We start from the raw sequence: 72,089 nt of genomic DNA, 5'->3' as shown, positions 1-72,089 counted from the left end.
ATAGCGCATTCATAATCGTTTAGTAATTCGACCCATCGCCGTTGACGCATGTTCAAATCCTTCTGCTTAAGGATATGCTCGAGACTCCTGTGATCGGTGTAAATCGTGCACCTGGTACCGTACAGGTAGTGTCGCCATATCTTAAGCGCGGAAAACAACAGCTCCCAGCTCTAAATCGTGCGTCGTGTAGTTGCGTTCATGAATCTTGAGTTGACGAGAGGCGTAAGCGATAACCTTGTCGCGCTGCATTAACACACATCCAAGTCCCCGAATGGATGCATCACAATAAACCACGAAGTCATCTGTGCCCTCTGGCAATGAGAGGATAGGTGCACTGCAAAGTCTATCCTTTAGGTGCTGAAAAGCAGTCTCCTGGGGCTCTCCCCAGCGATAGGTAACACCCTTCTGTGTCAGTAGCGTAAGCGGCTGAGCAATCTTCGAGAAGTCTCTAATAAACCGTCTGTAGTAACCTGCCAGACCCAAGAATTGGCGTATTTCCGTTGGCGTACGCGGTGCAGGCCAGTTCCTGATCGAATCTACCTTGGATGGATCGACATGGATCCCATCCTTGTTTACCACGTGGCCTAAGAAGTGGACTTCACGAAGCCAGAAGTCGCATTTAGAAAGCTTGGCGTACAACTGTTCCTTCCGAAGGAGTTCCAAAATAAGGCGAAGATGCTGCTCGTGCTCCTCCTGACTCTTGGAGTAAATCAGGATGTCGTCGATGAACACAATGACGAACTTGTCGAGATAGGGTTTGCACACCCTGTTCATAAGATCCATAAATACCGCAGGCGCGTTCGTTAACCCGAATGGCATGACGAGAAACTCGTAGTGACCGTAACGAGTTCTGAAGGCTGTCTTGGAGACGTCCTCATCCCGGACTCTCAACTGATGGTACCCAGACCTCAAGTCTATCTTCGAGTAGTAACACGACCCTTGCAATTGGTCGAATAAGTCGTCTATGCGTGGAAGAGGATAACGGTTCTTCACCGTCACCTTGTTGAGTTCACGGTAGTCGATGCACATCCTGAACGTACCGTCTTTCTTCTTCACGAAAAGCACTGGAGCTCCCCAAGGCGAAGAGCTTGGTCGTATGAAACCCTTTTCCAAGAGTTCCTGCAGTTGCTTTGACAATTCCTCCAATTCTGATGGAGCCAGACGATATGGTGCGCGAGCTATGGGTGCTGCTCCTGGAGCGAGCTCGATCTGAAATTCGACCTGACGATGAGGCGGTAAGCCAGGTAAGTCTTCAGGAAACACCTGAGGGTAATCGCGTACAATTGGAATATCCTCCAATTTCTTTTCCTTTGCTGATGCGTCTGTAACGAGAGCCAGAATGGCTGCGTGACCTTTTCGTAAGCACTTCTGAGCCTTCAAGAAAGAGATGACGCCAACCACAGCACCACTCTTGTCGCCTTGAACTTCTAGAGGTTCCTGACCCGAACGAGGAATGCGAATAACCTTTTCGCTGCATAAGATTTCTGCCTGGTGTTGGGACAACCAATCCATCCCAATCACGACGTCGAAGCTACCCAAAACTATGGGAATGAGATCAATAGAGAAGGCTTGACCAGCTAAGATAAGATTACAACCTTGAACTACGTGCGTGGCTTCTAGACTTTTACCGTTAGCTAACTCGACTACATGTTTGGTGGGTAAAAGTGTTGGTGCACGTTTTAGCAGTTGACACATTTTCACAGACATATAGCTTGTATCCGCACCCGAATCAAATAAAACAGTAACGTAAATATTGTCGAGGAGAAACTTACCCATAACAACGTTGGGATCGTTCACTGCGTCGCCTCGACCTAGCACGAATGCACGACCACGAGCTTCATTGCCGTTATTGTTGTTGTTCCCGCCGTTGTTATTCCCATTGCCCTGGTTATTGTTGTTGCGATTCTGGTTCAACTGAGGGCAATCGCGTTTGAAGTGACCTTCAGCCCCACACTGGAAACATCCTCGGTTCCCACGCTGTGGCTGCTGCTGCTGCTGCTGGTTTTGTGGAGCTGGTTGCTGAGGCTGCTGATTCTGATTCGCAGGACGAGGGCTCCTGCAGTCTTTGGCCTCGTGCCCCATCTTAAGACACCTTTGACAGCGACCCTTGTTACATGGGCCGTGGTGATGCCTGTTGCAGTTGTGGCACCTGGGTTGACTACCCTGATATCTCCTCTGTCTGTGACCACCAGAGGATTGCTGACTGGGACTCTGATAGTGGTCGATTTTCTGTTGCTGAGCTTGTGGCTGAACGGTCGCTGAACCTTTACTAGAATCTCCATCCCATTTTCTTTTACTGTCACCAGATGTAGCAGGAGTAACTGAGGTGGTGACGTTAGCAGTAGCGTTAACACGCTTGGGCAGTTTATTCTGATCAACTGCCTGATCGGTGATACGGTGAGCGAGACGTTGAATTTCCTGTATGTTTTCGAGGTTAGCCGACGTCACGTGGCTCTGAATTTCTGGCGCCAATCCCTTGAGGTACAACTCAATGCGCTTGTATGGAGGGTCCACCATAGTAGGACACAGAACGGCCAGCTCATTCGACCGTTTGGTATACGCCTCGATTTCCGATCCAACCATTTTCAAGTTATACAGCTCGTCTTCTAGCTTGTGAATATCTTCCCGCGTGCAATACTCACGCTTGATGAGTTCCTTGAAATCGTTCCATGGGGTGGCGTTAGCAGCTGCCAACCCTAAGATCTGGACTTGGGCGTTCCACCAAGTCAATGCTATCCCTTCCAAAGTACCGGTAGCAAACTTGACCTTGCGAGCCTCAGGGCACTCGCACATTTCGAATACTGATTCTAGCTTCTCGAACCAGTGGAGGAGTCCCACTGCTCCTTCTGTGCCGCTGAAAGAGTTCGGACGACAGTCCATGAAGTTCTTGAACGTGCAGACAGGCTGCTGCGCGTGTTGACCTAATGTGTACGAATAGGACGAGAGTTAAATACGAGCGTTAATGTAGGATCTAAAGATCCTAGTGTGTGCCTATACTGCAGGATATACTACCTGCTTGAGCTGCTGCAACTGCCGCAGCAACTTGAGCTTGAACAAGAGCCTCTAGCTGGGCTTGTGTCATGTTGATTCGTCCAGACATGATCTTCATAGTAACAAGTAGCATACGTAAGAATGGTTCGCGGGTAGGGCGATGACAGAAAAGCGTAGGCATATAGGTGTTCTCATGAAATCAAAGCATGTGTATCTAAGCGTAATGCGAGCAAAGTTCTAAACAATTCTAGCATACAGGCAATAAACATAAACCTTATTACCTAAGATGTCGAGTCTTGCACGTGGAGCGAAGCGTCGTTGTGGATCATTGAGAGCACTGTTCTGGTTATAGTCCGGTTTTAATAAAAACGTTTTCCCCATATTAAAACCAAGTTCTCTATAACCAATGGCTCTGATACCAATCTGTCACACCCCCAAAATCCACCCGCGGAATACCACCGCTTGGGAGCGTGACTGACCAGGATCAAGCCATCAATCATATCAAACATAGCATTTAATATAAAAGTAATTAACGTAAGTCTCCATGACATGATTGATGTTTCAAAACCAAATACTGTTTTAAGTAGCGGAAGCAATGTAAAGTAAACCCAAATAAAGTTATAAGTTCAATAATGTTCATGATCCATCTGCCACAACGGCCTGCTCCTTCCTTGTGCAAGCTCCATAATTTACCTAAGGTCCTGCAAGGCATGCAGCAAATAATCAACAAACTAGTTGAGCGAGTTCACAGAAAGTAAGTTCATAATGTAATGCATAAGTATAGCTAGTGGGGGCTTCCCATACTAGTGTGTAATAAAGGTGGGGGCTTCCCATGTTTATCTTGGCTAATGAGGGCGTCTCATTAACGGTACTTACTAGACTAACTTCCGACCATGTGTTCTTCTTTACCGAGAACAGGAAAACGTACAGGGTCACGTAGGCTTTACGTGACGTGCCCTTCCCCGAGGACAGTGGTACGCGTGGGGGCTACGTAGGCTTTACGCAGCGTGGCCTTCCGACCTGGAAGCCAGTAGATGGTATTGGGTTACGTAGGCTTTACGTAACGTGTCCTCCCGACCCGGGAGACATATGGCAAATATACTGGGTTACGTAGGCTTTACGTAACGTGTCCTGACTAACCTGAGGACGATGGTCTATAGTCTGGTATATGCGTAAGTACGAGTAATCATTCCATATCCAACATATCCAACCCAATTCCCAACCCGGGAATCCCATGCCTTGGCTGTGTGAACTCACCTTGGTTTGCTCGGCAGATACACAAGGAATATAAGTAGCAAGTAAATGGTCACTCACGTCCTATCATGGTTATTATACGAGTCAGGTTCGTATATAGTACGTATATAGCAATCACGTATAGTCATGGCAAACATGTACGCACGTAAGCAGATAAGACATAGCATGTGAGGATCCAATTGTCTAAGTCCAACAATACCCGGCCCAATAGCATAAGCAGCCCAATAACAAAACAGTCCAGATTCTCAATCGGCCCAAATAGTAAACGTATATCGGTCCAATAGCAAACAGTCCACAATTCAAATCGTTGGGCTCAATAGATTGGGCCCATGACAGTGAAGGCCCAACAGTGTGCGTGCAACGGTGGTCTCGAGTCGCAACGGAGATCTCGAGTCGTAACCAGAGATTACGAGTCGCAACAGCTGGTTGCGAGTCGCAATGATGGTCTCGGTTCATCATGGTCTGGTTACGAGTGGTCATGTGCTGGTTGCGAGTCGCAACGGGACTCGCAATCGTGGTCTCGGCTGGTGCTGTTGTGGTTTCGAGTCGTGACCACGAGGTTTCGACTCGCAATCTGAGTCGCAACCGTGTGACGTGTGTGTGTAACCGGTTTCCATAAATCCTGCATTGACTTATCCGTGATTTCAGCTAACAGTTTGGTCAGTTTGGTAACCAGATCAATTAACAAAATTCTCAACAAATCAATAGCATGATATCGATCAAACAGAACAATTGCAACACAAATTCATAAGAACCCTAATTATAACATGCATGAACAACCAACAATTCATCGACAAACCAACATTCAAGTTAACCCGATGCATACTATAGCCGATTACTTGTTCATTCGGTAATACTACCAGATCATCGATCCTTATGCAATTCATACATTCGCACATATATCCGGTTCATATCTAAGCCAATTACATGATCATCAAAACAGCCGATTTCTATATATCAATACATTCGGTTCTAAACTAATCACAACTACAAACTGATTATATAACAATACATTCAAGGACCAACATAACCACATAATCTAACCGGCCCTAGATCATCATCATGCAAATTCTAATCGGTTCGATTTAAGCATGTAATCAAAGCATCACTTAACACACAAGCATAAAACATCATACTAACCGATTACAAGAAGGAGAGTGTGATCCGAGCAAGGGTGTTCCTTGGTGCCGTCGGGTTCCAAACGAACGAGAGAGAGAGAGCAAAGCTTCTAGGGTTTGTGTGTGTGTTTGTGATTTGCAAAAGTGGTAAAACAAAACCCCTAAACTCAGTTTTGTGTGTTGCGAGTGGGGAGTGGGCCGAGCCCACTCGATTACCTAATGGACCCGAGAACAAGGAGTGGCCCAAAGGGCTCGTGTACTCGGTCCGCATACATACGACATACGTACGCACATAATGCATATAACATAACATCTATCATGAAATCAATTAATCATTCAGGTTTATAAAATCACATATCGTGCACAAACGTTACATCAAAGTAAGCCTAAAGTTCGAGTTGTCACATATACAAGGCATCCATTACACATAAATCTATACACAAACTAGGACACTAACCGGTTAGGAGAAGAAAGAGCCGAAGACAAGGGAAGAAAATGAGAGAAGATGAAGTGTCCGAGTGATCCGAGCTTGACCGAGTCCTTGTCCGAAATCCCTTGCTTGAATCCGAAAGTTGGAGAAGGTTGGGATGTTGTTTTGGGGTGTTCTAGTTGAGAGAGAAATAAGGAGTGTATGTGTTGGTGTGTTGTGTAAAATGAAAGAAGTGGGGGAAAGGTGGGATATATACCAAGTGTCAACAAGACTAAGGGGGGTTTTGGGTTGGGCTTGGGGTTTCGGCCCAAACCGGTTTCGGCTCAACGGCCCACTCGAGACCGAGTGGCCCACTCGCAACCGCCCGGTTGCGAGTCATGGTCTCGGGTCGTGGTTTCGGCTCTCATATATATATATATAATACATACATACATCACATATCATGCAAAAATCACGTTTCCATTTAATAATATTTATATACACACGAAATATTACAAGGTGATCGTTCGGAAAAACCTCGAGTGTCACATTATCCCCAAGTTTTAAGAACTTTCGTCCCGAAAGTTGAAGCAGCCACTGCCAAGCTAGCGTGTTTTAACGGGGTGTCACATCATCCCCCCGTTAGTTTGGAATTTCGTCCCGAAATTCGGTTGTAGCTTCAGTGCTGGGGTTTTCGTTTGGGAACAACTGGGGATACTTGGACTTCATCTGGTCCTCCCGCTCCCAGGTAAACTCTGGGCCGCGCCGTGAGTTCCAACGAACTCGCACAAGGGGTATCTGGCTACGTTTGAGGGTTTTGATCTCTCGATCCGTGATCTCAATTGGTTCCTCAGTAAAGTGTAGCTGTTCATCAATAGTCAGTTCCTTAAAAGGAATCACAAGTGTTTCATCCGACAAACACTTCTTCAGGTTAGATACGTGAAAAACGTTGTGCACTGCACTCAGCTCTGCAGGCAGGTTCAATCTATAAGCAACCTTACCGATTTTCTCGGTAATTTCGAATGGTCCAACATACCGTGGATTCAGTTTGCCTCGTTTACCGAAACGAACCACACCCTTCCAGGGTGAGACTTTAAGTAGAACCCGGTCCCCGACCTGGAATTCTAACGGTTTCCTACGCTTGTCAGCGTAGCTTTTCTGACGGTCACGAGCTGCCGCCATGCATTGCCTGATTTGGGAAATCTTTTCTGTTGTGTCTACCACTAGTTCTGGGCCTGTGAGCTGACTGTCACCTATTTCCGCCCAGCAAAGAGGTGATCGGCATTTACGACCGTACAATGCCTCAAAAGGTGCCGCCTGGATGCTAGTGTGGTAGCTGTTGTTGTAGGAGAATTCCACCAACGGTAGATGCTTCTCCCAGTTCTTGCCAAAATCGATCACACATGGTCTAAGCATGTCTTCCAGGGTTTGGATGGTGCGTTCAGACTGCCCATCCGTTTGCGGATGATAAGCGGTGCTCATGTCCAAACGTGAGCCAAAGGATTTGTGCATAGCTTGCCACAATTCGGAAGTAAAACGAGCGTCTCGGTCGGAAATAATAGAAGTTGGCACCCCGTGCCTGGAGACTACTTCCTTTAAATAGATTTCTGCTAAGGTAGAAAACTTGTCTGTTTCCTTAATGGCCAGAAAGTGTGCAGACTTAGTCAAACGATCTACTATCACCCAGATAGTATCATTCCCGCGTTGAGATCTAGGTAGCCCTGTAACAAAATCCATGGAAATCTGTTCCCATTTCCATTTCGGGATTTCGGGTTGCTGTAGTAGGCCTGCTGGTTTCTGATACTCGATCTTGACTCTTGCGCAGGTCAAACATTTGCCAACGTAGGCTGCTATGTGGGCTTTCATGCCAGGCCACCAGTAAGTGGTCCTTAAGTCGTGGTACATCTTATCTGCACCAGGATGTACTGAATAACGGGACTTATGGGCTTCGTCCATCACAAGCTCTCGTAAATCTCCGTAAAGTGGGACCCAAATGCGCCCTGCCACATAGTAGGCGCCGTCTTCTTTTTGTTCTAGTTGTTGTCTCGATCCTCGCAGGGACTCAGCCCTGATGTTTTCCGGTTTCAGTGCTTCAATCTGAGCATTTCGAATCTGGGTAGGGAGACTAGACTGGATGGTAAGTTGTAATGCTCGCACGCGCCGTGGTATAGTGTCCTTTCGGCTGAGGGCATCTGCCACGACATTGGCCTTGCCCGGATGATACTTGATGGCGCACTCATAATCATTCAAAAGTTCAACCCATCGGCGTTGTCGCATGTTTAATTCCTTCTGCTTGAAGATATGCTCGAGACTCCTATGATCGGTGTAAATGGTGCACTTGGTACCGTACAGGTAATGTCTCCATATCTTAAGCGCAAATATCACTGCTCCCAGTTCTAAGTCGTGCGTAGTGTAATTCCTTTCGTGTGTCTTGAGTTGTCGGGATGCATAGGCAATAACTTTCTCGCGTTGCATTAACACGCAACCGAGCCCATGAATAGATGCATCGCAATAAACCACGAAGTCGTCAGTGCCTTCAGGCAACGAGAGAATAGGAGCACTACAGAGGTTATCCTTAAGCCTCTGAAAAGCAGATTCCTGTGCTTCATTCCACTTGTAGGTGACGCCTTTCTGAGTGAGCGTAGTGAGGGGTTGTGCAATCTTTGAGAATCCCTGAATGAATCTGCGGTAGTAACCTGCCAATCCCAAAAATTGGCGAACTTCAGTCGGAGTCTTAGGGGTAGGCCAATTCTTTATAGAGTCGATCTTAGCCGGGTCGACGTGGATTCCGTCCTTGTTAACCACGTGCCCAAGGAAATGGACTTCCCGAAGCCAGAAGTCGCATTTCGAGAACTTGGCGTACAGTTGCTCATTACGAAGGAGTTCGAGGATAAGGCGTAGGTGCTGTTCATGCTCTTCCTGACTTTTCGAGTAGATCAAGATGTCGTCTATAAACACGATCACAAATTTGTCGAGGTAGGGTTTGCATACCCGGTTCATGAGATCCATGAACACTGCAGGGGCGTTGGTCATTCCGAAGGGCATAACGAGGAATTCATAATGACCATAACGAGTTCTGAATGCAGTCTTGGAAATATCTTCATTACGGACCCTTAACTGATGGTAGCCTGATCGCAAGTCAATCTTAGAATAGTAGCTCGATCCTTGCAGTTGATCAAACAAATCGTCGATTCGCGGGAGAGGGTAACGATTCTTGATGGTAACCTTGTTCAACTCACGGTAGTCAATGCACATTCGGAACGTGCCATCCTTCTTCTTAACAAAGAGTACCGGTGCTCCCCAGGGTGATGAACTAGGGCGGATAAACCCTTTATCCAAAAGTTCCTGTAGTTGAGTAGAGAGTTCCTTCAATTCTGCGGGGGCTAGTCGATAAGGTGCACGAGCTATTGGCGCTGCTCCGGGAGCTAGCTCGATTTGGAATTCGACCTGACGATGGGGAGGGAGTCCAGGTAGTTCCTCAGGAAATACCTCGGGGTAGTCACGCACTACTGGAAAGTCTTCAATCCTCTTTTCCTTTTCCTGCGTGTTGGTAACAAGTGCTAAGATAGCGGTGTGCCCTTTTCGTAAACACTTCTGGGCCTTCAAGAACGAGATAATGCCGGAGACTTCTCCGCTTTTGCCACCTTGTACAATGAGGGGTTTGTCAGAACGGCGAGGAATACGAACTGCTTTCTCTTGACAGAGGATCTCAGCGCGATGCTTGGATAACCAATCCATACCAATAACGACGTCGAAGCTTCCAAGAGTAACAGGGAAAAGATCGATACTAAATGTCTGACCAGACAACTCTAGTTTGCAACCCTTGACAACGTGTGAGGCCTCGATGTTTCTACCATTAGCTAACTCGACGATATGAGGAGAACTTAGTAACGAAAGCGGACGCTTAAGCTTCTTACTAATACGTAGGGATACATAACTAGCATCGGCACCGGAATCAAATAACACAGAAACATAACGATCATCGAGTAGGAACTTACCCGCCACGACATTGGGGTCATTCCTTGCTTCACCAGCTCCAATCACGAAAGCTCTTCCTCTAGCACCATTCCCAGCATTGTTGTTCTGATTGTTGTTCCCAGCTCCCTGGTTATTGTTGCGGTTCTGATTCAGTTCAGGGCAATCCTTCTTAAAGTGCCCCTCAGCTCCACACTTAAAACATGCCCGGTTGTTTCCCTGCTGCTGCTGCTGTTGGGGTTGTTGCTGATTCTGTCTTGCTGGGAACTGGCTTCTACAATCCTTGGCTTCGTGCCCCATCTTGTGGCATCGCTGACACTGGCCCTTGTTACATGCCCCATTGTGGTGCTTGTTACACTTGTTGCACTTAGGGTAGCTTCCCCGGTAGCCACCCTGTTGCTGAGTGCCTTTGTTGCTTTCAGTTTTCCTTTGCTGCGCTGGGGCCTGAGTGGGGTTAGCATCCTTGCTTTGACTTCCTTCCCACTTACGCTTGCTGTCACTAGAAGTTCCGACGGTAGCACTGATCCTTTTGGGCAGCCTGCCCTCCTCTACAGCCTGATCAGTGAGTTTGTGAGCAAGTCGAACAATCGGCTGAATGGTAGTGTGGTTGGCTGAAGTGACATGGCTTCGAATCTCTGGAGCCAAACCTTTGATATACAGTTCGATCCTTCGGTACATTGGTCGTGACATGTTTGGGCAAAGAGCGGCATAGTCATTTGACAGCTTGGTGTATGTTTCAATTTCCGACCCAACCATCTTGAGTTCATAGTACTCATTCTCAAGCTTGTGGATGTCATCCCGGTGACAGTATTCATCCTTAATCATATCCTTGAAATCCTCCCACGCAGTAGCATTTGCAGTTTCCAACCCAAACATCTGAATCTGCGCCTTCCACCAAGAAAGCGCGCTTCCTTCGAGCGTAGCAGTAGCAAATTTCACCCAATTTGCAGGGGGACACTCGCAAACGGCAAAAACAGCTTCAATTTTCTCAATCCAATGCAGAAGACCTATGGCACCCTCAGTGCCGTTGAAAGGGAGAGGCTTGCAATCCATGAAAGTTTTGAAAGTACACACTGGTGGTTGCGCAGGTGCATGCTGACCTGTTCGTGAGAAGCGAAGCGTATAGGTTTAGAGGCGAAAAGTCGATGTGGCGGTAGGATCTATACATCCTGAAACAACGAGCTTACCTATAGGGTGAGCTGCAAAAGCCGCAGCCACTGTGTTGAGCAGGTTAGTGAACTGAGCCTGCGTCATGTTGATGTTTCCCCTTCCACGTCCACTCATTGTCTTCATAACCAGAAAACACAGTATGAGTGTGATGTCGTAGTGTAGCGAGAATGAGATAGAAGAGAGAGGTGTATCTATCTAGTTTAGGCACACTAGTACGTATAGCATAACAGGAAACATAAAGTAAGCAACAAGTAGACACTGGTCCGAGCTATGAGGTCAAAAGTGTTGAGCCTTGCACTTGGAGTGTAGTGTCGTCGCGAGTCACGGGTTATAGTCTGGTTTTCTCCAAAAAGATTTTCCCCTTTTTAAAACCAAGTTCACTATAACCAATGGCTCTGATACCAATCTGTCACACCCCCAAAATCCACCTGCGGATAACACCCGCTTCGAGGGCGTGACTGACCAGGATCCAGCCACCAATTATACCGAATACTTAAGTGGATAACAAAAGTAATACTTACTATTCATAAGCTTAGCAAATATTAAGTTCAGAGTTTAAAGTTTTGAGTTTCAAAACAGTCATAAGTAGCGGAAGCATAAGTACGGTAGTTTAAAAACAAGTTCATGATTCAAAATAAGGTAACACCCAACACCAGGGTGAACAGACACTACACGTCCCCAAGCTGCAAGCTCCTTCGTCACTGGTTACCTGCAAAGCATGCAGTAAGGGGTCAACAATAATGCTGAGTGAGTTCACTAGTTGTCCAGTTTTAATTACCAAAAACTTTGTTTCACCGGTTAATTTATCCGTTTATACATGCCCTGGGGAGCTACCCCAAAAGTTAGCGACTAAACTGTTTTTCCAATACCGAACACTAGGTAACCGTTGCGTATCCGCAGGATGCCCCGATGTCAATGTTCTATCATCATTGACGGATTTCTGAGTTCATTAGTTCACGCCCGTCCCAAACCAGGGCACGGGGTGAGGCTGGTAAACACCTAAATAGCGCTATCAACTAATAACCCGTTCGCCTAACCCGGCGACTAATCGGTATTTGTAGTAGGGACTTGAGTGATAGAGTTTCGTTTAGTGCCGTTAGTTGCAATCCGTATAAACAGTAATTAACCAAAAGGTTTCCCAATACCCGGGAAGGAAAAGTAAGTTTTGTTCCCAATAACTAGGGAAGGTATGTAAATGGTATCCCCTTTTACCAGGGGATAGGGTTGTTTTGGTCTCGTGTCCCAAACCACCGGGACGCATGCTTTTAAGTTGTGAACTCACCTTGGGTTGCTCGGTAGGTTTAGGTTACTTGTCAATCACGTTGGTCACCACGTCCTAACATGGTTACCGGTATAGGTCAGGTTCGGTGTACAAGTAATCACGTAAGAACATATACAGGCACATAACATGCATACAAGTAAATAGTCGTGGGGTTATTGGGCCGGCCCTAACAGTAACACAGTCAAACAGAACACAGCAACACATAGTCCATTTAACAGATAGTCCAACACAGAATGGCCCAATAACTAAAATGAACAGCCCACTCGCAACCAGCTGGTCTCGAGTCGCAACCAGGTGGTTTCGGCTTGTCACGATATGGTTGCGAGTCGTAACCGTGGTCTCGAGTTGTCACGTTTTGGTTGCGAGTCGCAACGGCGTGGTCTCGAGTCGCAATCTCGTGGTTTCGACTTGTCATGCTTTGGTTGCGAGTCGCAACCGTGTGGTTTCGAGTCGTAATGCCGTGGTTGCGAGTCGTAATCTGTCACTTTCATACACACGTGATGATGCAGGTATGACAGTCCAAATTGTACACATAAAATCAGACCCAGATTAGGAAACTACCAATAATATTTCACTAACACTTTTCCTAATCTGAATACTAGTAAAGATAGATCAAACTTTGCCATTTTTGAATCTTCAAACCCTCATTCAACAAGTTCATCCTATATTCATATTTTTCTAGGGTTTTCACTATAACAAATCATACCTTTTATGAACCAAAAATCACATATTTATGACAAGATTATCATGGCAAGAACAAAGAACATACAATATATAGCCGAAATCTTATGTTTATCAACATCATTTTTGCAAGAAACTTTAAAGCATAGTGTAGTTGGCTATGAACACTTGTAAACTACCAATATCAAGTCATTTTAGTCATGTTAACACATATTCACAAACTTTCCAAAACAACCTAATAATCATGCATAAACTACTAACCAAACATTTTTCTATTTCATATACATATCATTCAAGCAAGCATATACAAGGCATCCATTACACATAAATCTATACACAAACTAGGACACTAACCGGTTAGGAGAAGAAAGAGCCGAAGACAAGGGAAGAAAATGAGAGAAGATGAAGTGTCCGAGTGATCCGAGCTTGACCGAGTCCTTGTCCGAAATCCCTTGCTTGAATCCGAAAGTTGGAGAAGGTTGGGATGTTGTTTTGGGGTGTTCTAGTTGAGAGAGAAATAAGGAGTGTATGTGTTGGTGTGTTGTGTAAAATGAAAGAAGTGGGGGAAAGGTGGGATATATACCAAGTGTCAACAAGACTAAGGGGGGTTTTGGGTTGGGCTTGGGGTTTCGGCCCAAACCGGTTTCGGCTCAACGGCCCACTCGAGACCGAGTGGCCCACTCGCAACCGCCCGGTTGCGAGTCATGGTCTCGGGTCGTGGTTTCGGCTCTCATATATATATATATATATAATACATACATACATCACATATCATGCAAAAATCACGTTTCCATTTAATAATATTTATATACACACGAAATATTACAAGGTGATCGTTCGGAAAAACCTCGAGTGTCACAGTTCAGCCTATAAATAGAGGAGCTTGGCTTCATTCTCTCTCATCCCTTGGCACACCACCTCTCTCACACCTCATCCACCACCCACCACCACCATAACACCATCATCCACCACCATCATCCATTGTCCATCATAGAGTGTGTGAGTCGTCTCGGGATCCAAGATTGATCGTAAGAGTTCTTGACAATCAAGGCCATGTTTGCCTAAGTCTCTTACATCACTTGGTGAAGACAAGTGTTTAGTATAATACTTTTTATTTTTAATCTTTTGCACTTTTTATTTGGTTTTGTATTAATGACTTTAATAACTAGTTACTTATGTTGAAGGTGATCTTTCGTTATCGTTTGTCCGTGGTGTCTTGGCGTTATTTTACTGTCTATATAAAATAAAAGATTTTCACCATTCATATCTCCACGGTCTATATGGAGGTATGTTGGCTACCTGGTCGGGGGTTAAGGGAACGGTTTGGTAAGGGTCTTGCCCTTGTTCAGCGTTTAGAGGTCCTGCTTGGGACCTGGGTCAAATTTAGTAGGATCTCCTTCAATGCCCATAGGTATTGGATGGCGGGGATCCAAACTCTTTGACCCCCTCATAAGTTAACTACTATTAATACTATAACCCGGCTATTTAGGACTGTATCCCTGCTGACTACTTAGCCGAGGGTAACGTCACCGCCAAAAGCGGGGCCTACCACAATTTGCATTAATAACTTAATTCATTATCTTTCAATAATCCGACCCTTTAGGATTGTATCCTTGCTGACTCAAACTACTGGGTTGAGGGTAACGTCGCCTTCAAAAGAGGGGCCTACTACAATAACTAAGATAATCTCTTAAACAAGTGCAAAAGTGCGAAAATAATCAAAGGTTATACTAATACACGTGTCGGATCCAAGTGATTCATCTTGTCTATCTGTTTTTTATTTTATTTTTATTTTCAGCATTTAGTTAGTTTTTATCTTTCTTAGTTTAAAACATTTTTCTAACCTTTTTGATTTGATTAGACGTTGAGGATAAACCGGTATTAAAAGCTCTTGTGTCCTTGGACGACCTCGGTATCTTACCAACACTATACTACGTCCACGATGGGTGCACTTGCCCATATGTGTGTTTAGTGTTAGTAAATATCGTGTTTTATAAATTTAAAACTTGGCTAAAAGTGTAAAAAGGGCTTAAATATACATCTAAAAACATATATACACTGACACGCATCAATATTCACGACGTCATGACTCATGGAGAAAATTAAATTTCTTGAACGGAACTCAATTAGCTTCAAACTTTTTGTTACACCCTAACACGTATTATATAAAAGTCGCAGCGGAAATTCGTGCCATAAAATTTCTTTCATTAAAAACGTCTTGACTTGCTTGAAAGTTTGTTTTAAAAATATCTCTTATACAAAACAAAAGCATAACTCCCGTTTACTAAAGTACATACTCGATTATTCCCGTACAATCCCTTTTTTTGTGACTCGGTCTTCGATCTCTACCCCTTGTAATAATCTCCCATGAACCGTACAACCTGCACTCACCACATATATTCATAACATTAGCACGCATTATATAAACAAGATTCATTCAAATACACTTCAGATTTCGTCATTTTTCAAACTTTAAGCATTTCATCTGCGTATCCATTTCTTGGTGAGGCTTCAATAATGCACCTGCATTACTTTTCATTCTCAAGGTATACCATTAGTAACGTTAACACTCAACGTATCTAAATCATGCATACTTACATACACATCTACATACGTACATACCCTTCCTACAACTTTACATACGTGCATACACTCATACATGTCTTTATACATATATACATGCACAACTACATATGTACATACCTTTACTACACCTTTACATACATGCATACACTCGTACATATCTTTATACATACATACACATCTGCATACGTACATACCTTTCCTACAGCTTTACATACATGTATACACTCGTACATATCTTCATACATACATACATACATACACATCTGCATACGTACATACCTTTCCTACAGCTTTACATTCACGCATACACTCGTACATATCTTTATACATACATACATACACATCTGCATACGTACATACCTTCCCTACAGCTTTACATACATGTATACACTCGTACATATCTTCATACATACATACATACATACACATCTGCATATGTACATACCTTTCCTACAGCTTTACATTCATGCATACACTCGTACATATCCTCATACATACATACATACATACATACATACATACACATCTGCATACGTACCTACCTTTCCTACCTCTTTACATACATACATACACTCATACATATCTTCATACATACATAAATTCACATATGCATACATACATACCCTTCCTACATCTTTACATACATGCATACACTCGTACATATCTTCATACTTACATAAATACACATATGCATACAGACATACCCTTCCTACATCTTTACATACATGCATACACTGGTACATATCTTCATACATACATACATACGCATCTATATGCACGTACAACATCTTGCATATCTCTTACGTACTCATACGTTATTTACATGGGACTTAAACTTTGATTTATAGCCCATAAACATCTAAGGAATGATCAAAATCATGTTTAGTAAGCCCGCCGTAGTCCACGGATAACAAACCGAAGCCCACGATACATAAATCAACTTAAATAACTAGATTTCAGCTTTCGAGACTTGGGGAGGCCGTCGCCGACGGCCCTAGGGGCGTCGGCGACGGGCCTTGCAATTACCCGTAGCCAGAAACACCCGTAGACAGGAAATTAAGGCGTCTGGCAAAACTGGTGTTTCCAGGGGGCGTCGGCGACGGCCCCTAGGGCGTCGGCGACGGCCTCCAGAAACATCAGTTTCCTGCTGTGTTGTTTTATCGTTCGTACGCACTAAAACGCGCATAACTTTTGAACCGTTTACCCGTTTAACCTCCCGTTTCTTCCTACATGCTTGTAAATTCACATTCTATCATGTGAGCTTAAAATCCCACATCCGGATTAAGGAAATTCTTATCTTACACCCTATCGGCTTATTATCATTTTCTAATTATTTGACCCGTTATGGGTAGTTGCGCATTAAATGGTTTATGACATACCAAACCATACTCTTCGCTTTCACACATGACCAAAACATTACTCTAATCGATTCGCTTGTTTCCAATAGACATTTTTAAGGTCGTTTGCCCGATATACCTATCAAGGGCGTTATTGTCAATTTCGCTCTATCCTTAACAACAAAGGAATTTCTTACATAAGTAACCAATCCTACTACTTAGCTACAATTCTTAATCACACATACCTTACTCTGATCAAAACTAAGATCCGTTTAATACTTCATCGACATCATACAATTCATTCCTATTTGACCTCAATTATCATATATAATTAAGTTGCATATAACTTTACATAACAACTAAGAAGTGATTACGGAATCACTTACCTTATGCGCCCGTGCTCGTACCCGATCTCTTGCCTCCTCTTGACCCGTTAACACCTCGTGCTTGAGACGTGATTCCTATGCTTCCCTTTCATCGAAATCACGCTCTTATTAGCATACTCATTTGTACATGTTAACGGTCATGTCATTAGTCATTTCTAACAAACGCAACTCATATAGCCATACCCATATCCGTATGCACTCATGTAATTCATCATGTCATCGCATTAAACACACATAAGTCTAACACGTACCGTATAACTTACTCTAATCTTACAATTATGACAACGCGTCTAACCATTCTTCTTATACCCAGTTGACTTTTAGAAGTCAACGGTTCATTTAATTTAACATTTGACTTATCATTATATACCCGTAACATCATAATCGACTATACGGACGACATTATATACATTTTATCATACGGTTGGTGTGCGTACCACCTTTTAAGCATAACGTACAACTAATTCATGCACAATCTTCTAAGTTCATATATAGTTCATCAAATCCTCTACTAATCAACATGTAGTATTTAAAATTAAACATCAAACATATTATCATCACATTTTATTCAATTCATCTAACAACAATTCATCATTTCTTATCAAATTTCTTTAAACATTCCCATATACAAACGATTTCAAACATCAATAATATGAACATATTATCACTTTCATCACATCGTCAAAACCCACTTCATAACTATTTTTCTAATCACTTACAAGTGATCTAGTCTTAAGTTCTTCATAAGTATATATATATATATATATATGATGTAAATCACGAAATTGTATGAAATTGAGCATGAGTATGTGTTAGAATCATCATTTGGAACATGGATTATGCATAAATTAGGTTAATTTGATGTTTAAGGGTGAAACCCATTAGTTATGGTGAGAATGATGATTTGAGTCATCATCCATGTCTATTTCTTGTTGAATGTTGATGTATTTTGATTTGTATGATGGATTCTTGTTAGAGGAATTGAAAGAAATGTGATGGTAGTATGTTTGATGTTTATGCATGTATGATTCATGTTGGTTAGAAGGAAGAAATTGATGAATTATGTATGAGATTTGAAGGATATGCATGAACTAGTTGTACACTATGCTTAGGAGGTAGTACACACATCAAAAGCATGAAGATGCATATTCAGCAAACTAACTTTTAAGGCATACCTTGCGATCCCCTTGTGAAGGTGATCATTAATCTATGCTCGGTTATGAATTTGAGCTTCGTTTGACTCCTCAATTTGATGATTATGTTAGAACTAGGGTTTGGTTCAAGGGGAGTTCCCCTGATCGATCTAAAACACACACGATGTGTGTGTTGTGTGTGTGTTTGTTTTGTTTTTAAAAATAACTTTCCCCTTTTTTCAACTTTGGTCCCTCATGTTTATTACTTACTCATAATATTGGCAAAACTCTTGTCTTTTCATACCTTTAACCACACACTTAACTAGGTTAAATAGCCTAGTCATTTATTTCATGTTAAATCATATGGGACATACGATAGTTATAAACATTCGGGTTTTGGGGTGTTACAAGTCTACCCCCCTTAAACAAGGTTTCGTCCCCGAAACCTTTCTCACTTCCGTTTATACACATATCTATGTTTGACTTCTTCTTAACAAATCTATACTTTCCATGCCATACTTCCACGTAACCTTCTCATTTCCTTGACCGGTTAGTAATAGTTCATCATTCCTATATATTCAAACCTATATTAATGCTTACTTATAAAGGCATTCATTACATCCTTTTTATGTTTTAAATCCGTCCCACAGATTTAAACGTAACATCCTTACCCTTCATTCCTTCTATGTTTAAATCCATCTATCGGTTTCAAACATATCATTCGTACCTTTTCTTCCTTACATGTGTTGAATCCGCCTCACGAATTCAAACAGGTAATTTGTACTTTATTCCTTTCATGCTTCGAATCCATCTCGCGGATTCTAACACATCATTCATACTTTAACTTCTTTCATATTTCGAATCTGTCTCGCAGATTCTAACATAGCATTCATACTTTAACTTCTTTCATGTTTCGAATCCGTCTCGCAGATTCTAACATAGCATTCATACTTTAACTTCTTTCATGTTTCGAATCCGTCTCGCAGATTCTAACATAGCATTCATACTTTAACTTCTTTCATGTTTCGAATCCGTCTCGCGGATTCTAACATAGCATTCGCATACTTCATTCCTTGAATCCGTCTCGCAGATTCAAGCATCGCATTCGCATATTTCATTCCTTGAATCCGTCTCGCGGATTCAAGCATCGCATTCGCATATTTCATTCCTTGAATCCGTCTCGCGGATTCAAGCATCGCATTCGCATATTTCATTCCTACAAGGTACTCTCAATCCCCTGAGAGTCTTACTACCCATTTCACCCACACGCCTAGCTGCTACCAAACTCTATCGGACATACTTGTAATAATTATCACGGTCTCACGAACGTCATACGTTTCTTGTGTACTGGCCAGGCACACATTCCACGTACTAGTTTCGTGTCTTCGCGTAATCATCACCTTATGTCTGAAGAATTTAGTTTCGGCTCGTGTAACATTTTCAAAACTTATTTACCGTGTCGTTATCATAATTTGTTCAATTTTTTTTTCTCTTGCTTAACCATACCATTTCATACGCCCATACGTCAGGTTTACGTACCTGGGGTCAATTCGTTTCATCACTTGCCTCGATGCCGGTCCTAGACCGCATTCACGGATCATCTCTTCCAACAATTGCGCTTACCCTTCACAAAACATACGATTAGTTTCCTGCAATTACATAATCTAATACCTACTCACATTCACTTTTGCCTTTAGGCCTCGATCGAGTCTTGGATTGTACGGGTTCTTGGTCACGAGAGCACACCGGTTTGAGTTCAAGTATTTACCTCCTGTTACTTGATTCTCTCAAACCAGGGCTCTGATACCAACTTGTTACACCCTAACACGTATTATATAAAAGTCGCAGCGGAAATTCGTGCCATAAAATTTCTTTCATTAAAAACGTCTTGACTTGCTTGAAAGTTTGTTTTAAAAATATCTCTTATACAAAACAAAAGCATAACTCCCGTTTACTAAAGTACATACTTGATTATTCCCGTACAATCCCTTTTTTTTGTGACTCGGTCTTCGATCTCTACCCCTTGTAATAATCTCCCATGAACCGTACAACTTGCACTCACCACATATATTCATAACATTAGCACGCATTATATAAACAAGATTCATTCAAATACACTTCAGATTTCGTCATTTTTCAAACTTTAAGCATTTCATCTGCGTATCCATTTCTTGGTGAGGCTTCAATAATGCACCTGCATTACTTTTCATTCTCAAGGTATACCATTAGTAACGTTAACACTCAACGTATCTAAATCATGCATACATACATACTTACATACACATCTACATACGTACATACCCTTCCTACAACTTTACATACGTGCATACACTCATACATGTCTTTATACATATATACATGCACAACTACATATGTACATACCTTTACTACACCTTTACATACATGCATACACTCGTACATATCTTTATACATACATACATACACATCTGCATACGTACATACCTTTCCTACAGCTTTACATACATGTATACACTCGTACATATCTTCATACATACATACATACATACATACACATCTGCATACGTACATACCTTTCCTATAGCTTTACATTCACGCATACACTCGTACATATCTTTATACATACATACATACACATCTGCATACGTACATACCTTCCCTACAGCTTTACATACATGTATACACTCGTACATATCTTCATACATACATACATACATACATACACATCTGCATACGTACATACCTTTCCTACAGCTTTACATTCATGCATACACTCGTACATATCCTCATACATACATACATACATACATACACATCTGCATACGTACCTACCTTTCCTACCTCTTTACATACATACATACACTCATACATACATAAATTCACATATGCATACATACATACCCTTCCTACATCTTTACATACATGCATACACTCGTACATATCTTCATACTTACATAAATACACATATGCATACAGACATACCCTTCCTACATCTTTACATACATGCATACACTGGTACATATCTTCATACATACATACATACGCATCTATATGCACGTACAACATCTTGCATACCTCTTACGTACTCATACGTTATTTACATGGGACTTAAACTTTGATTTATAGCCCATAAACATCTAAGGAATTGTCACACCCCTAAAATACCACCTAGGGAGTGTCCCTGCTAGGCGTGTGACAACCAATAAGGAGCCACCAATCATACTGAACTCAAAATAAGTTTGTAAATAAATACCAATTATTAAAGAATTATACCAATAATAAGTTTAGTAAATCCCAATAAGTTCAGCGGAAGCAAAATAGAAAACTAAAGTCAAACAGTATCAATAAGCCAAGTTATAATATCAAGAACATCTCATGAATCTCTTCAGTCGACCCATGATCACTTCAGCTTCCCCAGACAACAAGTTCCTCAACCCAGAATACCTAACGACCTGCGAGCATGCAACAAGTGTATCAGACAACGCTGGTGAGTTCATAGTTTTGTGAAAACGTTAGTTACCAAGTGTTTAGCTAATCCATTGAGTTTAATTCCGAAAGTAATGTTGAAAACAATGTTGATAATACCCCAATACAAGACGGCTTCTGATTATTTTGCCCTTTCTCCAATGCTCCTATCAAAGCATTGGTCATGACTAGGTCATTAGTTCAACACCCGTCCTCCCAGGTACGGGGTGAGGTTGCCAAACCTAAGTAGCGCTACTAACTAACACCATGTTACCTTCCCGGTAACCAAACAACACGGAGGGACTTTAAAGGTGATAGGAAGAGTATATTATCCAACATTCTGTTTTTACCCAAAAGACTTATCCCTCCCTTGGATACCCACTGACTGTCCCAACCACCGGGACGCATGCTCAAGAGAGATGAACTCACCTTTGGTTTGCTCGGTTAGATTAGTTTCTTGTTTAATAGGAAATCAAGCACACCCTAACATGGGTACCAATAACAGTCAGTTTCGAGTGCACAACTCTAGATGTTCACACAAGATTAATTCACATATTCCTTATTCACATACCACATAGTCCAATGTATAAATAACGCACATACTAGCATACATGTTGTAACAGTTGTCCATACAATGCAATTGGCAACATACATCATCACAATATCACATAGCAGGTGGTTAAGTCCCCTAGTAACAGCTTCATATACCCTAACATGGCTTACATCGCTCACACTTACACAAATAGTATGCGTCTAACAATGGCATGGCATATCAATTAATTGTGTCATGAAACTCCATTATTAGAGTATATTTACATACTAGGTTCCACACATACAAGGTTACACATATCAAATTCCATTTAGTCATGTAGCATCTCATAACAGTCATCCAAACAATGTGAGACTCGATAATACCTCAGGCCCAATATAATTAGTCCGCCCAAACAGTGACTTTCTGGGCTGCTCACGTCTGAGCCCAGTCCAGCCCAATCGTGATCCGCCTTTAAACCTGGCCCAGCTTCAGTCCATTTGATTTCTGACCCACTTACAAATGCACACAAGATGTTTGTGTGGGTCACAAGTCCCTACAGGCCCAACTTAGCATACATTTAAGGAGCTGGCCGGCCCAATCCAGTTTCATTTAGGTTTTATATTGCTAGAGTTGTTTGATTAACACATAATGCCGCAAAACAATATTCCAAATATTACTAGTTCATATGATTTATATTCACCACACATTATGATCTGACATGTAACCTTATCACCCCTAACAGTAACTTATCTAGTTGAATTAAAGCAAGCATTACTTAACATATCCTTCCTTTATAACCCAGTAATCATCTAGCTAGTATTAAATGTACTTCGGATACAACATATATGACAAACCATCCAGGAACGTACTTTCAGTTCCACAAAAAAAAAAAAAGAAAAAAAAACTCAGAATATCTTTTGAACAAAACAGTGGACCAACCAGTGGTAATGTTGAGCAGGTTATAACATGTGACTGAAGTCTAAAGAGTTTCATTTATATTCATACTAACAATCTATGTAAATCAAATTCTTGTCAGTTAGGTTTTGATATTATGTTACTATATAAACTACATCATGACTAATTTACTAGGGTGCACACTAAAGCTGAAATCTCAACTACAACCCCCTGGCTATAAACAATCGCCACATATTAACTGTAGGTTTGATTTCATTCTTTGACTATATGACGTACATCTATCATGCAATTGTACGGCCAATATACACATAGGGTTTTCTCATTTTTGATAACAAGCCAAGTCGAGTTCCTCAATTCTACCGATTTCTGTTTCATTCACGCCAAACAAGAGACGTAACAACTGGCACCAATAATTCAACAAGGACAACAACATCACGTAGTGCATGAATACATACAAAGTAACGAGAGTGAAACACTAACCAGAAAAACGAACTACGGAGATCAGTTATCACAAAAGAAGCGGGTTGCGACTAGTCTGGCTCTCCTCCTTGTTACCGTCGTCTTCAAGAGGTGGTTAGGGTTTGAGGTTTTTAAAGTACGTAATATGCAAACATAGGGATTATATGTGCGCGTACTGCCTAATAATCCAAATTGGGCTCGGATTGATATGGGCTTACGAGACCGGGCTAAGTGGATTGCGAAGGTTACATGTGTAAAGTCCATGAGGAGTAGGTTCATGCAACTCGGGCCGGATTCACATATGGGCCGAGATAATGTAAGGAACTAAGGTGTGAGTTAAACGAGTTTGTGCGGCCCGAAGGTATTAAGTAACTTGCGGCCCAAATTAGGTTAGTTCTCTAATCGCCAAATAAAAGTGTTTTAACGGTTTCTCATAGTTAATCAGTTAAGCTATAGTTAATCAGTCAAGCACATGTAGCCATACGTAATCACGTTTTTCGTTTAGCAAATATATTACATACACGAGTGCTTAATAATCTTTATCATCGCAAGGAACGTAAAAGAGGAATGACAAGAAAACAGGATCACGTGACTAGAAGACGCTGACCTCAAAAGCTTGGGTTGTCACATCATCCCCAACTTGAAAGAAATTTCATTCCGAAATTTGATAAGCGAAATTTGATAAGCGATCCGAAGCAGCAAGGTCTTAGATCGGGATGACTGTGGATTTTTCCGCGGGTGCCACATCATCCCCAACTTGAAAGGGAATTTTGTCCCGAAATTCGCTAGTGACATCAAGAGCTGCCTCAACCGTTTGAGAAATCGAGACTACTGTAATTTGTCGTTAACCTTTGATTCTCGCAAGAGTGCCATAATTGCTCATTCGGACAAACACGGCCTTATCTCTGAGGTATAAATGTCATTGCAAACGTCATCCAATTCGTCAGTTAATTCGAGTTTGTAAGCCATGTTACCGATTCGTTCCAGAAATCCAAATGTCCCAACGCATCGTAAACTAAGCTTGCCACATTGTCTATTACGTACCGCACCCTCCCAGGGTAGGACTTTCGATTATGACACGTTCGCCTACAGCGAACTCTCAGTGATTCCTAAGCCTATCAACTTTCCTGCCAGTCACGCGTTGTCGCCAAACCATTTCCGAACTGAGCAATCTTCAAGAGTTTCGAGTACCAGTCCTGGGTTTGTGATTAGGTTGTCATCCACCTTAGTCCAACAAGGAATTTGGTATTATCATCCAGGCAATGCCCCAAACAGAACTGTCTAAACACCAGAATGGTAACTGCCGCAGTAGTACTCAACCATAGGTAGGAGTCCTTCAAATTTGCACCAAAGTCAGCCACACACATGCTCGTAGTATGTCTTCGAGTGCCAGGAGAGTTCGTTTTCTCTGATCGCTTGCTTTATGGTAATAAGTAATGCTCATGTCTAAACGTGTGCCAAGAGTGTCGTGTAGTGCCTGTCATAAATCAGGTATGGATCAAATTCAGGAATACAGGAGTTGGCACCTCGTGCCTAAAAGCCGCCTCTCTTAGAGGAACATTCACAACTGTTTCCGTGAGTCCATCAATTATCATACAGGTGATAATGTTTCCGTTTCGAGTTGTAAGTAGGTCAGTGGTAAATCCATGGCGGTCTGTTCTCATTTCCATATATGTGTTTCTGGTTGCTAATATCCCACCTTGACTCTCCCACAAGTCAAACATCGTTCTCATGCATTGCTATGTGGGCCTTCAGACCCGGTCATCCGCACATGGTCTTCAGGTTTTAATTCATCCTATCAAAACTCAAATGAACAGGATATCGATACCCGTGTGCTTTGCCTGCACCAGTTCCTTAAGGTTGCTGTCCATATTTGTTCCATTAAGTAGCAAATATCGTCCGACCGGCCAAAGGTTGCTTCCCCATGCCCCGCATGGGTCAATCTTGAGAACTCTCTTCCTCCAGTTCCTTAGTTGAACAAGCGAGTCTGATCAGGTATGTTAGAGTGGATAGCGAGCAACAAAGCTCGTGCACGTCCAAGTTTCACGGTCGTATTCATTCAAAAGTTCCATCCAGTGATGCCATCACTGATTTAGTTCTCTCGTAACCAGGGTACACGGGAGGCTCTTGTGGTCGATCTAAGTAGTGCATTTGGTATCGCCCAAGAAATGCCTCCAATTTGATTCCAAAGACTATGGCTTCCACCGCCAGTTGTGACTCGTGCAATTCTTCCTGTAAGTCCGCCACGTAAGCTATTACCTTCTCGTGTTGCATCAGCGTATAACTGGGACTCTGGTTCGAACCATCAAGATATACCACTAAATCACCCGCACCCTCGGGTAAGGACAATGTTTAGTGTGTTGTAGGGTTTGGATTCGGAAGCTAAAAAGACGTTCTCCCGTTTTGTCTCCCACGAATGCACAGCACCCTACTATGCCAAGGAGGTTAAAGCTACACTATCTTCGAAAATCCCCCGATGAATCTACGATAGTATCAAGCGAAACCAAGAAATTGCTGTATCCCCGAAGGAATCTTTGGCGTCGATCAGTTGCTAACAAAATGGATCTTAGCGAGATCCACGTGTATTCCCACTTCGTTGATTATATGACCAAAAGGTACATCTCGAATCCAGAAATTACATTTAATCAAGACTTCGCGCGAAGTGGCTCCTCCCTTAGGAGCTCTAAAATAAGGTATGAATGCCGCCCATGATGTTCCTTCCTCCTGGAAATGATCCAAAACGTTATCAATAAACACGATCAATTCATGTGGTCCATAGAGCTGCTGGTGTGTTGATTAACTCCAGTCGCACTGGTCGCATTGTGTTTGATATGCCGGTCCAGGAACATCCTCTCTTGGACTTCCATCTGATAATAGCTTGCTTGTTAATCAATCCTCGAATGGAAGCTTGTCCCTCGCAACTGGTCAACAGGGTGTTACTACATCGTCGAAGCGAACGGTTCTTGACTGTCACCTTGCTGAGTTCTCGATAATCAGTACCTATATGAAAAGGCTTATCTTCACGGATATAACTGGGGCTCCCCAAAGCGAAAAGCTAGGTCCCATAAAACTCCTGTCCAACAATTCCTGAAGTTATTTAGGCAGTTCCTGCAACCTTCCTGATGTAATATTCCACCTGACGATGTGAGGGTAAACCTAATAGTTCTCCTGGTAGCACATAGGGAGAAATCACGAATAATTGATGGATCCTCGATCCTCTTTTCCGTAGCCTAACATAGCGGGGTAATCCTTCCGTGGACACTTCTAGCTTTCATTGCTGAACTGATGCTAACCTCTGCACCACTCGGATACTTTATGACAGACGACAACTTTCTCCTCACATGGTATATCTGCACGATATCTGGATAACCAATCCACACTGACCACTGCATCAAAACTATCAAGAGTTGTAGAAGGTCGATGTCGAACACTTGTCCCACAAGGTCGAGCTTGCATCCCAACAAACATATGTAGTTTTCATTTGACTTGCCATCAGCCGATCCCATATCAGGTTTGGTTTCAAGAAGTATCAGGGTCAAGCAGAATAGAGACGAAGCGGACAACTATCCTTACAAGCTACCATGTTGCTGCTATGCCTGGTGTCACCTACGCCAATCCTAAATGTCCTTCCACGAGCATCATTTCCAGTGTTGTTGTTACGGTTGTGAGGGTTCCCATTACTATCATTTTTCCCCTGGTCGTTAATGTCTTGATTTAGCAACAGTCAATCCCGTTAATGTCACCTTCGTTTCCATGCTGTAGACTACGATTACGAGTACCTTGATGTTGCCGCGACTGTTGCCTCCAATGTCGTTGTTTGAAACGAAGCCCTACAATCTTTCACCGCCAAAGTCCGTCTTTTCATATTCTGTGCCACGCGCTACTCACCGTGCTGGTAGCCACACATTTCACACTATAATTTGTTGTCATCGCTTATGTCCCGATTGATTCGTAAGAGTTGACTCCCACGAGTCGCTGACTAGAGTAAGAATTCGATTGAAGTCAATTTGCTGGTGTTTGTTGCCGGTAATCAGGGTTGTCCAAATACTAAGGTCGGTAAAATACTACGCTCACCCTTTTGTCCATCGATCCAGCAAGCCGATTGTGCAATACGCGGTATGTTGTGAGAGTGTTGCAGAAGTGATCATACTTCGAAGTCTAAGACGTCAATACATTGAGTTCCAGCAAACGAAGAGAAGCGAGAAAGGTATAGACCGACTCAAGGACGTTCGTGCAAGCACCTAACATTCTACACGTTTGGCTAGGCGTTCAGATGTGTGCTCGAGTGATACTCGATAGCAGCGAGTTTCGTAAGGATTCAGAAAGGAGTGAAAAGATCATGTTCGAGTATAAGGCAATTACTGCTAGGACTCCTAGAGATTTGTTACGTTTCACATTGTTCAAATAACGGAACAGAACCCCTTTTTCACTCGTTAGGCCTCTCTGGGACTTGCATGCACCCCACATTATTATTATGTGTGCACCCACAATAATATTGTAATTTGCATGCTCATCTCAGCTCCTCCTAACTCATGTCAAATGGTTTCTCAAACTCGTATTGTAGACAGAGGTTATCAAAACGATAAGATCACAAGAATCTAAGGACTACGACATGCTATCAACGCATTATAATGTAGGCAAACAATTCATGTAACCATGCTATAGTGACGAGTGTGGTTGTACGCTACATCATAGACAAATGTACACTACTCATGTAATATATACAACAGGTGATAAAAACGAACCTTGCAATCTGGAGCTGAGTGTCATGGTCGATTTCGGATCTGTTCGGTTATAGTCTGGTTTTATAAAAAACGTTTTAAAAACCAAGTTCACTATAACCAGTGGCTCTGATACCAAACTGTCACACCCCCAAAATACCACCTAGGGAGTGTCCCTGCTAGGCGTGTGACAACCAATAAGGAGCCACCAATCATACTGAACTCAAAATAAGTTTGTAAATAAATACCAATTATTAAAGAATTATACCAATAATAAGTTTAGTAAATCCCAATAAGTTCAGCGGAAGCAAAATAGAAAACTAAAGTCAAACAGTATCAATAAGCCAAGTTATAATATCAAGAACATCTCATGAATCTCTTCAGTCGACCCATGATCACTTCAGCTTCCCCAGACAACAAGTTCCTCAACCCAGAATACCTAACGACCTGCGAGCATGCAACAAGTGTATCAGACAACGCTGGTGAGTTCATAGTTTTGTGAAAACGTTAGTTACCAAGTGTTTAGCTAATCCATTGAGTTTAATTCCGAAAGTAATGTTGAAAACAATGTTGATAATACCCCAATACAAGACGACTTCTGATTATTTTGCCCTTTCTCCAATGCTCCTATCAAAGCATTGGTCATGACTAGGTCATTAGTTCAACACCCGTCCTCCCAGGTACGGGGTGAGGTTGCCAAACCTAAGTAGCGCTACTAACTAACACCATGTTACCTTCCCGGTAATCAAACAACACGGAGGGACTTTAAAGGTGATAGGAAGAGTATATTATCCAACATTCTGTTTTTACCCAAAAGACTTATCCCTCCCTTGGATACCCACTGACTGTCCCAACCACCGGGACGCATGCTCAAGAGAGATGAACTCACCTTTGGTTTGCTCGGTTAGATTAGTTTCTTGTTTAATAGGAAATCAAGCACACCCTAACATGGGTACCAATAACAGTCTTCGAGTGCACAACTCTAGATGTTCACACAAGATTAATTCACATATTCCTTATTCACATACCACATAGTCCAATGTATAAATAACGCACATACTAGCATACATGTTGTAACAGTTGTCCATACAATGCAATTGGCAACATACATCATCACAATATCACATAGCAGGTGGTTAAGTCCCCTAGTAACAGCTTCATATACCCTAACATGGCTTACATCGCTCACACTTACACAAATAGTATGCGTCTAACAATGGCATGGCATATCAATTAATTGTGTCATGAAACTCCATTATTAGAGTATATTTACATACTAGGTTCCACACATACAAGGTTACACATATCAAATTCCATTTAGTCATGTAGCATCTCATAACAGTCATCCAAACAATGTGAGACTCGATAATACCTCAGGCCCAATATAATTAGTCCGCCCAAACAGTGACTTTCTGGGCTGCTCACGTCTGAGCCCAGTCCAGCCCAATCGTGATCCGCCTTTAAACCTGGCCCAGCTTCAGTCCATTTGATTTCTGACCCACTTACAAATGCACACAAGATGTTTGTGTGGGTCACAAGTCCCTACAGGCCCAACTTAGCATACATTTAAGGAGCTGGCCGGCCCAATCCAGTTTCATTTAGGTTTTATATTGCTAGAGTTGTTTGATTAACACATAATGCCGCAAAACAATATTCCAAATATTACTAGTTCATATGATTTATATTCACCACACATTATGATCTGACATGTAACCTTATCACCCCTAACAGTAACTTATCTAGTTGAATTAAAGCAAGCATTACTTAACATATCCTTCCTTTATAACCCAGTAATCATCTAGCTAGTATTAAATGTACTTCGGATACAACATATATGACAAACCATCCAGGAACGTACTTTCAGTTCCACAAAAAAAAAAGAAAAAAAAACTCAGAATATCTTTTGAACAAAACAGTGGACCAACCAGTGGTAATGTTGAGCAGGTTATAACATGTGACTGAAGTCTAAAGAGTTTCATTTATATTCATACTAACAATCTATGTAAATCAAATTCTTGTCAGTTAGGTTTTGATATTATGTTACTATATAAACTACATCATGACTAATTTACTAGGGTGCATACTAAAGCTGAAATCTCAACTACAACCCCCTGGCTATAAACAATCGCCACATATTAACTGTAGGTTTGATTTCATTCTTTGACTATATGACGTACATCTATCATGCAATTGTACGGCCAATATACACATAGGGTTTTCTCATTTTTAATAACAAGCCAAGTCGAGTTCCTCAATTCTACCGATTTCTGTTTCATTCACGCCAAACAAGAGACGTAACAACTGGCACCAATAATTCAACAAGGACAACAACATCACGTAGTGCATGAATACATACAAAGTAACGAGAGTGAAACACTAACCAGAAAAACGAACTACGGAGATCAGTTATCACAAAAGAAGCGGGTTGCGACTAGTCTGGCTCTCCTCCTTGTTACCGTCGTCTTCAAGAGGTGGTTAGGGTTTGAGGTTTTTAAAGTACGTAATATGCAAACATAGGGATTATATGTGCGCGTACTGCCTAATAATCCAAATTGGGCTCGGATTGATATGGGCTTACGAGACCGGGCTAACTGGATTGCGAAGGTTACATGTGTAAAGTCCATGAGGAGTAGGTTCATGCAACTCGGGACGGATTCACATATGGGCCGAGATAATGTAAGGAACTAAGGTGTGAGTTAAACGAGTTTGTGCGGCCCGAAGGTATTAAGTAACTTGCGGCCCAAATTAGGTTAGTTCTCTAATCGCCAAATAAAAGTGTTTTAACGGTTTCTCATAGTTAATCAGTTAAGCTATAGTTAATCAGTCAAGCACATGTAGCCATACGTAATCACGTTTTTCATTTAGCAAATATATTACATACACGAGTGCTTAATAATCTTTATCATCGCAAGGAACGTAAAAGAGGAATGACAAGAAAACAGGATCACGTGACTAGAAGACGCTGACCTCAAAAGCTTGGGTTGTCAAAGGAATGATCAAAATCATGTTTAGTAAGCCCGCCGTAGTCCACGGATAACAAACCGAAGCCCACGATACATAAATCAACTTAAATAACCAGATTTCAGCTTTCGAGACTTGGGGAGGCCGTCGCCGACGGCCCTAGGGGCGTCGGCGACGGGCCTTGCAATTACCCGTAGCCAGAAACACCCGTAGACAGGAAATTAAGGCGTCTGGCAAAACTGGTGTTTCCAGGGGGCGTCGGCGACGGCCCCTAGGGCGTCGGCGACGGCCTCCAGAAACATCAGTTTCCTGCTGTGTTGTTTTATCGTTCGTACGCACTAAAACGCACATAACTTTTGAACCGTTTACCCGTTTAACCTCCCGTTTCTTCCTACATGCTTGTAAATTCACATTCTATCATGTGAGCTTAAAATCCCACATCCGGATTAAGGAAATTCTTATCTTACACCCTATCGGCTTATTATCATTTTCTAATTATTTGACCCGTTATGGGTAGTTGCGCATTAAATGGTTTATGACATACCAAACCATACTCTTCGCTTTCACACATGACCAAAACATTACTCTAATCGATTCGCTTGTTTCCAATAGACATTTTTAAGGTCGTTTGCCCGATATACCTATCAAGGGCGTTATTGTCAATTTCGCTCTATCCTTAACAACAAAGGAATTTCTTACATAAGTAACCAATCCTACTACTTAGCTACAATTCTTAATCACACATACCTTACTCGGAGCAAAACTAAGATCCGTTTAATACTTCATCGACATCATACAATTCATTCCTATTTGACCTCAATTATCATATATAATTAAGTTGCATATAACTTTACATAACAACTAAGAAGTGATTACGGAATCACTTACCTTATGCGCCCGTGCTCGTACCCGATCTCTTGCCTCCTCTTGACCCGTTAACACCCCGTGCTTGAGACGTGATTCCTATGCTTCCCTTTCATCGAAATCATGCTCTTATTAGCATACTCATTTGTACATGTTAACGGTCATGTCATTAGTCATTTCTAACAAACGCAACTCATATAGCCATACCCATATCCGTATGCACTCATGTAATTCATCATGTCATCGCATTAAACACACATAAGTCTAACACGTACCGTATAACTTACTCTAATCTTACAATTATGACAACGCGTCTAACCATTCTTCTTATACCCAGTTGACTTTTAGAAGTCAACGGTTCATTTAATTTAACATTTGACTTATCATTATATACCCGTAACATCATAATCGACTATACGGACGACATTATATACATTTTATCATACGATTGGTGTGCGTACCACCTTTTAAGCATAACGTACAACTAATTCATGCACAATCTTCTAAGTTCATATATAGTTCATCAAATCCTTCTACTAATCAACATGTAGTATTTAAAATTAAACATCAAACATATTATCATCACATTTTATTCAATTCATCTAACAACAATTCATCATTTCTTATCAAATTTCTTTAAACATTCCCATATATAAACGATTTCAAACATCAATAATATGAACGTATTATCACTTTCATCACATCGTCAAAACCCACTTCATAACTATTTTTCTAATCACTTACAAGTGATCTAATCTTAAGTTCTTCATAATTTCTTCATGCTTTTGATGTGTGTACTACCTCCTAAGCATAGTGTACAACTAGTTCATGCATATCCTTCAAATCTCATACATAATTCATCAATTTCTTCCTTCTAACCAACATGAATCATACATGCATAAACATCAAACATACTACCATCACATTTCTTTCAATTCCTCTAACAAGAATCCATCATACAAATCAAAATACATCAACATTCAACAAGAAATAGACATGGATGATGACTCAAATCATCATTCTCACCATAACTAATGGGTTTCACCCTTAAACATCAAATTAACCTAATTTATGCATAATCCATGTTCCAAATGATGATTCTAACACATACTCATGCTCAATTTCATACAATTTCATGATTTACATCATAACCCGATTCATGCATATTCAGCAAACTAGCTTTTAAGGCATACCTTGCGATCCCCTTGTGAAGGTGATCATTAATCTATGCTCGGTTATGAATTTGAGCTTCGTTTGACTCCTCAATTTGATGATTATGTTAGAACTAGGGTTTGGTTCAAGGGGAGTTCCCCTGATCGATCTAAAACACACACGATGTGTGTGTTGTGTGTGTGTTTGTTTTGTTTTTAAAAATAACTTTCCCCTTTTTTCAACTTTGGTCCCTCATGTTAATTACTTACTCATAATATTGGCAAAACTCTTGTCTTTTCATACCTTTAACCACACACTTAACTAGGTTAAATAGCCTAGTCATTTATTTCATGTTAAATCATATGGGACATACGATAGTTATAACCATTCGGGTTTTGGGGTGTTACACTTTTATTCATGGTCTTCTGGAATTTATTCTGGCAAAACAATATATTTCATTGTTTCCAATTACTGGATTCCACCTGGTGAAAGGAACATAGTTGATTTCGATGTTATCTCTGAATCTTTCAGTTTACTTCGTTTTCCGGAGCGTATTGAAGTCAATCCTTGCCAAGTACATTTTCTAACAATTTCGAACAAGCTCCATGTCATTGTCGTTCAATATGCTGGTGAACTAATTGCAGATTTGGTCAAATATGAACATGATGACTGGATCAAGGTCTTTTCTTTCAATAAGGCTCGCATAGTTCAACATTTGGAGCCGCAGCAAAGGACAAATGTAATTCAAGACAACAAGTGGTTGATAACCAGTATTTGTGGAGATACTGTTGAAGTTCTACTTTGCAATGATTCTTTTAACTACATCCAACATGTTGACAGCTACAACGGACCGAAAGGCGCATTATTTTTGGAGACAATCGTTTCGCCTTTCGATTAGAAATTATGAATTACTTTGATACTATTTCATCTTTTGTTTCTCGGACTATCTAATTTGTTTCAAGTATCTGAAATTTTATCCTTTCGTTACTTTAATAATAAAAGTATTTTGTACTATGTTTCATCTTTTCTTATATCCAATTAATGTGTGCAGTAAATTACATATTTTAACATTCATTGTGGTGACTGCATTCTTTATTACCAAATACCATCATTGATTAAGATCCATCCATGTTTCTTTCCTGGATGGAACGTAACAAAGACCCGAATGACACAGTGGCCCGTACACTTACATATGTTCAGTTTCCAAGTTGGTATGTATGGAAGCTTGATAAACGTTGTTGGGAACCTAGACAAAGACATAAGTCAATTGGGAGAATTCACGCTGTAAGTCCGTCTCTTGGGGAAGCCTATTTTTTAAGAATTCTTCTTAACAAAGTGAAAGGACCAAAATCTTTTGATGATATTAAAACCAGTTGATGGTAAGGTATATGATACATTTAGAGATGCATGTTATGCACTCGGTCTTTTGGACGATGACACAGAATACATTGAGGCAATCAAGGAAGCAAATGAAACAGGATCCCCTTCGTATCTTCGTAATTTATTTGCTACTTTGCTGTTAACAAATACGTTATCCAGACCAGAGGTTGTATGGGAAAGCACATGGAGATACATGACAGACGACTTTATCTACAGACTTAGAAAATATCATCGAGTTCCAGGTAATTCTTTTACACAAAATGTTGTTCTTCTCCCCTTTTTTTTTTGTTTTTGGTTGTGATACAAAAAAAAAAAAAAAAAAAAAAAAAAAAAAAAAACTATTTCGCTTTAAAGAAAACATGGTTTTGTGTTTCATTTATGATATATTGTTTGGTTCATTAAATATTTTTTGATTACATAATATATTTTTTTTTCATTTTTTACAGCTTTATCAATTCCAGATGAGCAGCTTAAAAACTACGTTTTTAGTGAAGTTGAAAAATTCTTAGCTAGAAACAACTCATCACTCAAAAGATTTGAGACAATGCCGTACCCAGATAATGCGTCTATGTCTGATTCAGACAATCGTTTGATTAACGAGGAGCGTATCTACGACAAAACCAATCTTGAAATTGAATTTAATAATCAACTTAATTTGCTAACTGATGAGCAACGGTCAGTTTTCCAACAAATAATCAACGCAATTGAGGGTAACAAAGGTGGGGTTTTTTTTGTGTACGACTATGGTGGGACCGGGAAGACCTTCTTATGGAAGACATTATCTGCGGCAATCAGATCAAAAGGTCAAATTGTATTAAACGTTGCTTCCAGTGGGATCGCGTCGTTGTTATTGTCTGGTGGCAGGACCGCGCATTCCAGGTTTCGTATTCCATTGAATCTTACAGAGGATTCAGTTTGTAATATAAAACCTGATGGAGATGTAGCTAGACTACTTCACGAAACAAACTTGATTATATGGGATGAAGCGCCTATGGTCCATAAGCATGCATTCGAAGCGTTGGATAGAACAATGAACGACATTTTCAATATCGACACTTCCAACAGATCAAATATCCGCTTTGGAGGAAAGGTTATTGTTTTAGGAGGCGATTTTAGACAGATCCTTCCTGTTGTTCCAAATGGTGGAAGACAAGAGATTGTCAATGCCTCATTAAGTTCGTCTTATCTGTGGGATACATGTAAGTTGCTGAGACTAACAAAAAACATGAGGTTAACAGTTGGAAGTTCAGCATCGGACGCTGAAGAAATAAAACAATTTGCAAAATGGCTTTTGGATATAGGTGAGGGAAATGTTGGTGGTCCAAATGATGGAGAAGCATCAATTGAAATACCAAGGGATCTTCTGATCACTGATACATTGGACCCCATTTCAACTTTAATTGATTTTGTGTATCCTTCAATTCTTGAAAACTTTAACAATCAAAATTATTTCAGTGAGAGGGCTATACTTGCACCTAAGAACGAGGTTGTGCATGAAATTAATGATCGGTTGTTGTCACTATTCCCAGGTGAAGAACGAGAATATCTTAGTTCAGACAGTCTTTGTCAGTCTGAAAATCCAAACGCTACACAACAAAAACTATACTCTCCCGATGTGCTTAACGGTCTTAAAGTATCCGGCTTACCTAATCATAGGCTAGCACTAAAAGTAGGCGTGCCGGTGATGCTCTTACGTAACATTGACCAACAAAATGGTCTTTGCAATGGTACACGACTACAGGTCAAAAAAAAGTATAACCGTGTAATAGAAGCCGAGATAATATCCGGAGGGAACATAGGCACTCGCACTTATATACCAAGGATTAGTTTGATACCTTCTGATAAAAAAATTCCTTTTGAGTTTCAAAGGAGACAATTTCCGTTGGCTGTTTGTTTCGCAATGACTATTAAGGGACAATCACTGTCTAGAGTTGGTCTGTATCTGAAACAGCCAGTTTTCACCCATGGTCAGCTGTATGTTGCTTTATCGAGAGTTAAAACCAGACAAGGAGTTAAACTTCTGATTTTGGACAATGACGGCAAACCTACTAATAAAACGACAAATGTAGTTTACAAAGAAGTATTTCGTGACTTGTGATCTCCATGTACTCATTCATCGTTCGATCATTCATTCCATGTAACTGTTCTCTAAAATGATCCATAACATTTTTTTGAAGTCATTTAATGTTTATTTTTTGTTGTTTTTTAATCAATTTTGTTAACGTAATACAAAACATGTATACTCATACACACACTTAAATATTAACCTAAAATTCTACATAAATAAACAGTACGTTCACTTATAATTCGCTATCCATTATCTTCCATAAACACAATATTACACAAATTTGCATCATCATTTATCTCGAGATATTACATTATTTGTCTCATTGTAGTTTACTAATTTATTATTACTTGAACGGTTATTTAATTCAAACGATTACTTCAATAAATTAAACTTATTCATTTGTTTTTTAGTCCACCCGCGAACCTCACGGGTTCTTAAACTAGTACACTATATAAGAATTCAAGAATAAGTGAACGAATAGACTAATTAAGGTTCTAAGAATTCACTTTTATGTGAAGTTGTGAACCATTCACACATGCTAGAGTATATTCACCGGTGAATAGATCATAATGTGTTTTAGAATCAAATATATTGTATTCCCTAGTGAACACGCTAGATAAGAAACTTATAATCAATTTATTCGCTAATAAATACACATATATTAATTCTAGTGTTTGAGAATTAATATATTACTAGTTATAAGCCCGCGTGCGTTGCGGCGCGAGCACATCGCAAATATCGAATGGATTAGTCTAAACGTTATGTGATGTGTTAACCATACAAACACGTATTCGATTGAACTCTTATAACTTATATAAGCATTGCGATTGGATCAAAACATAAAGTAAACCGAATTAATATCGTATATCATAATGTGTTATATACAATTTGACTCCACTCGTTTCTAAACAAAATTTACGAAAACATACATAAAAATAAGCATAAAAACGTATTATATTTGACCTGACTCGTTTCCCAAAAATGTTTACGTCGAAACGTAAACCAACTCGAATTAATATAGACACATATATAAAAATATGCACGTAAAAATAGTTTTAAACGAAAACGTATTATATTTGACCTGACTTGTTTCCAAAAAAATATTTACGTCAAAACGTAGACAAACTCAAATTTATTTATATTGATACGCACATAAAAGTATGCACGTAAAAGAATTTTATTTAAAGTAAAAGAATGATAGAAATAAATAAAAGAACTTAATAAACAAAACAAAAGTTAGTGATGAATGAAGAGACTAAAATGCAAAGCCAATCATCTGACCTTTTATACGACTCCCTTTTATAAAATTTAGTTAATAACCTCTTTTGTATATGTATTTACCTATACGTATATATCTTTTTTATTTATATTTTCTATGACTTAATAATTAACAAATGTTATTTTATAGATTTTCCCTTCTCCAAATGTTTGTTCAAAGACACTCTCCCTTGCCCCAAGTATACTGTGATTCACAAACTCCCCTCCGCTGCCAATGCAACCGTCATCGGCAACTCAAGAGCATTGATATTGGCCACCCGTCACCGCCACGACAACATTTCCGTCCATGTCACCATGAAGATCTGCACCTCCTCAGTCCACATCAACACTCGCCGGAGATCTGCCAGATCCAGATCTAGCAGTGCTGATGGGAGGTCAGTTGCAATTGCCAACCAAGACCAAAAAAATAATAGATCGGTGTCTACATGTGTCGTTTGACATAGAGCTGAGAGAGGACACAAAGGACTTGTACCCTATGCTTGAGCACTTGTACACCGTCGACGAACCGTCATCGCTACCCATTGTCACTGCAACCTATGAGTTTCGAGTCCATATCCAACGTATCCATCCAGATCTAAACCGTAGGAGGCAGCGTAGAAATCGATTTTGTAACCGGCAAATAGTATGTCGACTGAGGTAAGATCCAACAAATAGTAGGTTGACCTTGTGGGATCTGGCTGGAAAGAGAGAAGTAACGGTGCACAGAGCACTTTCCAACTATAGGTCGCCGGAGACAGAAACTGACCTAGGATGAGTTTGTGAGCTATAAGTTTTCTGGCTATGTTTTGGTTGACGCATGGACCACCGATGTAGTGTAACCGGAGTGTGATAGAGATAAAAAATGAGTAAACTGCTAAAATCATCCCTATGGTTTGACTCAAATTGCTAGATCAGTCCAAAATAAACTTTTTTTGCTAAAACAGTCCCTGAGCCTAGTTTCTGTTGCTATTTCAGTCCAATAAATTAACACCGTTAGAACCTTCGTTAATGATGGGTAAAACTGCTAAATTCGTCCCTGAGGTTTGATTCAAGTTGCTAGATCAGTCCAAAATCAAGTTTTTTGAATTTGTTAATTATAAACTAATTTAGGTATATAATTTTTCTAGACTTGCATTAATTTTTTGAATTTGTTAATTATAAACTTATTTAGATTATAAACTTATTTAGGTATATAATTTTTCTAGACTTGCATTAATTTTTTGAATTTGTTAATTATAAACTTATTTAGATTATAAACTTATTTAGGTATATAAATCATTAATATCACAAGAGGAAAAATCCTTTTGTTAGTTATTTTGAAAAATTATTTGTTAGTTATTTTGATTATTATTATTATTATTATTATTATTATTATTATTATTATTATTATTATTATTATTATTATTATTATTATTATCATTAAATGTTTACTAATTATATACTTAAGTATTTAAATAAGATAATACTTAATTTAATTTAAATAAAATTAGTTTTAAAAATATAAATGTAGCTTTTTTGAAGAGCGTAATTTAACCGGCCCAGCCTTAAATACTGATTTTATTTTGATGATGTTGTTGTTGTTGTTACCATGTAAATATTTAGTATTTATTTAAGGATTTAAATAAGACAACAGTTAATTTAAACAATATTTAGTTATGAAAAATACAAACATTATATGTAAATTTAAATATTAAGAAATTAACATAATTTTTATTTGTTTTTATTTAAATCGTAATATTTAATGTTTAATATTTATCAATTATAGAGTTAAATGCTTGGTTGGTCCTTGTGGTTTGCAAAAATTTCATACTTGGTCCTACTGGTTTATTAATTACACGCATGGTCCCAAAAGTTGTCAAAAATAAACTCGGTTGGTCCCCTAACTTAACCTCTGTTAAATTTTTTAGTTATCTATGTGTGAAATGACTATATTACCCTTAGAACCTTATTTATTAAGAAAATAAAAAATATTTAATTAAAACAATAAAACTTTGTGGATCCCACCCCACCCCCTTCTCCTTTTCCAAACCACCTCCACCATCTCATCCCCTCCACCACCATCCATCTGCTACCACCTAACATCCAACCACACTACCCGTCGGAAAAACGACCACACTACCCAATCGACCGCCTTGTATACAAAAGTATCGGGTCCACACCCACTATTTCTCATCTCGGAGAACAACCACCATCCATTCAGGTTTGACCCTTCTTCCCCATCACTGATATTAGTTTCGAATAGACCCCGTTGTTCAGAAATTAACAACCAGAAGAAAAAGAGGTTTCAGAACTTAAAAGTAAAAAAACATTATTCAGAAATTAACGGAGGATTGAAAACCTAAAAAATCAAGAACATTATTCATAAATTAACTAACATATGATTCAAAACCTAAAAAAAATCAAGAACCCATGGCATTATAGCCTAGTGGTATCTTGGTGGTGGGATAAGGCTTATGACCATTAGGTCATGGGTTCGATTCCCACAAAGGGGGTTTTTCCCAGATTTATTGGGTTTCCTCCTGAATTGGTGTATAGGCATTATTGCCTAGTGGAGATGGATATGATCGGGTGGTTCTGCTGGTGGCACGATGATACTCTAGTGGTGCGTCAGTGATCCAAATTTGTCGTTCAAAAACAAAAAAAAATCAAGAACAATATTCAGAAATTAACAAACAAAAGTAAAAGAGAGGATTCAAAACCTAAAAAAATCAAGAAAACAGAAAAATTAAAACTAAAAAATCAAGAACATTATTCATAAATTAACAAACAGAGGAATCAAAACTAAACCTAAAAACTCAAGAACATGAAGAAAAACAGAGGTTAGTGGTGAAGACGGAGGTGGTGGGTTAACGGTGGCGGAATGGTGCTCCGGTGTAATGGTGAAGACGGAAGTGATGGGTTAACGGTGGTTGATGGGTAGCCAGTTTGGGTGGCGTGGGTTTGATGTGAGGGTGGTGATGGAGGTTAGCAGTGAATGTTGTTACGGGTGGTAGTAGTGGTGGGGTGGGGTGAGGATGATAATGGTGGTGGTTGATACTTGTTGAAGAAGAAGAGGTGAGGGGGCCACATGAATTAAATATTTCATTTTTTTTAGGATATATTCTTTTAATCTTTAAGGGTACATAAGTAATTTTACACATACTTAACTAACAATTTTAACATAAGTTAGTAATAAGGATCACCCGAGTGCAAAATTTACAACCACTGGGACCAACTCTGTAATTAGTAAACCACTGGGACCAAGTCTGCAAAAACGGTAAACCACAGGGACCAACCAGGCATTTAACTCTTATTTTAATTTAATATTTGTATTATAAAGTTCTTTTATTCATTTTTTCTACTTAATTAAGTGGTTTCTTATTTAATAATACTTATCATTCAGGTGAGGTCGGAAAACATGTCGTGCCAGAACAAGTCTCATAAAAGGATTATTTTGGTTTGAGTCAAAACGGGTTCGGGTCAAACTAGTGTTTAAGACGGGTCAAATAAAATTGCGCTCTCCAAAAGAGCTACATTGTGTTTATATTTTTATAACTAAACACAAATTTAAATTATATATTTAGGGTAAACTTGTAATTTATCTTAAATTTTAAGACATTTAAGAAAATATATAAAGCATTTGGTACAAGTATTGATGCATTAAGAACCTGTCATTTACCATTTTTTTTCTCTTGTTATATTAATGATTTATTCAACGAACATAAATATAACTGGACCCGCCTTAAATAAGTTTATAATCTTGTGATATTAATGATTTATATACCTAAATAAGTTTATAATCTACATAAGTTTATAATTAACAAATTCAAAAAATTAATGCAAGTCTAGAAAAATTATATACCTAAATAAGTTTATAATCTACATAAGTTTATAATTAACAAATTCAAAAAATTAATGCAAGTCTAGAAAAATTTTATACCTAAATAAGTTTATAATTAACAAATTCAAAAAACTTGATTTTGGACTGATCTAGCAACTTGAATCAAACCTCAGGGACGAATTTAGCAGTTTTACCCATTCATTAACGGAGGTTCTAACGGTGTTAATTTATTGGACTGAAATAGCAACAGAAACTAGGCTCAGGGACTGTTTTAGTAAAAAAAGTTGATTTTGGACTGATCTAGCAATTTGAGTCAAACCTTAGGGATGATAAGACAAAAACGAAGAAATGGGTCGGTGGCAAAAGCCACCTACCTTGTACTTTAAGATATATGATAATATTCCCTAGTGAATACGCTAGATGTGCTATTAATGTTTCATTTATTTATGATACTACTACCACATGATTTTTTTTTCTTTTTTAAAACCTAACAACTTATGTATAATGTTTCCACTTAATTACCATTTTTATAAAAAAAAACTACCAAGTCACGCATAATGTTTCCACTTAATTACAACAACGTCTCATTTTTGAAAACCTAACAACTTACGTGTAATGTTTCACTTGATTACAAAAACGTCACCATCTGATTTTTTATCGTGTAGATCTTAATGGCCATATGTGGTTCTCCTTTAAAAGGGTCCTAATATTAATACATGGTAAAAACTTATTTACACATGGTGTATACAGGCCGTATACAGTTATACGGTCCGTATAGAATGAAATAAAACTAACAAAGTCTGTGCCATCAGACTTTGTCAGTTTTTTCATTCCATACGGGTCGTATAACTGTATACGGCCCGTATACACCATGTGTAAAGAATTTGCCTGGTCGTATACAATGGATACGAACGATGTATACGGGCCGTATAACTGTATACGGCCCGTATGAAAAGAAAATTAGATTTTACCCAAAGTATTTAATGGATTTAAGGTGTCAATCACACGAGACATTTTACAGTCGTTAGGTGGTCAAATCTTTCTAAAAGTAGAAAAAAATAAAACTTTAACAAGTAACAAAGATTGAAGAACAAAAAAACGTGTCGTATAACTGTAATAAAAAAGGAAGCGTGAGGCATTTGATGAGAGTTGTAAGGAGAAACGTCTTAATCACTTGTTTTCAACGGGGATGTAATGCAATGATTCTGCTAGTGGTCGGGCTTACAATGCTTACACAGGGTGATTAACAACGCTGATATGAACACAAACCAACTGCTTTGTCTTGAGTCGTCGGGAAAACTTTTTCCTCAGGAGGGTGAGTAGTATGAGTCTGAGTCCATTGTGGTTCGTGAATGTTTCGAATCATCATAGAAGACGTGTCGGGTTCTGCTAGAAGAGTATCCGGATTTTGTTGGTTTGTTTCCAGGTAGGGTTTAGAATGTTTGAAGTATTCTTGGTTCAATACCAACTCTTCTGAAAGACAAGAATACAACGTTCATGTATCACAAGGAATGACCGATCTAAGGCAGAGAACCTGATTTAGATACACAAATTCATCACCGGTTTCTACAGCACAAGCACATACACGATTTGTTGGAAGAACCCGACACGTCTTCTGCTAGTTACTCTTTTCTTCGATTTCAACAAATCTTTCAAGGTCTTAAGTGATGGACAATTGGTTAAAAGATGTAGAAGAGTTTGTGTAGAGATCTTTATGTACAAATTTGCATCATCCTTACGGTTACAAATGAAGTATTAAAAGATGTTAGTTTCTTGACAATATGGTTTCTCGACAAATGAAGTATTATCTGTCCTTGCTGCCTCTTCGGTTGGTAAAAGACATAGGATGGTTTCTAACACAGGATCTTTTAGAGAAGCGTTGGGATTCAAGGGTTTATGAGTAAAAGATGGTAGTTTCTTGACAGTATGGTTTCTCGACAAATGAAGTATTATATGTCCTTGCTGCCTCTTCGGTTGGTAAAAGACATAGGATGGTTTCTAATACAGGCTCTTTGTCAGTTGTGGTTGATTTATAGGAGGAGGTTATGAAACGAATATATGTTTATGCGAATACCCAACATCCTTGCTTTATTCTCTTTAATCTATTAGAACGATCCTTGTTTTGTCACGTACATGCGTTTAATTCCCAACATCCTTATTGTATCAGACTCTTTCCCCTCCTTTTCTCTCTTTGACAACCTAGACCCAAACCACCGCAATCCACCACGTTCTGCGAAAAAAAACATCATCTGTTCATCATTGTTCTTGAAGATGAAGAAACGAGGGTTTATTCTCTTTAATCTATTAGAACGATCCTTGACATGAATTTGTGGATTTCTGTTGGGTCAGAAAAACTTAACAAGAGAAGCAACTAAAAAAATACAATTGATTACTCGGTCGAATAACGGGTCCGTTAAAGTTGAGCTTCCTGATTCAATTTTCACAGTGGTACCAATATCCTACTACTACAATCCTTCCAACGCCTGATTCCGATACAACCCTTGATGTTGAAACCGGTTTTACCTCATGAAAAGGAAAAAAAGAATTTTTTTTAGAGAAGCGTTGGGATTAACGGTTAATGAGTGAAAGAGTTAACATTCTGATTCAGATTCAGGAAGCAGATGTTTAGTAGTGTTTGAGAAACTAACAAGGTAAACCTGAATTTTCAAAATTTTAGACACTTACTTGAACCGTTAGTAATGCTAGATGTCATTTTGGCTGAACCACAACCTATTACAGCACTGTATGAACCTGTGTTTTGAAAATAGGCTTTGTTCTTCGTTTATTGGATCGTTCTAATAGATTAAAGAGGTTTTTACCATGCGTATACGGGTCGTATACGGTTTATACGGTCGTATACAATTGGTAAAAAATATTTTTACCGATCGTATACTATGTATACGATGATTGTATACGGGTCGTATATTGTTATACGGCCCATATACTATGGGTAAAAAATGGTAAAAATTGGTTTATCTTCTTTAATCTATTAGAACGATCCTTGTCTTGAGAACCTGATTTTGATTTAAACAATGGAATTTGTGGATCAACATAAATAACTGAAAATAACTCGCCATTCTCTTGCACCTGTATACGTTGATTGTGGATTTAACTTGCAAGAATTGTATCTGTCGCATGGACTCAGACTCATACTACTAGCAGAACCCGACACGTCTTCTGTGATGATTCGAAACATTCACGAACCACAATGGACTCAGACTCATACTACTAGCAGAAGAACCCGACACGTCTTCTGTGATGATTCGAAACATTCTGAATCACTAGCAGAAGAACCCGACACGTCTTCTGTGATGATTAGAACGATCCTTGTTCTTCATAGCCATATTCCCGCTCACAAGTTGTTGATACATATCGTCCGTTCAAGTTGAGCTTCCTGATACATATCGTTTGTAAGAAACTTTTCGTGCACTGAACCTTCAGTTGTGTACCCTTCAATCTTCTTGAGTATTTTCTAACTTTATGCTTGCATCCACCACAGTGAATATTAACTTTGAGTGAAAGGGTTTGGAAACCGGACGGAATCTACGAAGAAACTGTTGGAATTTGTGGATTTCGGTTGGTTCAGAAACTTAACAAGAGAAGCAACTAAAAAAGTACAATTGATTTCTCTTCTGGTTACCAGGCCTATCATCTTCGTCTACGTTTGGTTTCCTCAACGAAGAACCATCAGCCATTATCAGCACTTTTTCCTTTGGTTTCTGGTTGATTTTGAGGGTGAGGGTTTTGAATTGATTCCTGCGCTCAAGTTCCAACTACTGGAGTGAAATATTTGTTGGAATTTGTGGATCAACAGAAATAACTGAATACAACCGGTCAAATCACACACTATATAAAGTGTAAAGTTATCGTGTGTTGTAGTTTGGAAAGATGACCGAATAGAGATCTGAATCAAGATTTACGTCAGATGTCCAAGTTTGATCACATTTGACTTTGTTCTTCGTTTTTTGGATCGTTGTAATAGATTAAACAAAGTAAACCATTTTTTACCCTGTTTATACGGGCTGTATACTATTATACGGCCCGTATACACCATGTGAAAAAAATTTACTAGGTCATTTTTTACCCTTTAAATACGGGCCGTATACTATTATACGACCGTATACAGCATGTGAAATTTTTTTTACCGATCGTATACTATGTATACGATGATTGTATACGGGCCGTATATTGTTATACGGGCCGTATATTGTTATACGGCCCGTATACTATGGGTAAAACATGGTAAAAATTGGTTTATTCTCTTTAATCTATTAGAACAATCCTTGTAATCATCAACCGACTTTGAACGACTGTAGAACACTCGTAATCCTCAACCGGCTTTGAAACCGGACGGAATCTACGAAGAAACTGTTGGAATTTGTGGATTTCGGGAGAATAGTTTTTAGTAGATACCTTTGGCTGCTTTCATTTGAATATGAAGATGAAGATGAAGAAACGAGGGTTTATTCTCTTTAATCTATTAGAACGACCCTGATTCTGATTTAAACAATGAAATTTGTGGATAAACAGAAATAACTCGCCATTCTCTTGCACCTGTATACGTTGATTGTGGATTTAACTTGCAAGAATTGGGTCCGTCACATGATAGAAGATACATATCGTCCATTCAAGTTGAGCTTCCTGATGCAATTTGTTGAAATTTGTGGATTTCGGTTGGTTCAGATCTCGGAAGTACTGAACAACAGAAATAACAGCTTCGGTTTCATCAACCGGTTTTTGACAAATCATCTGTTTCCTGAATCTGAATCTGAAAGTTAACTAGACCCCTCAAGTTGTCATTCATAACAACTAAGCGTCTGGAGAAGAGTATGTTGATATAGGAGAGTTGATGCAATTTTACAAGCATTTTATCGTGTGTTGTAATTTTAATGAAGCAATGAAGATTGAATATGCAAACCACATCCGTCTTCTGTGATGATTCGAAACATTCCGAATAACTAGCAGAACCCGACACGTCTTCTGTGATGATTCGAAACGTTCCGAATAACTAGCAGAACCCGACACGTCTTCATAACCAATTGTCCGTCACTTAAGACCTTGAAAAGATTTGTTGAAATCGAAGAAAAGAGTAACTAGCAGAAGACGTGTCAGGTTCTTCCAACAAATTGTGTATGTGCTTGTGCTGTAGAAACCGGTCGGGTTCTTCCAAAGTTGTTGATCTTTGAGTGGTGATTTACTCCCGAACAAACCATGCCCACCTTGACCATAATAGATAAGCGTATCACTCAATCCACTTACATTTGAATAACGCTGAGAATCCACAACGCTTATGGCCAGATTCTTTCCTTCAATCTTGGCAAAATCAATGCCTGCTTGTTTTATTATCACGAAAGTACTGAACAATCGAGATAACAGCTCCGGTACTTATCACCAACTCAACTTTAGTAGTGTTTGTTTGAGATCCTGATTCAGATACACAACGGTCTCTTTGCTTCGTCCACTAGAACTATTTGTGTATGCATTCTTTTGGTAGTTAACAACGCTAATTAGAAAAAAATCTGAAAGAAATTAATCATATCGATTGCTATAACAGGATGGATGTGATACACACAGATAGATAAGCTGTAACAGTTGTCAAGACTGTTTGTCGGGTTTCCAATGCTCACACAGGGTGATAAACAACGCTGATACAAACGCATGTGTTTCGAAATAGGCTTTGTTCTTGGTTTAATGAAGTTACATGTAACATCTAGTTATATTCAGATTTAAATAATGCCCGCCTAAACTGAGATAACGGACATCCATCAAGCTCAAAAAGAAAACTTGTGTTTCCCATAGTCACAAAAGATTGCGGTTTTTATTTCGCATAGCCACCGTTTCCATAGTAAAAAACGGTTGCGGTTTGTACTTCGCATAGCCACCGTTTCCGTAGTAAAAAATGGTTGGGTTTGCACATTCAATCTTCAATACTTCATTAAAATACCACTAGTAGAAGAACCCGACACGTCTTCATTTTACGGAGAATGTTCTAGAAATTGAAGGAAAAGGAAAAGATTTGTTGAAATCGAATTTGACAACTATGACAGCTTATTAAAAGTAGCAACCACCTCCAATCATTTCCTGGTCAAATCACACACTATAAAGTTTAAAGTTATCGTGTGTTGTGGGTTGGAAAGATGACCGAATAGAGATCTGAATAACAAACTGTGGAGAACTTGTTTGTGTCGGGTTCTTCTGCTAGTTACTCGATCAACGGACTGATCGGTAACGTTACTCTACTTGTGCTCCGATTTAAGCGGCGTGTTCCGATCAACGTTGTTTAAAGGTGATGAAGAGTTTAGAAACCCTAGAATGATGGTGTTTTTACGGGAAAAAACGTGATACTTGAAAAACATCCATATATACGGCCCGTATACAGTTATACGGCCCGTATACATTTGGTAAACATAAAAAACCTCCCAAATAAATCCATTGAGCCGTATAGTTTTTATAAATCGTATACACATGTATACGGCTCGTATAACTATATACGGACCGTATATAGTAAAATCAAAAAAACATTCTCTGCGTATTTCCCTATTAAAAAACATTCTATACGGGCCGTATATTTTGTATACGGCCCGTATACACTAGGGATGTGAAAATAAGATATAGGGGGTGTGGGAACAAGGCACCCCTTTAAAAAAGGTATTTCTTAATTTTGAATACCTAGAATATATAGGACCCTATATAAATTTAGAAACATAGTTTTTGTTTTTATAAAATTAATTAACACTATGAAGCAAAAAAAACAGAGTGGGGTTGTACCGAGACACAACTTAATGACATGGTCAAGAATCATGAATTTGTGGTTGCATTCATCATTTCTTGGCTTCCACTTCAAAGTAGTGCTTTAACTTGGGTTTTAAACAAAAGAAACGAGAATGTGTAAGCAACATATGTTTGTTTGTGTTTTGTACAAATTCGATGTTAGATCGCAAAACTATTGTGCTCATAATAAAAGTGTTCATGTTTCGATTAGAAAATGTGTAGAATGACATAATAGGTGACAAGATGGGCATGGGAGAACCTTAGTTGGGGTCTGGGTGTCCGACCCTCTGTTTTTCACTTCGAAGTGTAAATTTTACTATTTTTTTTATGTTTTAAAGCCCCCCCCCCCCCCCCCTTTCGGCCACCCTTATTTGAAAGTTCAAGATCCCACTGAAGATGAGAATATGTGGGCTTAAAGTTAAAAATAGGCCATCAATTCAAGAGGAACAGGTGAGGTTGTGTTATGGTATAAATCGGATTTGTGTTATGGTATAAATCGGATTTGTGTTATGGTATAATATAAGGAACATAATAAGAAAGAGGAAAAACATCTACTTCATTGCATAAAGAGCAAGTACATACACAACAAGTATCAGAAACTACTAACTGATCCACTAAACTTGTAACTCCTAACCCACTATCAGCATGCCCATTATAACATAACTTAATTAACAATTCAGACTCATTCATAATATTATTGTGACAACACTCCTCCCTTTAAAACATCCTTGACCTCAAGAATAGAATCCAGAGTAGCCTTGGAGCCACCCGGTTCTTCAGGTGGCCTCTGGGCAAGTCTTGGAGAAGCGTTATGGTGGCCGCCACTCGTAAGGCTCTCCAGTACTCTTTAAAACATAATCACTTGCCTCTTTACTCAACAAAGAAACATTGTTTGTTATAGGCACAGTCTTGAACACTCCATTCAAAGGACGGCGTCACCACAGGTTGGTGAGCGATTGTGCATGATACTTCAGAGTTTTCTCGATTTCTTGGCATGGCGGAACAATAGTGAGAACCAAGGATGGTTTGGCTCTGATACCATTGTTATGGTACAAACCGGATGCAAGGAGCAAAATAAATAAAAAAAGAAGAGGAAAAACATCCACTTCTAGTACTACTAACGGACTCACAACCCAATACTACTAACTGGCCCATTAAACTTGGTAACTCCTAATGGGCCTAACCCACTAATAACATGCACATCAGCATATGCATAAACTTGAAAAAAAAATGTTATTTCCTTTTCATTAGTCTTATCAATCGGCGCAAGAGTGTTCCAATGAATACTAATGGCACGTTAAGATCATATATTGAATGCAAAAGTTTCGGTTGACATGTCGTCGTAAGTAAGTCTTTTTTTAACGGTGAACAGACACACACACACACACCATAAAACCTACTTTTAAAATCCACATATTTTTCACTTTTTTAGACTTGAACCCGTACTACTTTGATGCGGATAAACACTTGGTGCCACTAGTGGCGAAGCTTGAAAATTTCCATCGGGGGGTCGGAAGACACCGGACCTAATATTTGGGGGGTCGAAAACGTATATACCTAAAAAATTCTATACGAAACGTACATACATAACACTACTAAGCGAAAAGTTCGGAGGGTCCCCCCCCCCCCCGGGCCCTTAAGAGCTGTGCCCCTGGGTGCCACTAAGCCAAGAGACTATCGATATGTTGTCTTAAATTAGTGTACTATACTACTATGTAAGTTAATACTGTTGGCACAGACGGTTCAAACAATCGTATCAACAAACATGAACACGAGATATTGGAGGGACAAACTCGCGACTCTTTCTATTCAATCAAATGAACATACGAACTTACAAAGAAAATGAACAAATAAAAACAATAATCTAGACCCCTATTTATAGTACTTGCTCTCCAAGACAATTAAACCTTTTCTAAACCAATTACAATATAATTACCTAAAATAAACCAAACTTTAATAAAATTAATTATATCAATCTTTCACTTTGACCCTTCAACAAGTTTTAGTATTAACTTTCAACAAATACGTTCTACTGAAGAGTACAACTAAGGTAGCGTACGCTACATATCGTCTAAAAGAGACATAGAAGTCCACTAATAAATACTTGGTCTAGAAACATAACAAAGCCAATGGTCATGAATGATGATTTAAAAGTTTGACCACTTTTTATCACCCACTCAATGCAACTTTAGTGATGCTCCTTGAATGCTATTATCTCACAATCCAAACATCTTTATTCTGAAAAATATATAATATACATTTATATCAAAAGATATAACTTATTTAAAATACATTGTTATTCAAAAAAACATTAAAAAAAAAAACTAACTAAATGTACAAAGTTTTTAAACACACAAGTTCACAACATTTACCAGTCACATGATACCCATCAAACACAAAAGGCCTGGACTGGCTTCTATACTATGAAACAACAACAACAACATTTGACCTCACAAAATGTCCATAAATCATATTCATGGAACATTAAAATGAAACAAGAAACAGACAACTAAACACATTCTTATTTCAAGGAAACTTCAGATGGATTACATACGAGAGCCCGTCGTTGTAAATGTCGTAAACTTTGTTCCATGCTAACTTGCACCATATCCGCAAGCATCTGTTTCGCATTCCCAGATTGTTCCTCACCTCCAATCTGTGATATAATATCACACACAATGTTTTCAAGCGTATCGGGCTCGTTTTCCGATCGTGGGTACGGTGATTCCCGTAGTAGTCGAAGCAGCGTGTGCGCTTTTGTTTGGGAGTTTGGCGTGCCTTGAACCGTAAGCTCCAACAGTCCAGGGATTACACCTTCTTTAAGTATTGGTTCTCTGTATCTACATCGATCGCTTTGACACATAGTCAAAAGCGTACCCACTGCGTGTTCGCGGTTTTGTGGGGACCCACGCTCGAGAACCTCAACAACCGCGAGCACGCCACCTTCTTCTGAAGTTAGAGCCACTCTCCCTTCTTCGAAACCAACTAATGATTCCAAAACCGCGGTGCATCTTTCTGAGATTTTCGACGATTTCTTGGAACTGTTGAGGATGTTTACTAAGTACGGAATAGGTTGCGCCTTAAGGATGAGGTTAAGATTGTCGTTTTCCGATGCGAGATTGAACAATGCCATCACTGCATCCACCTTGGCTTGTGGGGTACCCGAATTTAAGGTTTCTACTAGAAAAGGGATCGCACCAGATGCGCCGATGGTTGACCTTTTCACGGGTGATGCGGATAGTGTGGCTAACAAAGCCGTCGCGTGTTCTTCCATGTTTAAATTATCCAATTCGAAAAAAGTGACGATTGGTTCCAACGCGCCAGCATCAACTATACTGATCTTGTTTCTGTTAACATAAAAAAAACATAGTTAGCATCTTTCGCGTTTTTATTCTTATTTTGTGTGACACGTGTGATTGCGGGTCCCGTTCTGTGCAGTTAATGCGGTAAAAAATCAGATATCAGTCAGGGACCGATATTTGAGATATAGTTTATCGCAGTGGGATATAAATATCATGCAGAATTTATATAGAGTAAATTACGTTTTTGGCCCCTGTGGTTATATCACTTTTACTATATTAGCCTAAAATAAGAAACTTTAACACATCTGCCCCCATGGTTTCTATAACTAACCATTTTGGCCCCTAAGTCTAAAAATCATGGGGGGCAAAATGGTTAGTTATAGAGACCATGGGGGCTAAAATGGTTAGACTTAGGGGCCAAAATGGTTAGTTATAGAGACCATGGGGGAGATATGTTAAAAATTCTTATTTTGGGCTAATATAGTAAAAGTGATATAACCACAGGGGCCAAAAACGTAATTTACTCATTTATATATATAGCAATTTAATACTAACAATTCACTATACTCTCATACTATTAACGAAAAACACTAACAAATGTATCAAGTTGAAACTGATTAAGACTTAAAACACTAACAGCAATAAGAAGAAAGACAAATGGTAGAACTAAGAAGAAAGGTACTGATATCATGAAATCGGTGATGTATCGGTCAATTATCGGTAAAAAATTGGTCAATATCGCCGAAAATATTGGTACCGATATTTGACACTGATATCTTAGATGGGGATCGATAACCAATCAGGGGCGGATTTATAGCTAGTCCGGGGGTTCCCAGGAACCCGTTCAATTCGTATTTTGTGGTGTTACTTTATATAAAGACTTCTGCAGGAACCCTTTAAATTTTTGTGAGCGAACCTTATAAACAAATTTGAAGATGCTCTAGTGGTAAGTATTGGCACATTTTAACAATCATATCCCTTGTTCGAGTCTTGTATGAACCGGTTTTTTTGTGTGTTTTTTCCGTATTGTGAAGTCCAAACATGTTAATTGAAAATCACATGAATCCGGTTACCCAGCAGTTTTTTGAGTTCAGATGGAGTAGAATTGCTGAAAGTCAATTACTTTGTGTGGTGGGCATCAAGTTGGAAGATTCTTACTGCCTCGGTCCTGGCAGCTAGGAATGTAGTTTTTGGAGACGCCATGTGCCCGTTTTGTGGAATAGAAGAGGGTGAAGATCACTTGCTAGTCATATGCTTGTTCGCAAAGATGGTTAGGTGGAGCATATGTGTTTGGGTTATGATTCCAGTGCCCAGCTAGGAATGTAGTTTTTCGTCGATGTTGCAGATTCTGTAACACGTTTGAGCATGGACGTGGTAGTTAAGAGGAAACAAGTGATTTATGCGATTTTCTTATTGACGATATGGAAAATTTGGCTATATCAAAATGAGAAACTATTTAACGGGAAGCATTTTTTGGCAACCAGAATAGTAGAGGAGATTCAAGAGAATAGCTTTTTTTTATTATTGTATCGTATTTTTATTAGGTGATGAACCTTACCCGACCCGAACGTCGAACCGACCCGTATTTTTTTATGTTCGGAAATACGATATCGGAACACTTAAAAAGTGAACCCCCTAGAAAAAATTTCTGGATCCGCCACTGTAACCAATATATCAGTGATATATCACCAATATTAACTGCATACGTCCCGTTTAAATAAACGGTGTAAGGAATGACATCTAAAGATTTAAAGATATGAACTTTGATGAAATAATTAGCTTCATGTAGAAGATGAAATAGAAAGGAGAAAAGAAAAGAAAAGAAAAACCATGAAAGGCATAAAAGAAAAGAAAGAGTGACAAGTGAGTAAAAGCATATAACTAGAGGCATGAAGCACCCCACAATAAAAGATGAACATTATCCATATCATAAAAGCATCAGATACTATGTCCCAACTAAAAAGTATTAGGTGTATGTATAGTTATTAAAGGCGCGAGGCGCACTCAGGGCGATTTGTTGGGCCCGGGGCTTTATTTGCGCCTAGGCGCGCCTGGGCGCTACTTTAATAACTACGACATGAACTAACATGAAGCATAGTTATTAAAGGCGCGAGGCGCACTCGGGGCGATTTGTTGGGCCCGGGGCTTTATTTGCGCCTAGGCGCTGCTTTAATAACTATGACATGAACTAACATGAAGCATAGTTATTAAAGGCGCGAGGCGCACTCAAGGCGATTTGTTGGGCACGGGGCTTTATTTGCGCCTAGGCGCTCGCTTTAATAACTACGGGTGTATGAACATGTATATCTACTATGCACATTAAATACAATGGTTGTGTGATCAGTCAAGGTGATATTAATAAAGTGTCAAGGTCAGGCACACACGCGTTCATGTCGAACACAAACACATGTGCACATATTAAATACAATGGTTGTATGATCCGTCAAGGTTACATGAATTGAGTTCCCAAATATGTTAAAAGTGATACACATACACGTTCATGTCAAACACGCACATGGGCTTGAGAGTCGTCCATTTATGCAGATTCAATGATCATGTCTGTACCGAATCAACAAAATGGATGGTACAACAGTTATATTTGGTATTATTTTCGAATATGAATTTTCATTTCGTCATACAAAACATAAAAAGAGAATAAAAATGTTTATGTTCCTTAGGTTTCTTTCATTTTTTACTTCATCCAATAATTCCATTCCATATGCTCGTAAGCCCGAGAGGCATATTATTTGGACGTTTATTTATACCCTTTAACATACGGATGAGAAACATACGTGACAACTATGTGAGGGTATAACTGTCATATTTGTTGTGCATAGATTATATACTCATTGGTTCCCTCTTCAATGCCACTTGGCGAGCAGATTACAGGTATTGGTAGGGCCCGTGAGTTTTCTTGCAACCCGAAGAATTTCTATAAATATTTTCACTATATGTTTCTTTATGAAAACTCAATATAGGGTTACTTAGGTGTTGTTTGTTTTTTCAGAGGTACATCTGTAGCTGAAGAGGTGGACCAAACCTCTGCAGTCTGTAACAAGAAGACTGTTTGTTTTTTAACTGACTCTACACGTATATAAAAGCCTCAAACAAATATAGCTTCAATCCAAAGTGATTTCAACCAACCATATTAAAAAGTTAAAAAGAATCAACCTAGAATAAAAACCTAGCCACACAGATGCAGGACCCCAGAAAGTGACAAACACCAGTTACCCAAATAACAACCAACTACCACAGTTAACTTCAAACTGAATTTAACTACCCAAAACATTACTTTCTAAATCAATCAAACCAGTTTTCATCAAAATAAGCAAACAAATTCTCAAAAAGTTGTTTACTTTTTACTTCCTTCATGAAAGAAGCTGACAAGATTTAACAAGAAAATCTAACTGGGTTAAGCCTAAAGCACAAAACGTGCAACAAAATTCTTTGTAAAGGGCAAAACTTGTCAAAATTCGTTAAAAAAGACACCGCCTGATAAGTGCTACTAAGATAAAGGACAAAACTTGTAATTTTTCCTTATCTGATTAAGCAAAGTAACCATATTATTGTTATTGTTATTATTATTATTATCCTACAGATTAGGCTTTAATTTGATCTGTTTACCTTTTTTAATCAACCAATCAGAAGAGTGATTGCTGAAAAAGTAGAAGCAAAAACACAATAATTTGATATCATTTTCTCTGCTTTTTCTCCAAATTGATGAATCCGAGGAGAAAAGATGCACAAATAAGCATAGAAAATGACACAAACCACACTCCAAAGCACCAACAATAATTTTATCTAATTAATTTTATATCAATATTTTTTTTAAGGCACAATAGAATCAATCTCGAGCGCTCTCGGGGTATCCACTGGACAAACGGAGTACTCCAAGTGTAACCCGAGTCTGCCACCAATTCCAGGGAAAACCCGGTAACCCACCCGCCCGTAGACACGCCAGTGAAATTACCGGCAAAACCCGTTCGGCTCAAAGATCCGACCCAGGTTTACCTGGGTCTCCTATCATTGCCCACCAGTGCCTCACTCTGCACCAAGTGGGAGTTGAACCTGTATCTCTCAAGAGAAATACAAGCCCTCCACCCTCTAAGGGTGAAGGGGGTGCTCACCTAATAGGTGAGTCCCCTCTCTTACGTCAAACCAATCCCCGTGTGCCACGTCAACTCCCCTCTTAAACTCCCCTAACACCCCCATTTGATGGCGCCACTCCCCTCTTAACTCCCCTTATTTTTTTATTCAAAAAAAAAAAAAAAAACAAAGAAAAGCTTTGATTGGTTGAAAGTGGGCTGGCCCCACCACCTTTCCCCTCTCCTCCTTCGGTGAGCCGCCACCGGTTTCATCCCTCTCTCTCACTCACCGATTGAACGGCGCCACCCTACCGCTCGGCAAAACCAGTCCCCGAAATGGGTTGCCGCTTACGCCCCGTCCCCCCTAAAGATCATTTCCATTAATTTTATATCAATATATATTGAAAAACTTCAAAATAATAATAATAATAATAATAATAATAATAATAATAATAATAATAATAAATTTCAAGTTTGAATCTGAATCCGATCCAATCAGGTTTTACCAGACTAGGCTTTCGGGTAACGGTTTTCCAGATGATGGGTTTGGACAACCCAGCGCCGTATGGGATCGTGGTGTATGAGCCTTTTGCCATTAGATTTTATTCGTTAGCCATTCAAAAAAATTATTAATTATTGTTTTTTAATTCTACTTATATTAGCCGAATCGTAAAACTAAACCAGAACCAAACCGTTAGTCAAGCTTTCCTTTGGTTTTAATTTTCAACGATTTGGTTTCAGTTTACAAAAATAAAAAAAAATTATTTTTAATTTCTTTTAAACAAACAGCAAATTTGGAACACAAATGAACCGGATATCATCGTTCCACCAGCGGAACCATTCAACCATATCCATCCCTAATAGGCAATAAATAGTTACTAAAAGTTTGGTTCACAGTTTGATCTAAAAACCGTTAAAACCGGACCCCAATAGTTACTAAACAGTTCGGTTCACAGTTTGATCTAAAAACCGTCAAAACCGGACCATAAACATGGACGCACGTGCCAAACAACAATAATAAACTTACTCTTCGTCCTGTACAGCGAGGTTAAGCAGAGCGAGAAGAGCAGCAGCTTTAGCATCAACAGAAGGATACCGGAGCATGGACACAAGAGCCGGTATGGCGCCGGAGAACTGCCGGCGGCAGCCTTGAGAGGTTTTGGTGAGGCGGCGGATTTCTTTGGCGGCTTGGATTTTGGTGAGGGGGTCATGGTGGTTGATGAGACGGAGAGTGCGTGTGATGGAGGTGGTGGTCGGAGAGTGATCTCCGGTGACGGCGGCGGAGGAGACGGTGGTGGTGGGTGAGGTTGAATAGTCCATGATCGTGTGGGATCACCGACGAAGTGATGGGATTTAAAAGAGAGGATGTGAGGTGGGGAGGTAACGTGAGAAGTGGTGCCGTGGCGTTAAGCAACGTTTATTTTTATTTTATAAATAACTAGATTTAGCAAATGCGATGACTGGGGCGTAAAACCGTGATAAATAACACGAATGTCACACTACCGTTAACGAAAACAAATACTAAAGTTACGGTGTGTTAGTGTGAAGAAATTAGATTGCAACGTAAAACACAGAAAATAAAAATTAAGTCGATTTAGGGCATGCGCGTTGTAACAAACCTGTCAAACGTTTAAAAAAAAGATAGACGGCGTGAAATGTTCAACCACACACGCATGTTGAGCCGTGTTAACTTGTAAAATTTAGTACGAAGTGTAAAACGAAACATAAAAACGTTGAACCACACACGCACGTTACGTCGTGTTAACTCACAAAATTTAAAACGAAACGTAAAAGGAAAAATCTGCGAAATATTAAAAGTATGGGTGACCAAAGTTGGAAGTAAAAAAAAAAATTGTGAGATTAAATTGCAAAAGGTGAACACCTTTGGGTTAAAAGTAATAAGTCAAATAAATTTGGGTTAAAAATGTAATATCTTTTTTTTTTTTTTTTTGAAAAGCTCCCAAAATATGAGTACAACACCTCTATGCACAATTATGTTGCTTAGGAGTGGCAATTGTATCGGGTTGATGGGTTGGCAGATTGACGGGTTACGGGTTGGCGGGTTGAAACGTTCAACCCGAACCCGACCCATATTATTATTCGGGTCAAAGATTTCAACCCTAACCCGACCCATATTAATTCGGGTCAACCCGAACTCGACCCATATTAATTCGGGTCAACCCGAACCCGACCCGTTTAACCAACATTTTTAAATGAGTGATATAAGTTGACGATTTATAAATGAGTTGTTCAGTTTTAAGCTGGTTATCGATAACATGTTTAATGATGAGTATGAGTGTGATAAATAAATAATATAATGTGTCAAAATTAACATTATTATAACTAACCATGTAAAATAGAAACCGAAAAAACAAAAACAAAAATATAAAAGATTTTTTTTTTATCTAAACAGTTAAACGGGTTAATGGGTCAACCCGTTTTTATACGGGTTAACCCGAACCCGATCCATTTTTAATACGGGTCAACCCGAACCCGGCCCGTTTTTTTAAACGGTTCGTGTTAGTCGACCCAAACCTGTTTTTTTCGTGTCGGGTTAACGGGTTGTGTCAAGAATTGTCGCCCCTAATGTTGCTAATTTATAGTCTGTTAATAATAATGATAATAAATAATAAAAAGAACACCAGTGGACTTTAACTTTCTATATTACACCATGTGGTATGGTTATTTCGTACAACGCTTGATCTTACTATCTATCTCACTATCACGGCTTGATATTATTGTGTTTCTGTAGGTTGTAGGTGTCACATAAGTACCCCATCAATTATGCATCGGCCTTTGTTCCTTCTTTATCATCGTTGTGATCGTGGACTCCACTAGTGGGTTCCAGGCCGCGTCGTGGTATTCTTTTTGTCAACTTTTTTTTTCACTTTAGCATCCTCGTAAGGCAGCGGTGAAGGTATAATATAATACATGGTGTTATGATTTTTACTGTATAGATGTTTAGATCAAACTCTCTCGTTTATTTTTCTATTACGTGTTTTCAACAAATGGCTCGTGTTAATTTCACAACTGTTTTTTAGTCAAAATGATTCGAGCAATTTTAAAACACTAGTTATAAACAAAAAATGGAAAAAAATATAAAGGGTTAGTCATGTTGCATTTTTTGTGTGTTAAATGAGAAATGAGTGTTAAATGAGAAATTGAGAAGGAATGTAAAAAGATAAAATGATGAGATTCCCTTCCTTCAGGCTTTAGCCGATATTGTATAAAAGAAAACTATTTTATAAGACTTGATTAGTTGATTACATAAATGTTCCTAAGATTTGAAAAAAATAGCACCTTTGTTTGTGGTTTAGTTTGGAAAAGTAACAAATTTGATAGTGTAGTTGTCAATTTGTTATATTTTGATTCAAACACTATAATCCCGAAAACTACACAAATAATGGTTGTCATGCTTAATTTTGTACAATTAGTATTGGTACATGCTCGCTATCCGGCGCGACATCCAAATTGTTATGTATTCTTAGCTTACAAAGATTTAGCATAATGTAAAAGAAAGTATTGGAATTGTGTATAATAAAATGTTATCACCAAAAACACAAAATAAAAAAAATTATGTTGTGAACCGGAAGCCTCGATTAACTTCCATATAATCATCGTCCTTGCCTTTCGTTGATGTTATTTACCCTTGCTATGTATCGTGAAATATGCCATGCATTCTTATAATTTGATTTCGTTCATCATGGTTCCGTTAAGACACTGGCACTTGATATAGGAAACAACCCCTTTTCAACAAAATTTATACAAAAACGTCGAGAGAAAAATTTACTCTATTACAGGGATAAAAATGATAACTAAAAAAAGTCACTACGTTTTTGAGAAAGACAAATTTCTTAAACCAGTGAGACTTAAATCCAAGACTGTCAAACCTTAAGGCTTTATCTTTACCAATAAACCGCCAACCCTATCAACTCTACGTAAATCTTTCTTTATGAAAGACTAGATTATCTATCCGTGTGATACGTAAGTTGAACAATTAAGTTGTATAAAACGTAAAACACTAACTTTTCAAAATTTTCATCAAGATCCTTAAGGCTTTATCTTTACGAATAAGCCGCCAACCCTATCAATTCTTTGTAAATCTTTCTTTATAAAGGATTATATAATAATTATCTAATTGTTTGGGTGTTGATTTACTTGACATTTTAAATCAAGCCGCAAATCAAATAAAAAAAACAAAAAGGTGTGGTTTTGGATATAAACCAAACCGAGAATGAAAAATTGAACATTAATTTGGTTTGTTAGAAAACTAACTTTGATTATATATTGATTAGCCAAATGTTTCAAACCCAGCCTAATTTACGAGAAGATTCAAAACTAAAACTGAAATTACTATTACTATTACTATTTATTAAAAGAAACACAATGAACAGTAATTGACTATTTATTTTTTAAATTAAAATTAGGATGGTATCGGGTATAGATATCGGTCTCAAATTTATCAAATCGGTGTATTTTCGGTACCGGTTCTGCACAAGTATTCACCGGTTTTTACCCTCAAATACCGGTGCCGTACCAGTACCGACCGGTACCGAACCGTACCATGCTAGGTATATTCGGTACCGGTACCCACTTTTGGGGATTTCGGTAACGGTATTTTCGGTACCGGTTGGTACCAAGCTCATCAAATCCTGTAGCAACGCAGCAATGCAAGTAATTGCACCGTTTAAATTACTTTTCATACACACAGTAAGTAAACTGTATTTCGTTTGAATGAGGTTTTATATACACAACAACTTATTTTGCCTTCTTTTTTGTCTTTTTCTGTAATGAATGAATTGTAGCATGTAAAATTAACTTGGATATTTAGAATATTGATGAGCAAATCGTATCAAATCCTGTAAACGAACCGGTATCGTATCGGTACCAAATTTACTATACCAAATCATTTTCGGTACCAATTTGGTACCCACCTTTTGGCGTTTTCAGAATCGTTACTTTCGGTTCGACACCGGTCTAGCACCATACCTGTATTTATTGATTTTTACCTTCAAATACCATACCGTATTGTACCGAGCATTTTTGGTGCCGGTACCTAATTTCGATGATTTTCCGGATCGGTACTTTCGCTGCCGTTACCGGTACCGAGCTCATCCATATTTTAACGTGTTAGCACCGTAATAACTGAACTGAAAACAACCGAATTTCCAACGTGGAGGACGTGTGGGTCCTATTATTATATATTCGGTTATTTAAAATCGTTTTTTTTGTGACGGAGTGACTATCCTCACCACGTCTTTTTATTTATGGTTTGATATTCGGTATCTGTTTGCCGTTGCTGACACGCCTTTTGTAGTCATTGGGTTCCGCCGCAACGCGCGGAAGGAAAGTAACTAGTTATTCTAGAATTTTGAAACTACTTGCATTCTTTATTCTAATCAATTGTTGAGAATAAAATGTAAAAAATGGCCCATATCTATAATTTATAATTGTGTCACATGTCACTCTCTTATTTCTATCTCACACTTTACAGGAAAAATCCTTTTTTATTTAATACAATACGTATAAAATAATTCAATAATTAGAATTTTCATTTTGCATTTTCACCTTTGAAATGCTAGTAAAGTATTTGTAAGATGATGCGAAGTGAGTGGGAAAAGATCTTTGGGTATTTTGTGTTATGTAACGGTCCAGTCAGAGGTATTGTGGGGTATTATGTTAAAAGTGTTGTAGTGGGGCAATGGGTATTGTAGGGCATAAAAAATAAAAAAAACATCAAAAAATTGCTATTGGCCAAAGAAACAAGTGAAGGCGTTTTAAAAAGGACGCTGTTCAATTTTCTTTTTGAAAAAAACGCCCATGGGGGCGGTTGGTAGGCATGGTTGGGTGTTTTTTTAGGGAAAAAACGCCAAAAAAACCCCACGGATGGTCTAAAAAGATCATTATAGGTGGTGTTTGGCATTCCTTATTTTCTCTCAACTTTTAACTTATTGACTTTTATAAGTTAATAAGTTGTTGCAATAGTGTTTCGGAAATAGAAAAGGACTTTTAAAATGACTTATATTTTACCCTTGAGAAGGAGCTTTTTGAGAAGTTAAGATTCCTGACTTCTCAAGTCCTAAAAGTCCTTATGTGAACAAATTGCCCATTATAGCCCTCACTTTTTAAATAAGCCAAACCAAACACTTTTTAAAAGATGCTCTTTTTGGTCATTTTACATGAATAAGTTAAACCAAACACCTTTTAAAAAAACTACTTATTGATTTATTGGCTCACAAGCTAACCCAAACACTTTTTTAAAAAGTCTTTTTCAAAAAGTCATAAGTTAATAAATTCTTCTCACAAAAAATCATTATTAACTTAAATAAGCTAACCCAAACACCCCTATAATCAAAGCTTTGGATGCTTTTGGAAAGTCGTCGAAAAGTAACTTTTTAAGTGTTTTGCTAATGAGCATTAAAAGAAAGACTTTTTGCTTGCTTGGAGAAAGTTGAGAAAGTGATATATCATTATTTTGGTTCTATTATTTATTTATAGATTTTTTTTTGTTTACTTGTAGGTTACCATATTCAAAAGGTGTATAGTCTAGCTTATTCGAAAAAAATAAGAGTTTACAATATCCTCTTAAAAACCTCATTCGGCTATGCGTACAAGTTTGACGCCACTAGCCAAATCACCCTAAGGGGCGTCAGGGGCGTGCGTGAAATTACAGGCGTGAAAAAGAGAATCATGGGATGCTTGTAAATTCTTTCTTATTTAAATCTTATATGACTTACAAGGGGTGTATAATAATAACCGATTTTAAATAGAAAAACTACAACACAAAGAACTATTAGTGACGGAAAAATATGTTTGTAATTCGTGGATGAAGGCATCAAGTGTTGGTAACCCATCGGTGAAATATGTGAGAAATTGGGGGTTGGTAAAAGTTTTACCGATAGATCATTAATGAATTTTATTTAGTTATAGGGTTGTCTATTTTACCAACGAATTTTTAAAGGCCATTCTTTTGAAGACAATTTGGCATGCTAATACCATTTACATGTTCTTATTTTTAGGTATTTTAAGCAAATATGTTTAATAACCAGGTTAGAAACCCGTAAATTACATGATTTCAATAAATGTAATATTCAATAGTTAGTAATGAAAACTAGAAATTATGCACGATATTTTGAAATAATATATAACTAGAGAGGTTCCCCGCACTTCGCGGCGGGTGCCGCTATCATACTAAACCAAATTGAAACCGTTTGAACAATATATCGGTACGATACTGGCACTCGTTATACCAATCAAAAGGCAAAACCCCAAAAATAAAGCCGTTATATGCCCAAAAGGATATCGACGCATTTTTACATATATCGAAAACCATAAAAACGAATATGAGTAATGTCTTCCGAAATGAATATCACTATTCATTCCGATGGTACTGGTATCGGTACTGATGTTCGACTGGAATTGACGTGGTATCAATACTCGTTATAGTTTATGATAATTAAAAAAACTCTATACTACTGTCGAAGTTGTTCGCACAGTATCAGTTCAATTCGTCATGGTAAAGAACATACGGTATAAGTTTGGTTCGTCAAGGTACCAGTATAGTATTCATACTCGCTATAGTTTATAATATTAAAAGATACTATATACCACTATCCAAGTTTCGCATGGATTTGTTCGGTTGATCACGGTAAAGAACAAATAAAATCAATTATATTAATCCGTTCGATTTTGAACAAAACTTTTAGCGGAACGAAGACAAATATAAACATGTCGCATATGTTCAGAACTTAATAAAGTATTACATTGTATTATTAGAATAATGAAAAAAAGTAATGTCAATTTATATAAAAAAACTAAATGTGAGTTAGGTTTGATAACATGTACGTTTGTGCTTCGTTACTTAAACTTAACCACTCTCAACTTAGTTTTGGGAAAAAAAATTATCAGTACAGAGAAAAATTTTGGCACGTCGTAACAACATACTCAAAACATGCAAAATCAATTAAAATATATTAATAAAATAATTAATTATTAAAAACACACAATATTAAAATAATTTTAAAACACTATTCATGGTGACTTTCTATTAATATATATAATTACAAAATTACAAAAATAAGAGATAAAATACTAAGGTGTGAAACAAGAAAAGAATCTAGGACTCAAGAAGTGTGACACGTGACGCAATCAACTATTTATATATGAAGTGTATCAACGTCCTCAAGGTAATATTCCGGTGGTTAAGACATGTGACTACAACCAAAAGGTTAGATTCAAATTTTGCAAAATGCAGATTGTGAGATTGTGTATTTATTATTGAAAATTTAGACTCCACTCTTATAAAAAACCATACTATCAAACATTACTTTCAACTATTCAATTTTTTTTATAACCGTTGGCTAGTTTGTTCGTATTTCTATAAGATATTTTTGTCGTATTTTATGAACTACATTAGGATATAATTAATTAATTTGCTCTATTTGTCTTGTTTTAAGGCTGACTTTATCAACAATGCAAATTTGAATTTAAATCCAAAGTTTATGCAAGTTATTTGTGTAATCAAAAACACAATTACCATGATTGTAATCTCTACCCACGTAACTACTTTGTATTAACTTACCAAGTTAACTTCTACTTGATATAGCTGTTTGACAACTTCTGAATGAATAAGTGCTAAACTAGTAAGAGGTCTGAACTATTAATAGCCAGTATAATGCTTAACCATTTAGAGACAAATGTCTGTCCAATTTAGATAAGAGGTCTTAACCATTCAAACTCTGTATAATACTTAAACATTCAGAGGCAAATGTCTGAACCATTCAGACATCTGTTCGCGAAACAAACAGTCTGAATCAGTAAGAGATCTAAACCATTAAGAGCTAAAACAAAAAAAAACCCTTAAAGTTGTATATGATATGCGTTATCATATCACATACTCATTATTTTATACTCATGTATCGCTATTAACCGTCTCTTCAATAACCATAACATACTCGAACTTATTCTAAGGAAAAAAAGACCATGACATACTCGAACTGAGTTCGTATTTCATAGTTTACGCAACCTCTAATTATATTATAGTATTTTAGTAACATTTAATATATGTATGTATGTGTATGTATGTATATGTATAAATAGCATTGGATTCGGGCATCAAAAGTAAGATCCATTGTTGTTTTCCTTACGTATGTACATTAGGATTGAGGTAATGACAAAATACACAAAACCAAAAAACATGCTAAAGTTGATTATATTAATCAGTCCAATGTTTGAAAATAGGTTTTAAAAAGTGTACCTGATTTGGTTTCAGAATTATTAAAATTAGGTTTTAGGTTTTGTTTGGTGTGATTCCAACAGGGTTGAACCTAATATCTTATTTTATTTTTAATTTTTAAACATCATGTATAAAGTTCATTATTAAATCTTGTATACCGTTACTATTACCGGTCTAACCGCCCGTCCAAGTCGATAGAATTATTTTTATAAAGTAGCTACCGATGTAAATAAAATTACAATAGTAAGAGTGGACATACATTAAAAAGGGTCACTCATCTTATTCACAATTTAAATAACCATAAGTATCAAATGACCAAACTTTTTTGTTATCATTTACTGTTTTCAAATGGTTATATGTAAATGAGTTTTAAAATACAAAACGGTTTAAACATAAAAAGTGAAGGATTAACTTTTTTTTAAACTTTTTTACCATCTACTTACGAATGATATTTAGTTGCAAAATGTAAAAAAAAAAATTTATCTATTTACTCTAGCAGAGTAATTATGTGTAATTACTCTAGAGTTATTATAATTACTCTAGGGTTATTATAATTACTCTACTAGTGTTATTTACACATCATTTTTTAAATTCTGATATTAAAATACGTGATTAGTAAGATGAAAAATAAAAAATAAAAAATTCCTTCATTTACTTGTTACATTAAGCATTCTCGTGAGATCCCTTGAGCTCAAAACAATCTTTTGTTTTATCATTTCCGTTTTCTAGTTTAAACTTATATATAACTCAATCTTACTTTATACAAATCATGTTTTGAATTTGTAAACAATGTTAGAAGGGCAGTAAGAGTGAAGCGTGTTCATCGTGATCGCACCGCCGCAAGTGTGTGATCAAAGTAGTGATAGTGATGGACATGATGGTGGTCACGATCGTGGTTGTTGTGGGGAATGAGGTGTATTGTTGTGATTGGTTGGTTTTGTGATTTGTTAGGAATGATATAGTGATGGGTGTGATTAGTGATGCAAGTGATTTAGTAATTTAGTAATGGTGTGATAGAAACAGATGGAATAAGGTTGCATTTTATGGTTGGTTGGTTTGTAAGAAATGGTGTGATGATTTGTAAGGTGCCCGACCGGCCGACCCCCCTAAGATAACTTAAATGGTCGATAGTAATTCATACTAGTAACTTGACTAACGACAGTCTGATCTTTTACTTTCGTTGCCTGAAACAGTCTCAATCTAACATGTGATTGATTTTTTTTTTATCTAACTAGAATCTTGTAAATTGTTTTGAAGTAACACAAATGAAAGTCATGGCAAAGAGGGTAACTTATCCGTGAGTGGGTTTCACATTGACAATGAAAGTAAAAATTATATATGTCATTGATCAAATTATTTGTATGTATAATTACCGAAAAACGAGTCATAATTTATATTATTAAACTACAATTAAATTATTATATTATATTATAATCTTATACAAATTCTAAAGTAATAAAGTTATATATATACTTTTAAATCGATAACTTACACACTAATATAACATATTATATATATTCTTTTAAATCGTATATATTCTTTTAAATCGATAACTTACACACTAATATAACATATAATATTTATGTTATGTTTGTAAGAACATTAATATATACCTTTTCCTGAAAAATAGAATAAAAAAGGTTCTAGATGTAATAGAAATTAGTATGTTTTTATTTTATTTTATTTTATTTCAATCGGGTTTAAAGCTATAACATGTAACGTGGGCTCACATGCTAGCCACTTGGCCCACTTTCCATCCACAGGATAACAACCTTCAACTGTTTCTTTTCTGTTTTCTGTTTCCCTAAATTTATATATAACTGTTGAATAATTTATAGTAATACTTTTTAGACACAGTTTATTAGGTTTCATGAATTCCATTTTACTACTTTAATAGTTTAAACTTTTAAAAGTTTAAGGGGTTGTTTGAAAACTTTAGAATGGTTACGTGCTGAATCAATAAGAGGTCTGAACCATTAAGTGTTGAATCAGTAAAAGGTCTGAACTATTAAGAGCCAGTATAATACTTAACCGTTTAGAGACAAATGTCTGATCAATTCAGATTAGTGGTTTTAACCATTCATACTTAGGGGCTGTTTGGTAGCTTCTTAATGATCATTCAGATGCTACCTCTTATTGGTTTAAAACCTCTGAATGAATAAGAGGTAACCTCAAGTCTGAATGGTTAAGAGATAACCTCTGAATGATAAATCATCACATGTCACATTCTTCTACGTTCTCATTGGTAAAATTCATAATGGTTCCATTAAGAGGTGGCCTCTTAATAACCATTCAGAGGCTACCAAACAGCCCCTTAGTATAATGCTTAATCATTCAGAGGCAAATGTCTGAACCATTCGGACATCTGCTAGCGAAACAAACAGTCTGAACCAATAAGTGCTGAATCAGTAAAAGATCTGACATTAAGAGCCTCATTAAGAGGTAAACAAACAACCCCTAACTTACTATTTACTTCATTTTATAAGCATATATAATATTATTTTATTTTATAAGCATATATAATAAATACTTTGCTATATTCATTCTTTAGGCGAGGGATCTGTTAGGTATCATCTAATACTATAATTATATCGCAATCATGCGGAAAATTTTGTAACGCTAGATTGTAACCATGTATTCGAAAACACAATGATAAAAAAAATAACTTCCAATCTAAAATCCCAATATATTCTAGTGATTATTTTACCGAATAGTTATCAAATTTCACATTCTTCCATTACAGTCATTGTATCTTTATTTTTTTCTTTTTTAAGGCAGAGGCGGCATGTCCTATGTGTACTCATATAAATTGGCCAATAAAATTTTGTCACCTCAAAACTACCCAAACTACTCAATTTTTGACATGGTTTTTTTAAGTAAGAAAAATTGGAAATAAATAATCCTACTTGATGAAACAGCGGTTAACCAGAGGAGGTTAATTTACTGGTCTTGTCAAGTAGGGTTAATCCCTTCTTTCCGAGGATCAGTGGCTGGATCGTCCGCTGGTTTATCTCCTGCACAAGGAAAACAAACCGTGACTCGTAACAAAGAGGATGGGGTGGGGGGTGCTCCTTGTTACCACTCTCCGGCATGAGAATCAGTAATTTGCTTGTGAAGCAAAGTGTGTGATCGTAGTAGTAGTGAGAGAATTGAGAAGAGATACCTCAAACCTGGTTTGGGATGGTATTTATAGCCGAGGAGTAGAGGTGGCAAAATGGATGGGTTGGATTGGATTGGTTGTTGGGTCAGGATGGGTTTGGGTTAGAATGGGTTTGGGTCAAGATGGGTAAAAGAAAGAAGAAGGTCAGGATGGGTTTGGGTCAAGATGAGTTCGGGTCAGGATGGGTTTGGGTCAAGATGGGTTGAGAATAAATCAATAATAATAAAAACTGAAAAAAAATATAAAAAATAAAAAAAAATTATAAAAAATAAAAAAATTATAAAAAATAAAAAAAATTATAAAAAACGAAAAAAAAATTAAAAAAAGAAAAAAAAAATTTTAAAAACGATCTGCACTTTTCCTGCATAACATACCTGATGTTATGATGTACCTTCGATCTCTGTTTGATGAGTCTACTACTATATTTATTGATAACCAGTGTGCTATGTAGTTTATAAAATGTATATCGCTACAGCAACAATCTAAACTTTCTCTTTTATTACACTTGAATACTTTCTTGATGCTCCTCAGTCTGTTTGAGCGCCTGACCCGTTTGACGTGTTTCGTTGTTCCCGTAGACTATTTTCGCATCAATTGTGTATAGTGCATATATAGGAATTAAAGAAAGACTTAATTATGCTATTTTTGTACAATGTGTGACACAATCCAGGATATCTGTTTTATAAGATAAGAAAAGACTGTGTATCTATTTCAACCCGAATGTGACATGCTTCCATCCGTAATAATCGACCTAAATCGTATGGAAGTGGCAAAATAATAATCTGGTTCCATTCACAGAGTCATTTTCATTTTTGGGGTCTAATTTTTATATAAAAAGGAATAAGTACGCAGTATGCACAAAATGTAATTCCTATTGCTTCTTCTGAATTTACCAGCAAACAGATAATAACAATTATACAACTAACAATTGATGATTTCTCATTCAAGAGTTTGTTTAGCAGTGTGAATCCATCAGACGAAACAACATCTAATTCGTAGTTTCAAACCAACACAACTCAAATACAATCTGTAAGCTAAAACCCCACAATAAAACAAAGCAAGACAAACTAACCAATCCACACGACAGTCGACAGCAAAGCGAAAAAAAACCAAATTTAGGATCCTAATGTGATCCCATCATACTAACCAACATAGGGTCAAACCAACACTCGAACAGTAACTCCATTTTCAACCATCAACAAAAGTTAAAGCAAATTAGAGGGCAAAACAAGACCAGAACATGTAGAAACTTGCTTTAAGCAACAACCACATTAACCTCAATCAATCATACCACAAACTACAGTTTCCCAAAACAAGAATCTAAGTATCCAACAACTCGGGTAGTACAAAACTACATATGAATCCATCAAACAAGACAACATACAACCTAAACGACATCTAAATCGTCATGAATATTCACGGATTCCTAACTAGGGTTTCGATGTGTATTTGAAATTGAACAATTAAGAATAAGTTTAGAATGCATACAGAAAATAAATCAACCAAAAGTGAAATTCATACCATTCGATCGACCAAGAAGTGTAGAATAGATTGTTAATAGGTTGATTTAAGGGAGTATTTGGGTAGAAATTTAGAGCGTACTGCGGGTAGTAGAGTAGAAAAGATGAGAGCGTAGATGATTTTCATATTGGCCCATCTTTGTGACAATTCGAAATTCCAAGGTTAGTGCCTTCGACTTTACGCGTTCCCTATCCTTGTCTTAATCTATCTATTCGACCCGTGACTCGGATAAACGTGCTTGGATGTTTCTTTTTGGTATTCTTGTGGTGTGTGTGTAGCGGGTCAATCGCTAAGTCGTGCGGATAGTTGGGTCATAACATATAGATTGGGCTAAATGCAGATTGTAGCACTTGAATGAACCTTCATCATAACCGGCCCAATTTCACTATTAAACAATTTGGATTAAACAATTGTAGTAACCGACCTCTTTTTATTTTTCTAATTTGGCGATTGGGCTGGAGCCCATTACTTGTTCAATACTCCAATCAACAGCTTAGTCGGTCCAAAACCTTACCTATTTGAATACGTATTACTCTATCATTAGGATTTGGATTAGCTTATAAACTAAAACAAACCCCTACCCCCTCATACCTCCTACGCACGGCACAAGATAACCCTCCCCCCCTTCCAGAATATCGGATATTCAGATCAAATCGCTGGTTAGTAAATTCCTTGTTTAAGTTCTGTTGAAAACTTGTTGTGAGATATGCATGATATTAGAACCATGATAAATATTCTAGCAACTTCATTCTAGCAACTTCCTGATGTGTGTAATCAAGATTATTACGATTGGTTTGTATGTAATGTGTATATGCTACCCGATTGGTTTGGATGGTTTGATGATTTTATTAATGAATAAAAGGCTAATCATATGAGAACTAGGGAATCGATTAATGTCAGTAGCATATCATGTGCAATAAGAGGGGATATGATGTGTTGCTTTGGAAACTGTCATGTATATGGGATAATGTGATCGATCATGTGTGCCTGATATTGATGATTCTGTTTGCATAGTGACACATTATACAACATAACCTTAGTCAAACCCACTCAAACTAAATGGTCCAATAACCTCTTGAGATGATTTACACATGTCAGCCATTGTTGATTATTTCAAATGATGATGTTGGTTAGTGATTTGATGATTCATATGACTACATAGTTTGGTCCAATGAGAAGTTTAGGATGTGCATTGTTTGGTCCTATGAGAAGCTTAGGTGGTGCATTATTTGGTCCAATGGTAGTGAAGCTTGCAACCACTATGTAAATTGGTTAAATAGAAATATGAAAAGGATCTGCACATGTCGGCCATCCTATTCAATGAGAAGTTCGGAAATCATGGATTATTGAATCTTGTGTTAAAGTAATATTATGTGATATGATCTTATGTGCTAGCAATAGACAATTGTGAATAAGCATGTGGATTGCATATATGGTTTCATCATTTAACTTTGATATGTCATATAAAAAGCTTGCTAGCATCGGTCATCAAGAATTGAACCCTTACATGAAAGCAGTCTGTGAGTAGAAGTATTGTGCAATGTGATCATGTGTTAGGATTAAGGGTGTACGGTTATAAGGGGTATGGTTTGGGATTAGATTTAATGCATTGGGTCTGGTAATGTAAATTGGATAAGGTTGGGCCGAGTAATTACTAGTAGGCAACATGAAGGTACAATAATTGGGCTATAAATTATGTAGTGGGCTCGGGTAAATAGATCGCATATTAGGGGATGGGGTAAGATCAGATGAATATTGGGCCTGTCATGAATATTGTTATGTAGTGGACTAATATAGTTGGGCTATTTTGGGGGTTAAGGGTTCACGAGAGAATGGGCAGTTGATTTGGTATGTTTGGTTGTTATTTTAAGTAATAATGGGCTACTTTGTCTAAAACATATATTGGATTGGGTTTGGAATATAGTGGACGGTATGTACTAAGTGATTATGTGATGATACTGGATTAACTGCTATGATTTGAATTGCATGAGTGTATCATACGAGCATTTACGGTGTATTATGTGAACATGTAATACATGAGTTAACTGTATGCGTAACGGGTGGAATATGTGCAACTAAGATTAATTGTTGTCGCTAATCATGTTAGGACGTTTGTGATC

At 38.2% G+C, this 72,089-nt stretch overlaps 2 protein-coding genes across 2 annotated transcripts; one reads left to right on the top strand and one right to left on the bottom strand.

Moving 5' to 3' along the window:
- The first annotated feature begins 34,535 nt into the window (after positions 1–34,535).
- LOC110887647 lies at positions 34,536–36,848 on the top strand. Its single transcript, XM_022135225.1, has 3 exons — positions 34,536–34,654; positions 34,772–34,992; positions 35,197–36,848. Exons 1-3 carry the CDS (start codon positions 34,536–34,538, stop codon positions 36,846–36,848), a joined length of 1,992 nt encoding a protein of 663 aa, XP_021990917.1.
- A 14,050-nt stretch (positions 36,849–50,898) lies between these two features.
- On the bottom strand, positions 50,899–57,453 carry LOC110889350 (U-box domain-containing protein 4). Its single transcript, XM_022136865.2, has 2 exons — positions 57,081–57,453; positions 50,899–52,013 (listed from the first exon to the last, which is right to left on the bottom strand). Exons 1-2 carry the CDS (start codon positions 57,371–57,373, stop codon positions 51,188–51,190), a joined length of 1,119 nt encoding a protein of 372 aa, XP_021992557.1. The 5' UTR covers positions 57,374–57,453; the 3' UTR covers positions 50,899–51,187.
- Positions 57,454–72,089: the final 14,636 nt, after the last annotated feature.

Source organism: Helianthus annuus, chromosome 11 (genome assembly GCF_002127325.2).
Source record: "Helianthus annuus cultivar XRQ/B chromosome 11, HanXRQr2.0-SUNRISE, whole genome shotgun sequence".
NCBI classification, from domain to species: Eukaryota; Viridiplantae; Streptophyta; class Magnoliopsida; order Asterales; family Asteraceae; genus Helianthus; species Helianthus annuus.
The sequence above is the reverse complement of the archived record's forward strand: the minus strand, read 5'-3'. Positions and strand labels throughout refer to the sequence as shown.

Excerpts from the sequence above, each read along its gene's own strand:
- LOC110887647 (XM_022135225.1), top strand. The coding sequence starts at position 34,536 with ATGACACAGTGGCCCGTACACTTACATATGTTCAGTTTCCAAGTTGGT. Across the intron at positions 34,655-34,771 it reads CAATTGGGAGAATTCACGCT|AGATGCATGTTATGCACTCG; the intron begins GTAAGTCCGTCT and ends TGATACATTTAG. Across the intron at positions 34,993-35,196 it reads AAAATATCATCGAGTTCCAG|CTTTATCAATTCCAGATGAG; the intron begins GTAATTCTTTTA and ends CATTTTTTACAG.
- LOC110889350 (XM_022136865.2), bottom strand. The coding sequence starts at position 57,373 with ATGGACTATTCAACCTCACCCACCACCACCGTCTCCTCCGCCGCCGTC. Across the intron at positions 52,014-57,080 it reads CTCGCTGTACAGGACGAAGA|AAACAAGATCAGTATAGTTG; the intron begins GTAAGTTTATTA and ends TTATGTTAACAG.